The sequence below is a fragment of the Gymnogyps californianus genome, chromosome 14 (genome assembly GCF_018139145.2).
Source record: "Gymnogyps californianus isolate 813 chromosome 14, ASM1813914v2, whole genome shotgun sequence".
Taxonomy (NCBI): domain Eukaryota; kingdom Metazoa; phylum Chordata; class Aves; order Accipitriformes; family Cathartidae; genus Gymnogyps; species Gymnogyps californianus.
The window spans coordinates 11,194,745-11,266,833 of NC_059484.1; the positions used below are offsets into that span (position 1 = coordinate 11,194,745).

The window sequence follows — 72,089 nt, forward strand, 5'->3', positions numbered from 1 at the left end:
ATTTAATGATGTAAAATAATTTTTCTATGATTTTCAATTATTAACCTCCTGTGATTCTCACAGTTATTTTTTGCTGCAATTCACCTCTCAAAATACGTGTCCGGTGCTCAGTGGCCTATATTAGCCTTTCCCAGTGTGTATACTCAACTGCTGAGATATTTACAATAGTTCAATATCCTTAAAGTAATGGCTAGAATTACTAGATCTGAGGTCATATACTAGAGAAAGGTCTTGCAAATAGGAAGACTGCATCAATTCTACTTCGAGGGATAGACAGACTCCCTCCCGGCAGTACATTGGAGTCCTGCAGAGGCAACAGACTGGAGCAATGAGAGCTTTATTACGAAGGAAAGACTTTCCTGATCTAAGAGGATGAATGCTATTCTAGTAGAAGTTCAGAGACCTTTTGTTTAGCTAAGGAAGTCAACACGGGATGTTCTTCTATCTACATGACAGGTTGTTGTACCACAGCCTCCCTTGGTACCAAAAATACTCTGGGTCTTCATCACTTCACCAGGAGTCTTCTCAGGCTTTGGGTAGGTATTATGGGTAAATATCAGAATATCTTTCTCCAGCTTATCTTTGCCTGTTTGCTTCCCTACAAAATAATGCTACTACTAGTTCAAACAGTCTTTCTCATTAAACTTTTGTGTAGATTAACCATTTAGTGTTTCCTCATCTCATTATAATTTAAGATGTAAGACTTTTTAAAAAAAGTCTATATCTTAGAAAATTTCTGTCTCTGTTAACATGGTAATACTATTAAAAGTAGTATTTTTATTACCCTAGCTCCCAGGTTTTACGAGGAGAAAAGTAATAAGTAACAATATAATTGTTTAATTCCATAATCATTCTCAGACTGTATAAAAACTACTGAAGGAAGCTGTTAGATGACAGCTAATATCTGCATGTTCTAAAACATTAGGTGAACTATAAATATAGAGGGACTGAAGGTAAAACATTGAATGTGAATTTGCTCTTTGAACTACTTAGCCCATATGAAGGACTGTGACAAAAGTGCAGTGAGTAAGGGAGTTTTCAGTGTGTTAGCAGTAAACACTGACTCACCTGCCCAGCGTTCTAGATAAATAATCATTGGTGACAAATATAAGCTTATTTCAGACATAACCCAGGACAGCAAAAGTTATATAAAAGCATGAGATATTTTATCCCTTTCCAGTGGCGAAAATACCACAAGCTGAGTTCATCTCAGTCATTCTCTGCCATTTGCAGCCAAGTCCTCAGGAGAACAAGTTTTGAGAGCTTTGCACCACTTTCATATATCTTCCTTGGTATCAGTCCCAACTTTGAGTCTCTGGTGGTTTTCCTGGTTTCAGCATGTCTGTCAGTGCAAGCAGGCTGCAGCTTACAAAGTACAAAATACTTTACTGGGTATCCTTGGATCCCAAGTGGCTTAGCAGAAGTGCTCATCGCTTTGTGAAGTTGAACACTTTGATGGGTCTCTAACACTAACCTGAACAGCACGAATGGAGTCACTTTTACAAGGCCTGAAGATATTTAGCAGTGGAGACAAGGTAGGGCATGCAGGTTGTGGACATCAGTAAGTGTCCATTTAGACAAGAATTAAAATATTGAAAAGATACAGCTTTAATGTTTGTCAACTGTGGACAAAATCCATTATGTTCTCCATTAATTAGATCTTACCCATCTTTTCCTTGTTCTGCCACAGCAGTGCAAAGACAGAACATTCATTATATTCTCCACATATGAGCAAAGTGTTTACGCTGTCCTTTTGTGAGCAGCAAAAAGCTTTTTCCACCAGCTGAATTTATCTACCCTTTATAATTGCTCAGCCTAATTAACACTCCAGTAAATCGCACGCCTGCATTACCTTCACATGCCTATGTGCCCGCTCTTCTGTGCTGATGCTGTTGTTGTTAAACTGTTAAAATGTTTCTGAGTTGCCCGAGTCTTCCTGGAGACTGCAGCATGTGCATGTCATGCTTTTCCATGAAGGATAAGGAAGATGCAGGCTGGCTCAGAACTCTGTGACACAATCTATTTTTAGAGCCCCCTTTTTCTGAGAAACTAGTTTTCCCATGGGAAATAAGTCCTTGGGGGAAAAGTCATTTCCACTTCATTTGTTAATCTAAAATATCTTTGCTTTTGGCTTCCTGCTACAGAGCACAGAACTGCTGCATCTAGTTAATTTTGCAGTCTCACTAAATGACAGTGAGATTTATTTAGAAGGAAACCAAATTTAGTCCCATTAGATCGTGGTAACAGTTACATGAAAAAGAGCTAACACCCTCCCCCTCCTCCTTGTTTTAGTCTTGGAAAAACTCGGTCCCTGAAACCAGCAAATTATATATATATGAAAGTTAATCAAAGCACCTACCCCTAGGATGCACTAAAAGGTATGGCTGCAGGGGAAACCTCACAATGTCTGGTACTCCAAAAAAAAGGCTAACATCTTCTATGAAACTGAAACGTTACATCCAAAGAGTAAGCAAAAGATCAAAGTATAAGGGAAACAAACAGAGTTGCTGTTAACATGAATGTATAAAACCCTGCTGCAATGAGACCTTCAGGCTGCTGCTGGAAGTTGTAAGTCTAAAATTATAGATGTGTTCCTTTGGTTTGCTATTGTTCTCTTCAATATCTTCCCTGTAACAACAGACACTCTGGGATCATTACCCTGTTGCATCATATATTCATATTGATTGTACTGGACTGTGCAGACTAGAGTGACTGAGTACAGTTATTTATGCCTTTGTTTAAAATAACAGAATGGAGCTAGACTGCCTTTGGTTATAAGGATGAGCCATCCCAGTAAGGCTGGAGATATATTTAATGTGATATGTGATGCGATATCCCCAAAAGATCGCTAGTTCCAAGTAGCTCCAGCATAGCTCCTAAACAGCCCAGCTCCCCCTGGTCCATCTCCATGCAGAGGTGAGATGGGAAAACAGTAAGTAGCGTCTTGGCACCATCTCTCTGCTGTATGGGGAGAAAGAATGAGCCAGGTAAACCAGGGAGCCAAATGCCACCAAAGAGAAGACCATAATAATTATGTTCCACAAATGACAATTTCCCTTTACCCATTCTTTCCTGGGAATGATACAATGCTATTGATACAATAGCTATTGTATCATATTCTATTCCTATATAGGAATATTAGGACTATTGCTATACTCAGTGACTGTGTGAAGGCTCAAGTTAGTTCAGGTTCCACATTTTGTCCAAGTGTATTCTGACTGAATAGGCTTTGCTAGGAATATAGTATTACTATTTAAACAGTAGTACAGCCCAAGGGATAGGTTAAAGAAAGGTCAGCCTACAGTTTCTTCAAGCTTGAGACGCAAAAATTCACAATAGGAATACTTTATGTGAATTTTGAAAGGAAAATTCACTTGCTGTTTCACCAAAGATATTTTTAGTGGACATGTTATTAGTATCAATGGTGTTTCCAACAGGAAATTTTCTGAGGTTATTTCCAGGGAAAGAAATAGCTAAAATAGATGACCTGAAAACACCTGAGCATGTTTTGACAAGACTCCATTTTTCTGGGAAGGAGAGTCATGATTTCACCTGGAAAGAGAGCACACTTCAGAACCAAAAATCTGTCAGGAAACAGAACTGCTATCTTATACCTGTTCGGAGCTGTCACGGGCTCACTGTGTGACTGTGGCCAACCAACCTTTCACCAGTGCCCACGAATTTGGCTGCCTCCTTCTGTGGGTCTTTAAGAACTGAGATCGAACTGATGCTGGGCATCTCTTGCTCTAAATCATGGCTTTGCATATGCCACCACTACATCACTTCTTTGGTTGCAACATAGCATAAAATTATCCAAACATAAGATTATCTTCAGCTGTCTATAGCTCAGCTGCTGGTAACAGTACAGTTGCAGAGACATGTGTGAGCTAATGATTTACAGTATTTACCCTCAGGATAGGTTCATGTGAGGCAAGCTTAGCTATGCACAGCGATTACAGCATAGGCATGTCCTTTGTGTCTCTACCTGCAGAAAACAGGGATAATGATGAATAGTCTCCTCCTTTTGAGTGTATGGAGATCTACCAAGGAAAAACTCCATAAGTGTGTGTATTTTTATCATTTATCAATATTATTGGTCTGCTCTTTTTATTCCCACAAAAGTGAGGTTTGATATGAGTGCATTTATTATAGCAACAGCCATTGGTACACCCATTATCAACCTGCTTATTGTACAACTGAAAGCTCTGGAAAAAAATGAGAAATTTGTCCCCATTACTTTAATTACATTTTCAGTGTAATACTACAAGCAGATAACAAGAAGCCTAGAATGACTGTTTTATTTGGATTTGATTTGTGCTTTCTTCAGCTAGCTCTGTATTTCTTTCTTAAGTATGGCTAATTTTTTTAATAGGTATAAACGTAGACTTCTGTATTTACTGGTACGTATCCAAAAGTCAGGCAAAGATTTCATCTTGGTGTCCAATCTATAGTTGTGATATAATGTATATGATTGTCACAGACCAGGAAATCAAAGTGAGGAGGAGTGAGGACTTTGGGAGACCTTTACTGAGTCACATAACTTTTACCAGGAGATTTGTTTTTCAACTACATTCAACTTGAGTGATCAAAATTCTCCAGGGGCTGACGTTAAATGTGAGAGCTGCTGGTTCTGCCCATGTTAACAAAATGATCTGTAATAGTAGAGGTAACAGGAAATGTTGTGCCATGTAAGTAATTATTTAACCATTAGATGGGTCTCATCTTGACTACAAAAAGTACCAACTTCAATGAAATCTCAACTAGATACAGAAATGTTTGAGAAAGCATCATGCTCAATGTGAGCTGTATCTTTATACAGAAGCATCCCCATGAAAGGGTCCCTGACAATCTCTTTCCACTGATTGCTTTTGAACTAGCAGAACCCATGTAAATAGTGCCTACAATAACACACAGCATCATGGTTCTGCCAAGTGGCAAGGGTTGAAGTTTGCTAAAAAGTCAAAAGACTTGAGGCAGGGACTGATGTCTGAATGATAGCACTGGTGTCTCTCATTAAGGAAGTCCAGTTTGGAGCCTAGTAGGGGGATTTTGCTGCTTTTATCATGAAACTTCAGCTGCCTGGAGAGAGCCAGGGACAGGAAGCCAAGCTACATAATAAAAAATGAGTCAGGCAAGAGTCTGTGAAGGGAAATGAAGCAGCTCTGCGATTCATGCCAGCTCCAGCAGCTGCTCCGTTCTGATACCTGTCCATGTAGCCAGGCCATCTGGGTGACAGTGTCAGATGCTCTCCCCTAAGTCATCATAGTACACAGGTGACCTACTGGAAATGAAAAAAACTGGAAAATTCACAGTATGTCAGAACATTTTCTCCATGGAAACATTTAACTGTTTTAACAAAAGGGCAGACAAAAAGAGTGAGGCTTGCATCTGCATTTCTACGGTGGGTTTAATGATATTTGAGGCTTTTCTTCCTGATTAAAGCTCCAGAAACCAAATGGTCATTAGAAAGGTTCAGCAACTGTTAAAAAAAACCAACAAAAACACAAACCCAAACAACACACCACCAAAAAAACCCAAAACAACCAACCAACCCTCTTCAGCTTCCTAAATATGAAAAAAATCCGAAGCATCTTGAAGGCTTAGAAAGAAGAAAAGTAAAAAGATAGCCCAAAGTATTACCTATCCTGGTGAAAAACTCATCTATTCTAAGCTTGTCACATCTGAGAAGTCCAGATATGTGTCTCTTCTCCTTAAAGCATGAGGTTTCACATGTTCAGAACCGATTCCCTCATGCTTCATAAAATTTTTGAAGCAGAAAAAAATGTAATGGTAAAAAAAGCTGTTGTAAATTGAAAATTTGAACAGAAAAATAAATAGATTCAGGTCAAGCTTTCATTTTGATTTTGACACTTCTTCATTTTTAAAACACATTTCCTTATAAATAGCTTACATTTTGAAATGAAAGTTGATTTAAAAATTGAAAATCAGATTTCCTCATTTAAGGAAGTCTTAGAGGATTAAAAAAATTCAAAGTTTTGAGAAATTAAGGGTGAAGAAAATTGTCAAAACTGATCCTTTCTTTTGATGAATATAATTACAAATATGAATAAATCAACATTTTCTACTGAAATACATTTCAGAAAAATACCCAACCAGGTGTGACAGGCATAGAAAAGATCACCATTTATGTTTTACTGAATATATTTGATTGCATAGGGGTAGCATGTCACTGTCAGTTTCTCCAAAATGAACATCTAGATTTATTTGCATTGACAAACAGCTGAACTGAGATATTAGGTCTCAGCAATAAACTTGGTCTTCTACAAGCTCTTTAAATAACAAAAGATTTTTCTCCTTTCAGATTCCATGCATTGAAATAAATACAAAATGAACAGTGTGTGTAACTCCTGCAGTGGGAGATAAGTACTATGACAAAAAACTCCTGTCATAGGTTATACAGCTTTTACCTTCTTTTCTTTCCCTATAATACTGTATTTCCATAATTCTCTCTGACCTCATCATCTTCTTCTACTTTCCTATTTCTTTTGCTGTTGAAACATCTGAGCAGACCTATAATTTATGGCTTTGTACCTCTTATCTTACAAGTTTCTTGCCTCTCCTAACAGATCCTTAGATATAATACTTTACTGTCCACAGATATTTATGTGCACAGTATGTAACTAATACAAGATGTAGAGTATTTCTTAAGTCAGGTTACGTCTGAGAATGAGAAAAAGAGATCCTCTATTCTTATGCAGAATTGGATTTACATTTGTCTGTGGACCAGTGGGTGCATGGTGTTCTCAGGCCCCCATATCCCCTGATTCTGAGTATTTCATACATTTGGTGAATTCAACAGTATTTAGATCCAGTTTCAGATATTAGTCGACACAAAAACCCCTCGTTTAATTTCATGCTAGCAAGTCTTCTTCTTACTGAATTGGAATGCATAAAGCATAATAAAAATGACCCATTAAATCATCTAGAGCAATCTTGTGCATCTATCAGACATATGCAGCTTGATTTCCCTCTGACTTGTCCTCCTCTTGAAAAGAGGAATCTCAGTGATTTCAGCAGATTAATCTTGATTAGCACTCATTAACTTACCACATATTGTATTTAGTTTAATGTATTTAGCCATTTCAGAACACAATGGCTGTCAGCTCTCCCCACAGACAAAAAGGACAGGGAAGATTCACATCACCCCTTGGAGATGGGGGTCTCTCCATGCTCTTTAGGGTGAGAAGAGGAGCTCCCAAACCTCCACTTTCATGGGCTGTATTGGCAGATTTCCATTCATAGACTAAAATAGGAATTTAGACATCCTGCTTACATGTATAAACCTACAAGGAGATGCCTACATTTAGTTGTCTGCATTTTATGCTGAATATTAGCAGAATTGGATGCACACTACAGTCTCTCACTCTGTACACAACTAGGGTGAGATGGATCCTCCTTTCACATGAAATACAAGGAGCTCCACAAAGCTTGTCTCTGCATATCTTCACCAACTCCCTGAAGTTCATTTAATGATAACAAAGGCCCATATAGCTGCTCCCAAATGTGAAGGAATTGACTTGATTCAGCATTGCAGTTTGTTGTTTCCTCAGTACTGTGCCCCAGGCTGCAATGCAATCATTACTGCTGTACTAAATTTCAAGCTAGATATTATATCAACAAAAGATAAAGGCTATCATGCAGAAAAACATCAAACTAAATTTAGTGTGTATTCATTTTACCAACAAACACACTGTAAACCCTTTCTTTCTTTTGTTTCAATATTGTCAAACATGTAAAGTGCAGATAAAAATCAAAATTGGTACCAAAGAGGAGAAAGACGAGGCAAAACTTGACGGAGCACAAAGCCATATCCATTGGTATTTTGCTTTAGACTCCCAACAGCAATAATCTGCTCTGAACAAGATGATAATTTACAGAGAAGGATGACTGTGAAGTACCACAAACCTGATGGAAAGCCACGCTGAATAAGGAGGAGAACTTGCCAGGGATATCTCCCTGCACCATCAGGCTTGGACCAATTCTGTCTGTATCTTTCTATAAAATCCATTTTTATGCCAGGCCCTGTAAGAGGAGACACAAGAAAGTTTTCCAAGTCTGAATCTTGAAAACAGCAGAATGGGTATCCTATTTACAGATATTGCCCCAAAGACATAGTGTGATCCCCATCAGCCCCCATACCCAAGGAATAGTTTTGGTCATGGAAGCAATAACCTGACTGCTGTCACTGGAAGGCTAACCTATTGTCCAGTTTTCAGAAGCATATCATACCCTATAGAGAAGGATTTATTGGTTGAACTAGAAATGTGTCCCATGTCTTTTCTTCCTGGCATGCAGTACAGCTTTGTTTATTTTTTCCAATTTTTTGTGTCTTGACAAGCCTAGGACTGAGAGGCTTTTCTAGTTGTACAGAGCAAGAATTTGTATCTGGGATACTGCATCTGCAAAGATTAATGCCTTTTAATTTAACATGGAGAAATAGCTCATTTCTCCTGGGATTCATGGCTTTGCAGCAAATGGCATAGTAACCCTCATTTGTGAAAATGATGTCTTAAAGCAACTATACCACTTCACAATGTCATTTTAAATGATATAGCTATTTCAAACATTAAGCCCAACTCCAAATGGTGTTAGCAGCAAATTTTAATAGGGGTCAAGTGGTTTCATTTCAAGATTTGCCCTGCATTAATTTATCTTAACTTTCTTGCTTCAGTACAACTTGTAAAACTTCTGAGGCCATGTAGTTCGCAGCAGTGGGTATTACTGGATAATCTGATGCAGTTAAAAGAGTAATAAAAGCTAACAGTTTCCTAGAAAAGAGGGAGCAAAGTGTCAGCTATATTAACATGAAATACTACCAAATATAAAGGATCTATTTAATTTCAGTGTCTCCATTTTGTTACGTTAAAAAAGAAAAAAAATCTCCTTTCAATACTATTATGACAAAACCTCCTGTGTTTCCAGACATTCAGAGAGAATATCCTCGTCCTCAAATATTAATTGTAGTGATAATAAACTGAGAAAACACTCTTCCTGGAATGCCCTGTCTATATTGGGTAGAGGGACAGGCTCTGGTAGAAGGGTCAAATGACATGCTAAAGGATGACCATCAAGTCAATATAGACAGTCAGACAGGAATCCCCAACGTGCGAGCAGGCAACTACAACTTTGTACAAGGCAGAGCACAGGGCCATAAAACAAGTCACAGTTGTAAGGATGAATCAGGGTGTAGAGCTCCCCTGCACGGGTAGCAGAAAAAAAAAAAAAAAAAAATCTTCCTCTCCCTATTTTGCTAAGGGAATGGTTTTCTGGAAAGTGAATTGTGTGCTAGTGTGAGAATGAGAAGGAAATATTTTGAAACAATAAAACACCATTCCTGTATATCAAAGAATGCTTTCTGCTGTGCAGACCATGATTATATTTAACTCAGAGTTGAAATGCTGATGTCTTCTGCTGTGAGAACTTCTCAGGGTTATGAGTCTCAGCTCTGATCTTAGGGGATGAGGGCACTTCAGCACACGGGAGTGTTTGCGCCCAGCTCCATCATTTCCCCTGTTTCGCTCACTTCCTTATGATTTTTCTGTCCTGCATCACCTGGGAAAGGGGAAGGAGCAAATGAAATCTTGGCTCCTTTGTCTAATTCTTTCTGTTAACCCTAACGAAGGATCTGCTATTGCAATCTTTCCTTATGCAGCAGAGTCAAATTGCTTGGAGGTGTTTTCATCCTAGGCTATGAAAATTATTCCAGCCTTCATGGGCACAGTTCCAAATCTCTATTCCTCAATTTTGTGTGAAAATTAATCGAGCTGCCTTCTCGTCCCATTCCCCCATAGACAAGTGACTTCCTGTATGAGAAATATCCACTTATTTCAGGAGTTAGACAGCTTGCTTTATTAGTGCAGAGATGTGCTGTACAGGATCTTTCTTCCTGCTGTGCCTAATTTCTGAATCCAAGGGTATTATTAAGAAGGAGGAGTAAAAAAGATTAGGTGTGCTTTCATCTGCATACCCAAACGGTGCCAGTTCTCATTAGAAAGCAGCAAACATTTTCAAGAGAATTGCTCTTTATGGCTCCCCCCAAATCTTTGATCAAAGGTCTCAGAAATAAATTGATTCTGTGAACATCCATCTATTTGACATGCAAATTGTGCACTCAAAAAAAAAGATTTTAAGCCCCATACTTGTCATCTCAGTATAACACTTCATTCTTTCCTAATCCGTTTGAAAGAGCCTTGAATCTGACACAACGCATTTGAATTTACTTAAATTCTACATTGAATTGGTGCAGTAGCATGGTAAGTTAATAACATTGCAATTAATGAAAAATACTTTATAGTTCCATTTCTTCAGAAATTAATTGGTTTCCAATTCTTAACTATATTTAATTAAAAGACTGTACTTCTGTGCAGCTTGTGTGTGTTCAAGAAAGTTTTCTTGTACGTGGTGAGGAATAAATTTTAAACTGTATTTTTTAAATGTGATTTATATTCCTCATATATCTCACTCATTCAAGCACCAGCATTTACTGCTAACTATGTTCAGGATCCAGCTCACCCACAAATTGTCCTACCTGAAACCCTCAAAAAGCTGAAATATCTGAGTGGAAAGCCAAATACATTCCCATACAGCAGCCACTAGTTGCTAAAAGACAGTCAGACCTTTCCCCTCTGGCGATCTCTATAAGGTCCAGAGAGGCACTTTGTACCTGGGTCTGATCCCCAGGAATGGGTGTTAAACTTGACCGGAAGCATTTTGCATCAGCTTAAGGGTCTCTACTGGATAAAAACAGAAGTCCTTTCCACAGAGGTCCCGTAGCCTCACCTGGGGCAGTCCGGGCCATGCAAGAAATGCTGAATTAGCTCAACCTGCTGCTGCCCAGCTCTAACAGTGCAGAGAAGAAACTTAGGGCCTCACACCCCTTGCAATGCTTTCAGCTGCCCACCAAGTTGGGCACAGCCAGTGGGATCGCCGCTAGCTCCTTCTCCCAAGAAAGGCAAAGAATGGAAAAAGAATTCCCTTTCCTCCCAGTTTAAACATATAGGTCCTAGAAAGCAGCAAAACAAATAACACCCTTCTCTCTGCTCACATTTTATTTTTCAAGTAAAATGCCAGGTTTTTTTCAAGCATTTTAGAACATTTTTCTAGGAGGAATTTTCCAGTTAAAAAAAAAAAGCAGCAATAAATTGTGTCCTTGAAACTGACCCCAATAATGAGAAAGAGCCAGCTCCAGCAAAGCTCCCACCCGCTTTTCTTTTAAATACAGATCTTAACATAGTCGAACAAGTACCAGACCATTTTAAGATGTAAGTTAACTATAGTAAAACTGCAATAAAAGATGCATGATCCAAACACTGCTATAATCAATTCAAAACTGTAGAGCTACCTCTGAGTCTAAGCATAGCTGGTAAGCTCATAAAGACATCCATCTGAAGTTAAAAACATTTACATTTGAAAGCCACATTTTAAAAGTTTTTTAATCAGTTTGTGGAGACTGGTTTTTGACCTTTATCTTGAAATTTTGGAGAATCATGGTACTTATATCACAGATTATGACAGAAGATAGTCTGGGGTTGTTAATAATGGGTCATGAATACATAATGTTCATATTGATGATCTCATTCAGATGCATTCACTCTGTTCATTTTTGTTTCTTCAAGCTTCTGCTTCATGAAGTCATTCTCAAGAGAAATTAAATGGGAAAAGTTTGTAGTCTAAGATCTGATTATCCTGAAAGAAGACTAGCAAAGCTGGCACTTGGAAGTGTTAAGAACATTATTGTTATTACCATGGGATTAGTGTCTTTCAGCTAAAGAAATCCTCATAGTGAAAAAAAAAAGTGAAGGCTATCAAAAAAACCTTACAAAACCCAGAAAACAGAGCTAAATGACTGACAGCTAATTGACTTTTTGTTGTAAAGTGTTGCTGCAAATATCCCTAGACAGAAGAGCACTTAACCCAATCAAAATGTTGTGGCTAGCTATTATTTTGTCAAGAAGATACAAAATTTGGAGGAAATAACATACGGGCCTTTATAATTTGCTGAAATTCCATTACTGAAACTTGACAGCCTAAAAAAGTCAAATACTAAAGAATACTGTACATTGTGTACTAATACAGTACAAACGACTTTGCCGTAGAAGACTTTCCAAGGTTGCAGAATTATTTCTTGTTAACTATCTCTAATGCTCTGCAAATGACCTCTAACGTGACATAGAAAAACAACCTATTTATCCACGTGTATGAAACTGCAAAAAGGAGGCACATCTCCACTGAAAAAACCCCAAACATTGGGGTCCACAAGGCACAGAAGTTCAAGGAACATCACTATGAGCTTGTACAGCGAGACCAGTGAGTCAGTCGGGAACTGTAACGTTAAGCTTCTCAATGCAAAGGGCTGATAATCGTCAAGACCGCATTCATGCAGTGACTCCCTTTGTGTGCACCACCTTCATGCACAGACCCCTGCAGAAACACTGCCTCACTGACTATGGCCAAAAGATCTAAACCCATGGTCAGTGGCTCTTAGGGCCTCATTTTCTTCCTCTTAAAAATAATGTCCCTGATTTTCATCAAGCGTGGAGGCTGGAGTTTCTGCAAATCCTTTGCAGGGTGTCTCTTCATCGTGACCCAACCGCTGAGTCAGCACCAGTTCACTGGTTGCATTTGAAAACCCCACCCTAGTTCTGTAATGGGATCCCATACCTGCTATGTTATAAAAAGTTGCATGGGAGGTGTACATGTTTCAGGATAAATATGAATAACATCATGTACAGAAGCATGCTTCAGAAACAGCATAGAAGAAACAACATGGGGTCTAACACACCTTTAAGGCTGCTGAAGTACACAGACCTCTTTCTCACATTGTCACTGCCTTTCATGCCCTGTTTATGAGTGAAAGCTGTTGGGTGAAAGTATAATCACAGTTATATTTGTAATGCTGTGTATCCATCTAAACAATAATCTGATGATTATGACATATTATGTGAAAAGAATCTCATCTGCGTGTGCAAAAACAGAGCAGTGATTTTGGAGATTACTCCTGAAGTTTCAGCGTAATGTAAGCCCCACGTCTGTCTGACATTTGTGCTAAAATTGGAGAATGGAGAGGGCTGTCTAGCATTGTAGAATCAGAAAGCAAAGCTGCGTAGATGTGAAATGTCCTGTCTGCATCCAAATTCTACATCTGCGGGCAAAACTGCTTCAACTTTGAATTCTAAATATGCACAGTGAACTACTCATTCACAAATAGAAAATGCAGAGCTGCTTGCTAAAATTATCCAGTAATTTCAAGTAGTAAATATAAATAGGGAAGTAAATAGGGAAGAAACTTATTTTTTTTCCATGAAACAAAGCAAATAACTTTCTTCAATGACTTATCTGCTATTAATTATTCAGTGAACTGGACTGTTGTAGGGATATGTTAGTATGAGGTTTTCAGAGAAAACAGCTCAGAAAACAGCACAGTTCATCATATTGCAGAGCACTTATACTTGCTTGAGTCAAACAGGGGGAGATACTGCACTCTATTCAAGTAACATTTTAGAGGAGATGATAAAGGAATACTTCTTTTGGGTGATTTTGAATGCTTGGTTATGATTCTGATTGAGACCTACTTTAATTGCAGTAACAGAATTCCCCCCAACCTTTGTCTTTTTTGGTAGAGTGGTACCGAATTGTGCATAATGGCTCTAGACACATGATCAGGGCCATACAGTTCACATGACTAACCACAAACAGCTCAGCATTGTGCACTTTGTCTCCCGAGAGCTATTAACCAGCACTCTAGATGGACAGCCTTTTATGAGAATCCACCTACAAACAGATGTCTCCAAGGGTACTTTAAAATAACCTTTTGTAATTCTGTTCTTATTTCTCTGAACAGTAAAAAATTGCTTGACTGATTCTGTTTCTTCCATGCAAATTACAGGGCATTTAGGACACACTAAGAAAATTGTTACTTAAAATGCTGTGTAAAGAAGACTCTGATGTTCTGGATTTTTCTGAACATTTAGATAAGTGTTATATTTAGAACAAAAAATACTCAGGCAAAAGTCACTGACCTCTCAAAGTAAAACATATTGTTAAAAATACTGCAACATCCTTGCTAGCAAAGCAAGTGACCCAAGGTGAATTTTTTCCAAAGCCTGTATACTTAGAGATCTTTGCTTATCAAGGCAGAAAGATAACCAGCGGTGGCTTTGAGCTACTGCTGACTGATTTAATCACAATGATCTGTACTATAACTGGAGTGGAATACTACAAACCAGAGCACAAATGCAGAACAAAAATTGTCGTCAGTCCCCTCTGTGTTATTTCATTCTTCTAGAGGAGGAAGCAAGCCCATATTTAATCAGGTTCCTTAGCTTACTATGTGGTTACAATGAATAGTCATTATTAAGGATGCGTCCTGTCAAGGTCTAGTCCATTAACCTCTTGTAGATGCTTACATAGTGTGGGAAAAGATTCTCTAATATTGGGAAAGGCTGCGAAAGTGAGTCCGCAGCACCATGGTATTGACATTTGCTGTTTTTGCAGCAAACTGGAGGGCTTCTAAGATTTGTATGATCCTTGAGGGTTTCTTACTTCTGTAAAGCTCGCTCTCTGGGCTAAAGTAATGAAACATAAGATCTATCCACACCAGTAGAGCACAATTTTCGTAAGACACAGGTGCTCTGTGCATAGACTGGGACCTCACTGTGCCAGGTGCTGTACAGACAGGGAACAAAAAGAAATCCCTGTCCCAATCTGTCCAGTACAGCAGCTGAAAGAAATAATGCTCATGGTTCTTACCCTGATCTAGATAGGAACTGTCATGAAGTAAGGTTTGAGAAGTAAGGAGAACATTAAAATAATGTAGTGGTATGGGATAAAGACTTCACTTCCCATTACAGATCTGCCTGTGTGGAAACCTTGAAGCCTGTGCCCCCTAGAAAGGGAATTTACTTATGTATATCTATATTCAGTCAAATTTGTGTGATTTATACCAATTCTTTTAAGTCAATATTCCTTTCTATTTTTGGCTTGTTTTCCCCCATTTGCCTGACTTCTCCTTACCATGTTTTTTATTTCCTGACTGTTCTTAAGAATGCCAAAAAAAATGTCCTGAAAATGTTTTAGTATGCTACAAAATGCTATTTCTGGTGAATCAGCCACCATGACTTCTCTGGTCATGCTTTCTGACAGTCTTTGTGTCTTCAGACCCCTCCTGGACTTCCAACGGCTTTAGAAACTGCCTGTTGAACTCTAGAAAGCTAAGAACAGCTTACTTTTCCCAAAACAGACTTCCTGATGCTCCCAGCATGGTGCTTCTACAGAACAACACCTAGAAATCAAAGCGGGTTCTAATTCTTACTGTGATGTTACCAGAGGAGATGAACAGATGCTTTTAGGTTAGACTGACCTCTCTCCATTGGTTCATACTTGCCCAGATGGGTATCCATAGTTTAATTAATCTTTTATTGGTTCTTTGATAAGGGTTGTCTAAGCTATAAGCTTTGTGGCTCAGCCACAAAATGAGGAATATTTATGTATTCCACATTGTCCCAGTAAACATCACAGTCAATTCTACCAAAAAATTTAAATACAATCCTTGCCTCACAAGAAGGCACCTCTCCATGTACCTCCATTTTTCATGCATAAACTGAGTGATCTTCATGGAGGAACTGTAAGAATTTATTGCTCATCATCAGAAGCTTTAAAACTTCATGAGAATGTTTTTGTTCACATAAATTCATTATTGCCTGCTACCGCTACTTTATAGTTGGCTTATTTACATTGTAGTTACCAAAATGTTGGGTTTGGGGGATTTTTTGTGTACGAACACTTGGTATACAAGAAAGAAAATACATGTTTTATTTATGGATCTGCTAGTATACAGATAATTAGGAAGTACTGTGCTCACTAAAATTAAATTATAGAACTTGACTAAACTATATACCATCATTTGAAACAAATTAATTCATTCTCTGCCTGTCTTTGATTTTAATGTATTCAATTGCAATTTCTGTGTATAAACCTCTCATGTTTTATACATTCTGCAAATTCTTCTTTTTTTTTTTTTTAACATAGGCACCCATTGTGTAAGGGATTTCTATGCTTCCTTGTTCTTCTGGAAAAATTATATTGTCTGCTAGAGAAATAAAGTGACAGTTTTGAATTTAAAGCTAGTAGAGTTTCTCAAATAATCTCTGTGCTGTGTTCTGAATATATATATACACACATACCTACTGGCAACTTTTATCATACCTAGCCAAAATGACAGGCTTGGTGCATAACACAGTCGATGGGACAGGCAAGGATGGTGGAGAGACTTTCTTGACAGTTGTCATCAAGGCAGCTATCATTAGGACTTGGCTTTTGCTGTGTTAATAACACATACATAAGAATCACACCACAGCCAAGACCAAAGAAGAGCCCAATATTTAGGAAAATTAAGAATAGTAATTGGAAGACAAGCTGAATCTTGATAATAATTGATTTTTCTCCATCAGATGGTGCCTCCTAGAGCAGGTTACATAAAGTTAGAGCTCAGACTTTTCTCCGGCAGCTCATTATAGCCTTTACTCAAGGAAACAACCAATCTACCTGAGCTAGAGGGTTGTGGTTATACCCCCAATTTTGCCACTCACGTGAGTCATGAACTACATAGAGTATGGTTCAGTTTGGGACCTATGGTATAGTGGTTCTACAAAGTGTTTTAAAACTGGAGGTGAAAAAAAAAAAATCAATAAATAAGTCAAGAATGTGCAGATATTACTATGAAGAAATAACAAGAGAGATGTTATAACTGATAAGATCTAGATGCAATCAGAAGAATTATTGCATCTACTTACAAGTGAGGCAAAAAATGGGAGATTTTTTCTTCTACTAGGTATAGTGGGCATAAATGTGTTGTATAGTTTCGTAAACATCTTTTCTCCATCTTATGATCTGGATTTGACTTTGATTAAAATGTGTTTCTCTCATTCATCAGTTTGCTTTCCTTCCTCTGTTTATGGAACAGAGAATTCAGCTTGATTCCCACAGTAAACTGAACAGAGGGAATTTAGATTGATTTATTTGGGTCTCCCAATTGCAGAAATAAAATTGGCATTCCTCAGGGATAAATATTTAAGTATAACACATATAAAATGATCCAGTCCAATAAAAATCTGATATAACAACTATGATTAATGATTCCATACAGTTTGTGTTATGACTACATATTTTAGTGAAAGATAAATTTATTTTGATGTCCTGTACCTATTTCACCTAAGGCTTTGGAGAGGCTGATACCCTTGTTCATACCTTATTAAGGTATGATTTTCACTAGCACTGCATCTTTCAATGGTTAGTATAGTTATTACAGGGCTGGCTGTATTCTGGAATAGGTAATATGTATTAAATATATTCACAGCTAGGTCAAATGTGCATTACACCATGGAGTGCTGGAAACATAATGTCCCTTCAATTTGCTTTTTTCTGTGTTTGTGACAATGTGAATGCAAGAGAACATCTGGAGTATAAGGCACCGTTAATGACACCATCTATGGGAGAACACTTTGGGTTTTCATAGAATCATAGAATAGTTTGGGTTGGAATGGACCTTTAAACGTCATCTAGTCCAACTCCCCCTGCAATAAGCAGGGACATCTTTGACTAGATGTGTTTTCTTTTAAACACAAGGAATCCTGTCTGGCCTCCAGGGACGATTTACCAGTGCAACCCATCTGCCTGGTCAGCACTTCAGAGCGACTGGCCCTAGTTTTTGCAGCTGGAGGCTAACTCCCTTTCAAATGAAGCCCTTGGGTTTTATTCCAGGAGTTTTAAAAGGGAGGATATATCAGGAATAACAACAGGTAATCACCTACTGAATATTTATCATCTCAGTACCTACTGCCCTTTTTCCTGTGGACTCATCTCCAAAAGATGCTTTCTTGGCTCTTAACCACAGGCAAAACCTACCATATGGAGAGGGCAGTAGCATTATGTAATAAAGACAAAGGTCTTTAGAAAGACCTGATATTATGCTCCAAAACCATAACTGCTATAAATAACATCATGTAGATTCTATGTTTCCTCTGTTTCAGCAGTGTCCACACAATATTTACACACAGTATTTCCACACAGTTTACCAGCCAGAAGGGAGTTTTGCTTAACTTCTTGCAGAACGAACTCATTTAGGGACACACAAAAAAAAGAAAAAAAAAAAAAAAAAATCAAGCTGTATTTTTCTGCTTTAACTATCAGCAGCAGTACCAGTACAGTAGTCAGCTTTATCGGGTAGTTTGACTGACCAGGTTCATGAGTAAAGCAAAAGAGATAAAGAAGACCAAAGGTTAAGCAAGCTGAGTAAGCTCCTACCATGGGGCCACTTTGCCAAGGAGAATCACAAGTGAGCATATAAAACAATGAACCAGGCTCTCACTTGGTGCATTTGGTATTGGTGCCCGGGTTTCAGAGCTACATGGGCTTGCAGCCACTGAAGACCTGGCTCAGAATTTTTATTTTCTTGTGTGTAATCCATGCATGCACCGTGCTAAAAAGGATCCTTTTGTGACAGCTGGAATCAGATTGACATAGTTAGATGGCTGTAAAGGTGGACACTAGGAGTCCACTTGGCCCTCCAGATATTCTAAACTCCTGCTCTGAGCTGCCCAACTTCCCATCACAGGTTTGAGGTTAAAGCTATTCACTCACTTTAGCACAATCTTGTGAGGGTGATGGATGGAATTTGCTAAAGAAATTAAACCGTATACTGGTTTCTGCTTTTCTACTTCTAGAGTCATCACTTTATTTTAAGAACCTCCCAACATACCTTCAGCCACAGAAACAGCTTTACCTACCCAGCCACAGGGTTTGGCTTAGTGCTCTGGGTGTCTTGGTAATATTTCAGCTGCCAGCACAGAGCTGAACCAAAAGAGGCCATTAAAACACCTGGAAAGGAATTGGGGAAAACCACAGTGAAAATGAGAGTTGTGTCTCCCCTTGCCTCACCTTGTTATTTCACTGCCAGCTTTTACCATCTCTTCTAGAAAACTGTAACAGCTGAAGGCAACACATTACTGCTCAGTCTCACTCCTGTTTTTATATTAAAAAGCCAGTGTTTCAGTTACAGCAAAAGAGTAAACCTGATGGCAGATTTCAATGGGAATTGCTCTTGGCTCCGTTACAGCAAGATTTTATGTGCATAACTTTAAATACATGCATCATTCAGTTGATTTCAGTAGGACTCCTAAAGCGTAAGTACCTTGTTGAATCAGAGCCTTTATGCATCAGTGGCTACAGACTCAAGTACTGATATTCAAGTATCATCTGTGGTGAGTTGCTGGCTTTCAGATGTCAGGACCTCCCCCACTGGTAAATGTATCACACCCTTTACTGAGTTCTCAGTCCTACCATGCTGCTAGTGAACTCCCTCTAGAAATTTCTCCAGGCTTCAGCAAAAAAACTTATTCTGCAGAAAAACATACATCTTGTATTCACGGGGAATGAAATCTAGGATAGTCACTTAATGGGCAGCCCAAAGTCCCCACTCTGATTTTGTATAGTGAGAGAAGTGCTCTGGATTTGAGGGTCAGACTTTGAAAGCGTAAAGATTGGTCTGAGCTTTGCACCCAAGTTTGCAGCTGAGTCTAGTAAAGCATCTCCTGAAACATCCTCCCGTTGCACACTCCAGTTTTAGCTTCAATCCTATATGTGCAAAAAGTAAAGCTTATGGTTGCCTTTTTGCACTGTTAATTCTCATCTGTATGAACAAAGGTGGCAGCAACAGAGGATTAAAAGGTTGATTTATAAACCAGTCTATTAGTTCTATGTTACATAGCAAAGTCAGGACATGCAAATCAAAGCTGTTTGTTAGGAATCTACAGGAAAGATTTAAAATACAGTGGTACTATTTAAAATCCATTTTTGGATATGTTAATACTTTATTAGGAATGTAAATTTATATTAGGCTGTGCAAACCTTTTTTTCAGGTTATGCAAATTCATTTTAAGATATGTTAATATGGTTCCTCACATAGATCAGTAGAACATCTTAACCAAGTCTAATGTTAAAAATAATAATTTTAAAACTTCACGGTTACGTGTAAGGGTAGATTTTACAACTCAAAGATAAAGATTATATAATTGAAACTCTGACCTAGGTCCAGATTTGTAAAACAAGCATATTTAGCCGTGAAAGAATACATTTGACACTAAGCTGTTCTGTATCAGTCATAAAAGCGGTTATTCTCAATATTTTGCTTCTACTGTGTTGTCTCTTTGCTGGATACTTTTGAAACTGTTACTTAAAAACAACATTTATATACCAAAGTTTAATAAAGTTCTTAATTCCCCCTTTTCTCCGTCTTCCTTCTTGGTAAAACCTGGCTGTAAAACACAGATTTTGATCTCATGCTATACAGACTGCCTGGTAACAACAGCTTAAAACTCTGGGGGAAGAATATACTCAGATGAAGGTTCATCCCACTACTCTAGCAGTGTTTCTAGAGGTGGCAGGCATTCACAGCTGTGAAACTAAAACATTAAAGGTTTTGCTGCACTGAACCTTTACCTTTGTACATCTAAGAACTATCCCAGTTAGCAGAGTTAGTAGCTCCTCTGGACCCATTGAATCTCAGGCCAACTTTAATTTTATTCTCTTTTCAGCACTGGCAATGCTAAAATGCTGACCAAACATACCCCTTCTCCTCCCCTCCAAAGTGAATGTCTTAAAAGTTAGGGACTTCGGGATTCTTTCTATTTTTCATTTTGTTCTGAGTGTGGTGAGGTCTCAGGTCATATTTTTCACTTTTTCCTATTTACTAGAACATCTACTTTCTTACCCCTCAAAGAGCAGAGAGGTGGCTACTCATTGAAACTTGCACTGAAGTTTTAAGAATTGTACTAGTTAAGCAAGACTAAAGATACGTTAATGACTTATCAAGTCATTTTAGAAAAGACACAGTCACGCTTTCTGACAGAAATAACTCTCACAGTACCAAAAATCCAAATACCCTGAATTTTGGGAAAGTTCATATTTGAACTTAAAGTTTTTTCCCTGGAGCCAGTCCTCTACCTTTCCAATCTAAGTTATAAAAATATCATCTTAGATGAGATACAAACATAAGAAAAATGTGATGCAGTTCAGTCTGACATTCAAATGATTCATCAGATTACACTGATGGAAGTAAAAATCAGGGACTAAAGGGTCACATTCATTTGATATTCCAACCATGCAACAATATACAGGGCTTTTCCCCAAACTCTTTGCACCTCTTGGGACAGCAAAATTGTATGGGAAATTGTACAAGACTACATACATGGAAAACATTCATAACTTTCAGTTTATGATGGAAGTATCTAAAAAAAGGTGTTTCCTCAGACCTTAATGTGTTGCTGACTAAAACTAGAAGCAAGAAGTGCCCCAATATGCACAGTAATTAAATCCTACTTTTCAGCCTCTGGAAAGTTTTGTCTTCTTTTTGATTCTGACTTTGATCTAACATGATGGTTTTCCTTTCGTTTGGGATTTCTTCTCCCAGCTCTACGCTGTTATTCTGAAAATGCTAGCCTTTGTAATAATTATAGATATTTTTTCAGCTATTCAGTCACAGGAAGAGTTACTGGAATATCCAAGAAGGAGAAAACAAAAGCCTCCAGGACTCCTCAGTTGTCACCATCCTCTAAGGAGCCACAAGTCACAACCTACAGCAAAAGAAGTGCTTATCAAAAAAGGTGGGGGATCATTAATTCTGGATAGTTGCTAAAGAGGTAATGATTTATTCATGTGAAGCTCTCCTGAGAATTCTGTGTGCCCAAATGGCAAAGGTAATTGTCAAGCTTGTTATCTGGGGGATAAAGGCTGCTGTCAACTCTTTGTATGAGAGCTTCGGTTACAGTAAGCTGGCACCGCTCTGATCTCAAGGGAGCCGTTTTATTTAATGAGCAGAGAAGCCGCTTTCCTCATTTCCAGCTGAGGCTGAAAAAAGCCTGTACACGTTTCAACTGATAGTTTTGCCATTTGCCACAAAAAAAGCCATCACTCCTAGCTGTTACCACACACAGTCGTTTGAGCGATCACTCTCTCCCCTGTAATTTAGCATAGGAACCAGCCGCGATGCTGCCGTCCCCATTCCCAGGGCTTCGGCCAGGGACCGGCTACTGCACCGGCTCTCCCTTTACTGTCACTCTCCTAATGCAAAGCAGCACTGCAACTGCTTACATTGGCAGCCTTCACAGCAAATTAGCTGCCCTCTGTCAGGATAAGCTACTTTAATTTTGTTGCCAGAGGGGGAAAAAAGGTACTAATATGACAGAACAGCCTCATTGGATTTGACTTGATTTAAGAATTTGATCTCTTCCTCATCACTTTCCCATCCAATTAGCCTCTTCCTAACAATCGGGGTTTGAGCAGTGATTTTGCATCTGATAGTAAACAAGCTTGTTCATGCTCATCAGCAAAGTGACTGCCATAGAGGGTTAGGATGACAGTATTTATTAAACCAGTCACATGTGACTGTGGTATGGTGATGGCTGCAAGGGAGGGAATTGGTGTTTGATGTTTCAGGGTTTGCCCCAGGATCAGAGCAAAGCACTGATTGCTCCCCAAAGCTGATTTGTTCCAGTGTTAGTTATGGTTGTTTGAAAAGAAAGATCAGTCCTTATCTCCCATAATTATCTCCTCCCAGAGAGGAAGGTGTCTCCCTTGATGCCAAAAGTACACTCTAAGGTGTTGGGGAAAGAAACAGAATAGTGTCACCAAGTGCTATTCCTTAATACTGAAAGAATGACACTTAAGCTTAAAAAAAAAACAGTTGAAAGGAAGGATGAAAATTTGCTCTAAGAATGTGTATGCACATGGGGATATACACAGGTGAAAATGCACACGAACAATGTTCATTTTTGTTCAATTTCACTAGAAATCCTTACCATTTTGCTAATCCAACTTCGTGAGCAAAGCCTGTGACAGAATGGTAGTGAATGTTTGGCTTTGGACAGCAGGGTCTTTTGACTTGAGTTTAAAAATAATTTGTAATTGATTTCAAAGCAATACATTTGGATTAGGTTTTCTAGTTAGTTAATTTTTCACGTTTGCCTTCATTGCATCTTTAGCTCAAGCTAGCTCATTCTCCTGCAGACAACCCATTAGCACTGAAGTCAAAATGAACATGACAATCTCATAAAAAGCAGATATAATATAAAACTAATTAATGTGTCTCCATAATAAACTGATAACACCACTAGAGAAAATACTGAGAGAAAAGGGAGCCCTGACAATGCGTGTGGCAAGGAAAATACTTGTTGCACCTGGACCATTTCAAGATGGGGAACCAGCCCCGTCCTCCTCAATGCTCATTTTCTGTAGTAGAGTGCTCACAGAGAAATATTAAAAGCGAAAAAAGTTTCTGAAGAGTAAAAAGCGCTGTTTTAACTTGGTTTAAAATAAAGGGGCTGTGGGCTGCTTCTGCCCTGGAAGAAAATATCTTTCATGATTTAGACTTAAACAAAGTTTCTTGAACTCTAAATTTGAAACAGCACATTTAAAGGCAGGTGGGTGGATGGGTGTGGAGGTGGGAAAGTGAAAAGACAAAGGGAAGAGAGCAGGGGAGAGCTCTTGGGAATCTGTTCACGGAGAGCTCTCAGAAATTTTTGAAGTTGAGGAGATATTATGTTAATATAAGTTCTAATTGCTAGGCAATAAACAACACCCACCTGCTGACTAAAAGTCAGGACCAAACTTATCTCTAAATCTGCTTTGAAACAATGTCAGTCAGCGCTATTATCACAAACAGATTGAACCCTTTCTTTCAGTGTTAAAATAAAAATAATCCAGGATTTTTAATTACCTGAAGTTAGAGACCTCAGGTACTAAAAAAACCAAATAAAACACCAACCAAGCTGGTAGTAGGAGGCAAGAGCTGCAGTTAGTTGTGACTGTTTGTGAGCCAATTATTAAACCCTAGAACTGCATCCACGCACTGGTAACGGACGTGCAGCAGTGCGGAGACCAGGTGAGACCAGGAGTGTGCACAGCAGTGAGCAATAACATGGTTAAATCTCCCCCAAGCAGTGTTTCCCACCCAGAAAGCAGGAGGGGAGGAAGCGAGGTGCTCCTGGCAGCCCAGGCACCCTCTGCGTGGGCAGGAGTTTGCATTTCCATCCACAGGCAGGAAAGCCCCCGTAGATGCCTGTTGCGTGTGCCAACAGGAGGTTTTGACCATGCAGTAACTGCCTACACATTTTGTGAAGCTCAGGCATTGGATGAAGTCTTGAGGATCTGACAACTGCTAATATCACTAATGCCGATATGCAAAACAAAATCACGCATTAATGGCAACATTTGAAAGGAATGGTTATTCCTATTATTAGTAATGTATCAGGCTGAAAAAGTTTCTAGGGATTTAAAGTGTCTTGTCTGCAAGCAGGATGGTCTCTACACACAAGAATATACTGCTATCCAAAACACTCACAGTAACTTTGGAAAACTAAAAGCAGAAAAACAACCCCAAAAACCAACGAACCAACTACTGTGGGGAAACAGCTCTTGATGTATTTAACCTTTGCCTTCCCTTGACGAGTGGCCTACAATGGGTAGGTTTCTACCCACGTACTCCATATATATTATGGACCCTAAACCAGGAAATAGTAAATCACAACTAAGACAGGAAGCAATTCTGAACAGAAACAAGGTAAAGCAACCTTGGTTTCAAATAAAAGAGATTACTTCAGATTCACCTTTTCATTACATTAAACCAAAAGAATTAAGAGAAAAACCTTCTGAGTTAACAAAATGCATCAGCATTTTGAAATTTAGTGTTTGGTCAACTAATGTCCAACCCTTACCCTTATCTTTGCTTGCAGGGTTGTCAGCCCTCTGTAAGATGCAGCAAAACAGGCCTCCTTTGCTTCAGATATCAGATCTTGGACAGCAAGATAAAAGGAGTCCTGAACCCTCTGCTTGCTTAGAGTAAGGCAAATGGATAGATGTATCAACATATAATTAAAACTCCATCTAATTCTAATATTCAGTAAAATGCTATGGAGTTTTGACTTGATCCGTTATTGAGTTGGAAGGGCAATGCTTAATCCTAGTATTAGTTTTGGCCACTGAGTTTCTCTCTATTCAGAAAACAGACTTTATGCCTTTATTTAAAGAATCCTCTTTCTATGCAAATGCAACTCCTCTGAGAGAGGAGAAAGCACAGGGAACACAAGTTGATTTAAAACAGGCTATTCAATATTTTCCTAAAAAACAGCAATCACAGTTGTTTAAATAAGATTCTCAAAGTTAAAGTCCATGGGACTTATGTACCCAAGTACACCAGACCTCTGAGAATTTGAATCAAAATACATCACTGAGCTTTTCTCTGCCTTCACTGAATGTGAATGAGAACATGAATTAATACAAATGTCACAGCCACACGGCCAGTCACTGTCAGGAATAACAAGTTTAGTTTACGAGATCCATCAGTGTTGTTGTGCAGCTGAGTCACACCTGTCTGGAGGATAAATGGAATTATGATTTAGCAGACAGAATTAGGAGCTACATGCTTTTCATGGAGTAAAAGGATGACCCAGCAGTGATGAAGCCATCTTTGGACTTGGGAAAATTGAATTCATCTCTCTGATCTACCCCAGCCCTCTTGCACAATCTTGTGAAAGACACCGAGGGTTCTTCCTTCCTCTTAGGAGTGTTATGAGAACAAATACATTATAAACTCAGAGGCACTCTGGTACCACTGCAGAGGGAACCAGAAAAGTACATAAGTTCTTGCTGCCATTATGGAAAGGAGCTTGGAAAGCTATTTCATGTTTAATTCTCGATGTGGACAACATTTCACAGCAAGAATACATTTATGCAAGTTTTCTTAGCCAATTTTGGGAGTGGATTAAGTGAAACCTGTGTACAGGATGACAGTATCCTTGTAGGAAGCTAATGTGAAATAGTTACTTTGCTTTAAATTCATGTTCTACCTTGTTCTGCAATAGCTTTCCTGTGTAGATAAACCATAAAAGAGAAAGAAATGGGCAATATCTATTAAGTAATTTTTCTAATAACCAGTTTAGCCATTATCCATCATCGAATTGGGGGTTACCTTTTGTCCTATTAGGATAAACAAAAAAGAATCACGTGGTAAAAAAATCACCACAAAAGGCAATCAATTGACAGATGGAGGGAAAACATATTTTAAAACAATATATTTGAGAAGGATCGTGGAAATGTACACTTCTGTCTCATTTTGGACAGTGAAGCATAATCTATTGGGGCTCCCACAGGACATTTAAGTATCATCTAGCAGAAGGGCTAAAATGGAGTTTGTGGAGAAAAGCAGGTAGTCAAAGAAAGCAGATGCTAAACTGAAATCTGGAATATTCTCAGCAACCAACCTAATAGAGAAATATAACTCATAGAAAATCATACAGCTGAAGCAGGAACAATTGAAAAGCAACGACAATTATGTGCTCCCAGAGCAGCAGAAGGTAAAAGTACAAAAGTAGTTGTGAAGCTATAAGCTAGTAATAGTAAAGGTTGTTAGATACAGCATGGTTATTTCCTTTCATTTCAGTCCCAGCTGAAGTTATTTTTCTATTTATAAAAGATACTTGGCTTGTTATAATAGACATTTCTTGTGTTTATACATCTCTCACTAGAAGCTGAAGAGTGCATTTCTATGAGAAATATATATAACCTCGGATTCTTCAAGAAAACTATCTTTATATTATACCCATTAGGGATTAATTTATGCACTTAAAACCACTAAGTGCCTAAAGATGCAGACAGAGGTTTCCTGATTGCTCCCACTGATTTCAATAGACTAGGCATTTATCAGCAGTATTGGCTACCTCATTGCTTGTATAAATTTGGCCCAGCTACTTGGGATTGTTTTTTAAGACACAAAAGACTCTTCTTATGCTGAAAATAATTCTCACCCAAAGAATTTGCTGCTTTTCTCAGCATATAGGGGGAAGATCCCTCACTTCCTGTTCCATTCTGATTCTAAAAGAGGCAGCAGCAGCATGACAAAAGGAATACTGCTGGAGTGTCTATCAAACAACCCTGGAGCTGCTAATTCCAGCTGCATGGTCGGGCTTGAAAGCTGGCAGGGAGCATCTTTGACTTTCCAAAGTGGAATACATGTTTTCACACACACAGCGATGCAGTTACCCCTGCAAGCACAGCCCCAAGAGCTATGAACTTCCACTCTTTATCAAGTTGGACATGCCAAAAATATTAAAGACTTTCAATCTGACAGCTTTATTTGGGTGCATATAGGCTTGTCCCTTACTATTGATAAGTACCTGCCCTGCTGCTTGGCTAGTAGAGTATGCCATAATGTTTATTGCAGGGGGATGACCAAGAGCTAATTATACACCAGAACACTTCACCTCTGTAGTCTGTTCCTGCTTCAGTCTAATAACTTTTTTTATTTATGCCATATGAAATGAACAGGTCATGAATAGTTCCCAGAGTTTGCATAGCAGTCCCAGTTTACCTTCTGGAGACAATGAAGATTGGCTAGTATTGGAAAAATACAGTGAATTGGTGCCTTCACTTGCTTGCAGTGAAGGTACTGTGGAGCTACTGTGCGGAGCTCATTGAGGAAATCAGTGCAGAAGCCCCAAAGCATTTAAAGTTTATACATCTGAGCTTAAGCTAGCAGTATTCCCTGCTTCTCAAAGTGAGTGCATGAACCCTGGGACGAGGAACAAAGCCTCTTAGATTTGCTTGGGATGCTTCCTGTTAACAGACTAATGGGTCCATGGTTGCAAGATCAGGGAGCTGCTTTGTGATATTTCTAAGAGTACTTTACAAATTAGGCATCTGAGTCTTGTTAGAAATATTCCCTTACATCACCCTTCCCCACCTCACACTTGTGCTTGGAAGCAGCCAGCTACAACCTGGCCCCTAAATACACTGTTACCCCCTAGGTGGTCTTAAGGGCTGGATCTGAAGGACAGCTTGAAAAGCCACTTTTCAGCCTGTAAACTTCTTGTAATTAAACAGGAAATTTCTTGTTCTTGTGCTGTTACTCTGGCACCTTTCACAAACACTAACTGCAAATTCGAAGAGTAAAGTGAATGGAAGAACAGAAGAGTGTGTCAATGTTACATCCATCTGCATTGGGGCAGTCAGCAGAGGGATGGTAGCTCCTCTTGCTCTCTCTATGTTGCACTGCTAGGACACCTCAACTATTCCCATTAAGCTGTGCAGAGATAAACGGATGGAAGTGTCACATCACATCCAACTCAGGAGCTAGCACTTCTCCAAACATGAATCTTTTTCCTTTTTAAATTGTTTATTACTGTTTTCTCATTTTCTCTCAATTGCATGGGTTAATTTATTAGCCTTCCCACAGATACATCAGCAGACTGAAGGAAAGTTTGCTGACATTTGAATCAGCTGCCTTCCTACCTAATTGTCATGTCCTCTGGCAGGTGATAACTTCAAAGTCAAAGCACAACTGAGAGCAGTGTGATGATCCATGACACAGAGGAGTGCAAACAGTGTACAGTCTTAGTTTCTTGGGTGAATAAAGCAAGCGTCCCACGTACAAATCAGTTTGCAAGACTGAATTTTTGCAAGGGGGTTGCATCAAGTCCTGTCTTGGAGATCTAATCCTCCCTGCTTCAGGGTTTTCTTTAAATCCTTTCTTTAAAGTCATGCTTCTGTTTTACATTAATTGAAAACATGAGGACTGGTGTCCTTAAGTGTACTTGATATTTATTAAATTCATTAAATGATGAACGGGAAGGTACCAAAATGTCTAGCCAATGTATCTATTCTGTTTGGAGCATCTGCTGTTTCAATATTATAAAATAATAACAGTAGAGTCATTGAGGCATGTTTCAGCAATTGCTCTTTGGAACTCACAATTGCAAGCTGCTATGGAGGCACACAGCTTACTTAAGCTTAAAATAGGATGACACATTTCTACGACTAAGAATAGTATCATTAATCATAATAGCAAGGATTAAAATACAAGGACTCCTAGTCCTCACAGTCCAGGTCATTGGCTACTCCCTGAATGGGTAAAGGATTTTTTTTTTTTTTTTTACCATTATTGCACACTCAAAATTCTGGCTACTGCACCGAGCTGTAGTTTCTGGCTTCCATTACACATAACTAGGCGCAGTGTTTACACCATAATAGTTTAAAGTATATCTTTATGCCAGTTCTCATTGCCAGCTCATTTTTACTTTCTTTTCAGCTACTCTGTGAAAAAGATTAAAATATTTTGTAATGAGAAAGCAGGATTTCAGAATACGAAACTCCTGTACAGCCTAGATTCAAAACAACCTCCCACCACAGCACACCAGCAAGAAGCCCTCAGAGACTCAGTTTGGGAAAACGGAGGGGGGAATAAAGCATAGAAGGGAGCTGGAACCACACAAGCTTGTAGGAAGAAGTAAGTTCAGAAATATTTAATACCCAGTAAATAATTGGAAACTTAAGCTTTTCTGGTCCCAGTTAAACCAGAAGAAGTCTGGAGTGACTCTACTAGTTTAGCAATGGCACCCTTTCAACCAGTGGAAAGGAACACAGAAGAAACAAGAGCAGCTTTTCCAGAGCTACGTGAGCTCATATACAGGAACTGCTTTCACACTCACATTTCCAAATCCTCATAGTTGTGACCAGGAATCCCTAAAACTGAATATTTCTCTTCCACTAACCTTTTCTGGAAGCATTAAGCACTTGCATTTCTAAGCTGATGCTTATTGTTTGTTATTATCATTAATTATGGCTTGGCATGGAGTTTATGTTAATTTTGTTGATTGCAGATTTTTGCATTTACAGATTATCTAACTGTACTTGCATCATGGTGATTACCGGTTGGAAAAGGGCCCTGACTGCTCTCCCGCTGGCTGAAGCTGCCCTGCAGGCAGGTACTCTCTGTGATTTGTCCCTTAGGATGCTGCTGGGGTACACAGCTGCTCCCTTCCTGCCCATGCCCCCCATATCCACCCAAAGGCCACTTTTAGTCCATATTATCTTAACTATGACACTTTACTCTCAAGGTTCAAAAAAATAAATAGTGATAATAAATGAAAAAGCAGTAGATAAATAACCGAAATTAAAATACTGAAAAAAAAATCTCAGCATGCTTTGTTTATTTTAACTTACCTCCCTTTTCTCCATTAAACACCAACACCACAAAAAAATCCTCAGTTTTTCAATATGCCTGTTTAAATGAGCTATTTCGTGTTTTAGTTTCTTCCCTATATTTCTTGCTATCTCCACATTATTTCCAGACAAATTCAGGGAAGCTTTTAAATCAAGGCTTTAACTGCTCACACGTGCCCCTTGTTAATACTACCTCCATCAAGCCTATGCTTCTTTAAAAGGTCTTAAGACTGTAGTAAAACTGTTTAGTGTAAATTAGAGAGTCATTTTCTTGTTAAAATCCTGGGCTGAAGAGAGAAATTATTTTAGGAATTGAGAAAAGAAACAGGCAGCAAGAAAGTGATAGAATATAATGTCATGCCTATTCTTTCAATCTCACTTTGCTTTGTCTTCTGTTTACATTCTTATGGATGGGTAGACTAGTTGCTATGCATAGAGCTAATGAGTTAAGAAGGACTAATAGAGAAAATGAAAATACCCACTCTGAAATAACTGAGGGTTTAGTATTAGAATAGAGAATTTAGGTGAACCAGAATCTCTTCACAGCAGGTCAGTTCATACACTGCTGTAAATGCTCCTGCTTAGGTAGGAAGAACAGTTTTCCTCATCTCTAATGGTAGTTCATACCTGAGAGACCAGAATCAAAGGCTTTACATGATCACAACAAAAAGAGTAAATACCTTCCTTTTCTCTTGGCTCCAATAATACAAAATGAGTTAAGATTTCAATCAAACCAAAACACTTCAACATAGCTTCTGAGGTTTGACATTTGTTCACTGTTCAAGAAATAAAGCATGTATGGGATATAGACATATCTCTCTCTCTCTCCATGGTCATATTACCTGTAGGCAAACTGAAACATTTAGAAAGAGCTTAGAGGAATGATTCATATTCATAACATATAGTAACAGGAACTGACCTGATAGATGATAATTTCTCCTGTATGCCCATCTCATTCAGCTTGCTGTTACTGCACATTAGGCAATCAAGTTTCTGAAGCCAGGAAATCTGTTCTTAAGTAAGAGTTAACACACAAATCACTTCTAGACAGTTCAAAACACTGAATTTATCAGATGAGAGGTCTCCTCCAAGTCCTCCTCCTTACAGACAGAGCTTTACTTTCACTTAGTACCCAGGTGTTTTAAATATTAGATAAGCGAAGACAGACAGAGAAGTAGCCCAGCTGTATTTAAAGACCTCTCCTGTAAAGGTGTTGTTAGACCAACTCGGCAAAGCACTGGGTGTATACAGCTTTGATGTTTTGACTGGCTCTTGGGGCTGAAATTGATGCCTATTAACTTCAAAAAGTCCTCTGCTGAAGAGTAAAAAAAGAATAAAAATGTTCCTGACAGATTGCCTATTCCAAAAATGCCTTTAGTGGTTGGAAATGTAGGCTGCATGCATGAGGCAAGGTGTTGGGGGTTCTTTCAATGCTCTCAGATACAGTGTCCTGCTTTTCATGGTCAAAACTTGACAGCAACTGTATCAAGGTCATAACCATCTGTGTTCTGTCAACCAAACACACAGATAACCAAACCTGGCCAAAGGAGGATGTAATTTCAAGAGGGGTCATTTTTACTCTGATTCTAGCAATCCTTTTAAAGAAAATCTGTTGCGCAGTAGGAATCTGCAGGCTTGATTATGTGTATGTTTGCTTGTCCCAGTGTATATGCATAAATATTTAGAAATGCTTTCTGACTGCTGTGCACTACTGTAAGTTTTAGCTGTGCACGTGACATAGTCCCAAAACAGCTCAATGAGTTCCTGAAATAGACTCTCAAGTGGAATCAAACAATATTGACCTGCCAGCATCACAGAGTTTTCAGCCCAGTGTTCGCTAAAACAATATTGGCATAATCAATTCTAAGCTTTGTAAAGGATGACTGCAAATGTAAAAGACAGACTGCAGGAGAGGGGAGAGCCAGTCTTCATATCAACAGATGGCTAGAGTTAATGAAACTGAAGTGAGCCTGATTATCATTAAGACTTAAGAAAATCATTCATGTGGAATCACTTTAAGACTCTATCCCAAAAATGAGCCTCTCCATGGACAGGGAGGGTGTATTGTAGCCAGTGGCCATGATTGCATGGGATGTAACCTTGCAGCCATTTAAACAAAAAGCTGTGGGACTTGGCTTGTATTGGTTGAGCTCCATTGGGTTGTTTGTTGTTGGGGTTTTTTTGTCCAGTCTGCAGTGCGGCAGGAAGGAGTTTTTCACCTGGAGAGTTGCTCTAAAGAGAGTGTGGACCTGTTGCCTACAGGTTGGTCATCATGAAGGATGCGGTTTAGCCTTGTTCCTGGGCCGACCTGTACAATGTCCAGGAGCCACATTGCCTCCCTGTGCCTCAGTCTCTCTCCATTTTAGAGTGATAATCACTCATTCCTCTTCATAACACACTTTGAGATTAAGTGAATAAAAAGTGATAAGTAGAAGCTAATTATTGTTTATGACTCTATAGAGCAGCCTGTCATAAAAAGAAAAGTTTTGTTTTTCTGTTTTCTCTTTAGAGTTTCATTGACTGCAAACTTAGTATCCCATGCTTACACCCTTTTCAAATTGAAAGCAAATTAATTTCTTGAAATCTGTCAGAACCAAGTTAAAGGAACAGGGCAGAGTTTGTTAGATGCTCTAAATTTGAAAATCAAGCCTCTGTATTGTTGTTTTCCAGGGAAACCCTAGAAAAACTGATTTCAGACAAATCTTAGGATTGTTTCCAAAATCTTAAAACCCTCCAGGGAAATAAATTTCACCCTGGAATGTGTCAATGTTTCACTACCTGAATCTTGTGAAATTCATGGTCTCGACACCTCATTTAGAAAAGGAAGTCTGTGAAATGCAAATGCAAAGCCACTTCTTCATCTGGTTCAGTTACTGATACTCAAAGTTCAAGTTACAATTTTTATTAGACTGACGCTCCAGTCTATCTTTGCTTATGCCTCTGAAAGCATCCTGTTCACGAGACATTCCTCTGATTTTATTCACTTGTCCTTTCCCTCCATGACACAATTCCTTTTAACCTCTATAAAGGAGGACTGGACCATGGACAAAAAGAAGGCAAATCCAGAAGTGAACTGTACTCTAACCTCTGAGGACTGGGAGATGAATTCCCAGATTCAGATCTAATTCTGATGCCAAGCAAATAATCCATTCAGTTATTTTCCCCATGCCTGAGCAGCCCAGGAAGTCTCCAGTTCTCAGACCAGTTCCCTCTCGAGTTTGCCTCTGTTACTTTTCTGGGTTAGATGGATCCTAAATAGGATTTCATAGCTTTGAGATATACATGTTATTTCAGAAGTGAAGATAAACAGGCAATAATAACACACTCTGTAAGACACCTTGTGATGGCTGAGTAAAAATGACATTTTCTATTATCTTACGTGACATTGCTAAGTAACCCAGAAATTCTCCAGTGCAAGCATGTGATAGTTCAGCATAATTCCTGCTGTCAATGAATTCAAATGCATTAAATTCCAGCTACAACAAGCAAGTATTACGAGTAAATGGAAAATAGATTGTTTACACCTCTTGCTCAGTCCCTGGCTGTCAGCATCTGCAATGCCTTCTACCCCAAGGAGCTCTGCAGCCTGACTGCAAACAAGGAAGGAGACAACTTTGTGTATCAGCTTCAGAGAACTTGATGGGGACAGTTTCCTCACAGCTTCCTTCTTAGGAAAAAGATTAAAACTACAAGTCATTACAACAAAGCTGGCCATGCACGCTCCAAAGAGCTCACAGCTTGAATTAAAGTTCATTATGTTGATACATCAACTGCAGCTTTACCTGTTGATTGTGGGCAGGTGCAAGTGGCAGTTATTACATCCTGGTAAGGGGCAAGGGGACAGAGGAGAGCATGAGTCTGTTTTTCGGGGCTGGGCTATGAAAAAAATACCACAGCAGTCAAGGTGCACTGAGAGACTAGGCTTCAGTAAGAAGCATGCCCTTCTTGTTGCCTTTAAAAAGAGCTGGGACTTCAGGGTCCATCCCTGAGCAAACAGGCAGAGGAGAGAAAGAAATCATCCACCAAGGCAAGGATACAGCCAGGTGCAGCTCTGGGAGAGAGAAGTAGTTGAGTTTATGGCTTGATGGAGGTGTTTTTTAATGACTGTTTTTGCCAAACTGGAATGACCCTGCCTCTGCATATCATCTGCTCTCATTGTAGGAAGTTATTTATTGCATTTTCATCTCAGGATTATTTCAGTCTTTTCTTTTAGGTGAGGCTTTTTTTATCAGGCTATCATCTAGACAGACACAGAACACATATTGCAAGCTTAGGCATGTATCTTCTTTGTAACAATGAAAAAATGTATTATGCAATAGTGCGCCTGACGTATCTGTCTAAGAATATCACAGCACGGTGCTCCATCTTTATGGTAGATGGAAAGACACAAGAGTTGTAGTTTTTATGGAGTGATACAGGAGCAAATTGTAGCACTTCCTCCTCCATCCATTTAGGCTGTATTCATCATTCCTACTTCTCGTTCCAGGCTTTTCCCTGGTGCATCATTGCTGGGGAAATGTCATTAGTGAGGATATTGTCCAACGTAAGTTATTAAAAAAAAAAAAGAGACAACTGCAGCCTATACAAATCAGCCTCAGGGAAGTCTTTGGGGGAAAACTGATATTGCTGAGTAGTTTATAAAGCTAATGTTGTCATTCAGAGTAAGATTTAAAACCAAGGATAAAATATGAAAAAAGACTGAGGGAGAGCTGATGGAGGCAGCTGGGGAAATCTTAAATGGGGAGAAGGCAAATAAATTTTATTTACCTGACTATCAGTGTAGCTAAGCATGAATAACATTGCCTTCCCCTTTCACCTTCCCTCCAAGGTTAAGCAAACATAAAATAATTTAAAAGTACACACATTATTATGCTTGCTGAGAAATAAACTCCACACTTGGGTCATTATGAAAATCTTTCTGTAATGTTAAACAAAGTAAATCTCTTAAAACTCCTGTGTGAGGGGAATGTGACGTGAAAACCAAAGTGATGCCTGTCTGTGTCACTACTCTCTCTGAAACTGCCTGTTTCCAGTATTTTTGAAGAGAGCTGTGGATGACTGGTAAAAGACATTTGTAGGGATGTTTGGAGGAATATTGAAAGTTGTTGTCATGCTACTGGAAAGAGTCCAGATAGGATTGTCTAGATAGGATTTTATAAAAATAAAATCACAAACTCATTTTTAAAATGTACTTGTAATTGGCACCTTTGAAGCCACAGGCTATTACAGCCAGAGGCTGCCTCTGGGCACATATCATACAAATTGACATAGCACGTCTTACATATCTTTCCTTACAGATCTGTTCTTGTTGAACTCATCCATAAGGTCTCCAAATACCCTCCTTTCTTACCCCCCTCCAGGCTGACCGGAGATGTGCTGCTGAGGGGAAAGGAAAGCTGAAGCATGGGACAAACCTCAAGATTTGACAATATGTTATCAGAAAACCACTCCCCATATGCATTCACTTGCTAATCTAAATTGGTGTCCACGTGTATGAATGTCTATGCACACATACACAAAGCATATATATTGTTTGTTTCCCATTTCCAAAATCTTGATTATCTTGTTAGGCGTCAGGAGACTATTCAGAATATGTAAAGAAAAACAGGGTGCGAGTCTTCGCAGGAGCAGGGCCAAAGGCTGTAAGCTCTCTGGTGAATGAAGCACCACTGAATGGGTGTTTGTAAAGCACAAAATGAAAAGGCACTCACATCCTGACTGAAGAATGGGACATCTTTTACTAGAAATATAAATGATACAAATAGAATAATAATTTTAGCCCAAATCACCAGCTGTCCAGAGATAAATTTCACTCATTCACTCAGAAAAGGAACCTACGCCAAGCTCACAAGTAGCTTAAGCAGTGTGTATGTAGAAGATACACATACCTGCATACATGCTATATTCCTTATAGACAGATAGTAGTGATTCACTAGTAAATGAGACCCTTGGCCTCCATAAAACCTGGAGATATTTTATCACTGCCAACATCAACTGTGAAAAACTTAGTTTCTGTGTGTTCCACAAAAAAACCCCAAAAGTTTTACTTAAAGGTGGAACAACTTGTTCCACTAATGATCTTCATTTTGTTTGTTGAAAGCTTTTAATATCTGTACCAAATCCATAACTAAAACCGGGCAGTCACCAGACAAATTGCGAGGATTAAAACAGCAAACTGCTGGGAGGCTCCATCTCTCTTCAAAGAGACCAAGTTAATGAGCAAGCAACACAGCAAACCTACCTCTAACAATAGCAAGATCCTGCTTGTGTGACTCACTAATCCAATTTCTTTCAATTTAAACTGAAAGTTAAATGTTCTTTTATGTTAAAAGTGAATACCCACCCCAGCCCCCTCCCTTAGGCAGAGGAACTGTAATGATTTGGAAGTGGATTACTGCAGGGATGTATGTGTTTTCAGCTTGTCATTGCAGCATCAGCTTCCAGAGCTCCACCTGAGTACGAGGAATATGAGACTGCATGCTACCAGGCAGGGCCTTTTGCTCTTTTATACACTTAATCTTGTTTGCAGGATGTGCGATCAACAAAGCAGGAGGTATGAGAGCCTGTGCTTTTAGGTCTTACCTCTCCAGGCAAGTTAATAAACTGCATATAACACTGCTGCTGTGCACCTCGTGCAGGCTGCCTGCAAAGCAGCCCCTGATAGACCATTGCCAGGATGACTGTTCAGGTTTTCCAGCACAACACCTAAACTGCTTTTTCCTCCACTTCCCTCCTGTCTCTCATCACCCTGGGCTAAAGTAGGCAATTTTCTATTTTTTAGCATTGCACATGGTTATATTAGGAAGCATTTTTGCCAAGCTTTAAGCTGTTAAGAAGGCAAGATCAGCTTTACATAGCTGACAAAGACGACAAATACGGGAAGAGTTCTGAGTAATCTTGAGTGGTTTTAATAACTAGATATTTTAATGTGAATTTGTAATGGACATATTGCTACAGGAGAGGCTCTTTCTTTTGGTGTTCCAGCTGTTTAATTCCCAATTAAATTCCTTCAAGACAACACATTTTCAGAGCTCTGAAGCACCGAGTAGTTTGTAAGGAGTCAGAAACCTCAGTGCTGTTTTTTCAGTGCTGATAGTAGCACAGATTAAAAATCACTAAATTAGACTCTCAAAAAAATGAATTTCCCAGTTGTTACCTCTCAGATACTTCACTTCATGTATCAGATAATCAGCATAAGAACATAAAAGTAAGTCTATGTTTTCAAATGTGCTTTCCACAGGTGACATTTTCCCCTACACCCCCCCTGCAGTGAAGCATCCATGATTTTTGTGAAAGGTTCAGCCTTGAAATTGTTTGAGGCAACAAGAATCTGACTCTCATTTTCTACAGTGTTGTTTTTAATATCAATAAAAATTAAAGACAAAATTTACTATATTATACAAGATACTATAACCTATCTTCTAATGAAGCTCAAGGACTGTGTTTAAATCATGTCCAAATACAGGGCCACCTTCATAAAAAGCAATGATCAAGGCAATGTGTTTGAAACCTGTTCATCTTTCCATCGTTGCACAGTGACCATGTCCCATTCCAGTGTAAAATGTTGGGGAAACTCTCATCCTGATGGGGACAGGGGGCACATCCTAATGGTTGAGAAGAAATTAGAGGGAACCGGTGCTCCAAGATCAAACTGAATGAGGTAAAGGTCATTTGTGGGAGAAAGAGAAATCCTGGGTACCACTTGCACCCCTGGGAATATCCCAAACACCCCCAGCCCTCCCAGCTCCCCTCCCACATCTCAGCCATCCCCAAAACCCTCCCCTGACTCTGCCTGGTGTCCATCCCCAATGGCCTGAAGTTCTGTCCAGTCAAAAATGTGCATCAGCATAAGAGAGTTTTGATAAAATAGTCACACTGGTCGTTCAAGATTTTAGGTGGCGACAAGAGGACAGCAAGTGTATGAAGATAAGTGGGCCTTGGGTGTACTTTTAAGAACAAAACGTCTATTTTCATTATCCCTGGGATGCAGAAGATGAGTGTGATCTTAGCATGTTTTGTATTCATACAGCTCTCTGCAGGACCAGTAATGAACGCATTTATTGTACTCTGGCATCAAAAATTGTTTTGGTTCTGTTGGTGTTATTTTACATTTAGTCTCAGCTGATAAATGAATTGAGATTGGCAGGAATCCTGATTTGCATGTTTAGAATAAGGTACAAGGCTGTCTGAAGTGCGATGACTGAGAGAACATGCATGTAATGAGAAGTTATGCAAAAAGCAATATTTTACATTTTCGTATCGGCTTTACCCAGATGTCTTAAAGCACCTTATAACTTCAAATTCATAAGACCCAATTTATGTACACCCTTACTGAATTACAAAGAAATGATATCTCAGCCAGATCCTGTAATCCAATTCCCTATACTAAATAAAATTATGTTTTCTGTATACAAAATAAATATACATGGAGTCTTATCTGTATTTAGCTATAGTATTTATAATAAAGCATTCCTACAGGCTGCATATGTTAATTCTACAATGCCTGTAACATGACATTTGCATTGGAAATGTGCTTTCCAGCATGTATAATGTGTAGGTTTCAGGCTACATATGATTTTTCAATATACTGCAAGTCAGTGAGACAGCTACTCCGTTAACCACAAAAGTCAGCAGTAGTAGTATTTGGCTTCACCTTTATTATTGTCATTCTATTTCTTTTCATGAAACAAAGATTGCTAGCATACATAAATATTATCAGGCAAGAAGTACAGCACAGCAGCTATTGAGGCAGGCTCCCCACTCCATTACACCTGCTATGTTTTGAAAGAGAGAACTTGTGAAAAATTTCTAAATTCTGTTGACCTAGTTCTTGAATCTTTTACATGGGTATGACTGCATGTAAGTCAGTGGTGCTACTCCTGATTTATAAGAGTACCTGGGAACTGGTTGGCCTTGAGATATGTAGGCAGGCAAAAACAAAGCAGAAAATTACATTTAGTCAACCCAACTTTTCCCATATTTGTTGGAATACAATAAGAAGATTTTTATATCATTCAGTTGATCTAAGTGCAGTGAAACATTCAGATGTAGACAACAACCTTAAAAAAATATTCTATTGATTTGCATTTTCTATGCTAACAAAATTTTATGTTTTGAGTTTCAGAAATATTCATGACTGATGTCAAGACTTGCTGGATTTAACATACTTTGAAAGAACTGGGCTAAGACATAAGGACAAAGTAAGGATATTTCTATAGCTAGTGAGGGGTCATATAAGACTGATTTATAGACTCTGCATAAACTCTGCCAACTCCTTCGGGCACCATTTAAACATGTTTGCTTTAAGCAACTTGCCTGAATTCCTCTGAGCAAACAAAGATTCATATCAGATCTTAACAATTGCGAGTTAGATGCAAATCAGAGAAACTGAGGAAGGTATCAGTGAGCCATAACATACGCATCATCTTAAGATAACTACAGGAGAGACTACATCATAACAATCAGAGAAAAATCAGAGAAAAATAGGTCTGAAAGGATGCAAAGAGTTCATATTGCTGTACCAGATAAGCAAGTACCATGTTTACAGTTTATATATTTATATTTTATAAATATAAGTATAAATATAAATGTATCAACCTTGATTTGGTTTATTTTGTAAATACACAATGTATGTATTTTTAAAGATAAAATATAAATATACAAGTAAGTATCAATATTTATATGCTGAAATCTAGTAATCTCCATATATTTTCTAAAAACCTTTCTCCCAGGCAATCTTCACCATCCTTCTGTTCAGAAAGCTTATGTAATGTCTAACCTTCATCTTCCTTCCTGTAATAGAAGCCCATTACTTCTTATACTGTCTGCAGAAGTTAAGGAGTATGATTTATTCCACTTCTCCTTGTCTCATATATAGAAGGTCTTACAATAGGCAATGGGAATACCAAAGGCTGGGGGCAGGACAGCCTGAAACGGGGTCCTGGGGTCTCATTGTGCTGACACAACTGACCCCAAATCTACTACAACATGTTTTGGTCTTTCCTCCTAGGTCATGTCCTTCATTCATTCCGTTTCATCTTTCCTGGACTCTCTCCAGCAGACGTGTATTTTTGTGAAACATCGTGCCCCGAACTGAACGCAGCACACTGTCTTTGCAGGATTACTTCAGTTCAGAGGTCTCAGGGTGGTGCTGAGCCTTTTCCACAGCCAAACAATGTGTCCATCTTGTGATTAATATCCAAGATCCCTTTCTGAAGAATGGCCCTACTCATTACCCCCGCTTTTTTGCTACTCATCACTGTGTGTAGGGCCTTGCACTGCTCCCTACTGAGTCACATCCTGCTTTTTCCCGAGTATGTCCAATTTAACACAATCTCTTTCAGTCCTAGGACACTCCTTGCTCTCCTACCTGCCATCCTCCCCAGCTCTTGCTTAAGTCTGAATCCTAATCAGAATAAAGCCAGGCTCATACACTTTTTTAAGAACTGCTTTGGTTATTGTACTTCTGGAAAGTAACTTCCCAGCAGTGTTACACCGCGGCTGTCATTCATGTGCTGTCAGTGGGAGAAGGGAGTGTTTTGTTAATGTCTACTAAAAGTGGTGGTGATAACAAAATTTGACTACACTGGTGCAATATATGGACAAAGACAATAAATCAGGAATGGCATGAGCTGCATTAGATCAGCTTGCAGAATATTTGAATTTCTTTGGCTATAGCTCTCAATGATGGTAATTTTTTTAGAGTTTTTTGTACTGTTCAGATGCAAAAGCAATATGATTTTCATCCAGGACACTTGGGAACAAGTATTTAACAGCATAATCCACTTAATACATGTTGGTCAAAAGGGCATAATTATCGACAACTGGACCATGGGTAAAATCCCCATTAGCAAGTTCCACACATCAATGGATGACCACTCTGGTTGAATGAAAGCTGATAATGGTATTGTGTGTGCTCAGAGGCCGACGTATTCAAACAAAGCTCTCTGGCTATAAAGTTAGGGTAGATTTCTGCGTGTTGAAACAAGTGATAATTGCATTGACATAGTGGATACCCTATTTTTAGATGAATCAGTGAGGTCTTCCAGCCCTAGAGTTATCGCCCTAGATAATGGCCAAGAGAGAATGAACAAGAGCTGTCTTGTGTAAAATGCAGTGCACATACATTACCATGCTATGATGGTTTCTACCATTCTGCCATTGCATTTATTGGTATGACTTTGAAATCTTTAACCTTGCCATAGTTCACGAAAATACTTCTGTGAAAATAAATATTGAAAATACATGTAAGTACACCACACAAAGGTACCATTCTCTGTACAGTAGCAGCACTGATAGTCTCCAGCACTCATCTTTTTCCTTTTCCTATAATAGCTCATACAGTGTCACAGCAGAGTCATTGAATTTCATGTGTAGAAGGGTGATACTTGCGTGAAATTTAGATGATTAGTATGACCACTTTATTTCTATTAGATTACCAACAGTACTGGGTTTGGCTTAGCCCAACTGCCATGAATGCTATGCACTGAGGTAGCACAGGGCTTGTGATAATACCTTCTGTATATACTAGAGCTTAGGTACATCACATAAATCACAGCTAACAAAAATGAGCTGCATTGTGTTTTTCTGCATTTTTACACTGACTGACTTGGTTGAGTGTTTTTGCACGATCTGGTTACTGAGACACTTGTTTTGTTGTGATTTTGTTTTGTTATGACTATTTTAAGGGAAGAAATATCAGAAAATAAAATTTTAAAAATACTGAAAATATTAAAATATTAAAAATAATAGAGGGAAAATTGAAATTGCATGGGATTAGTATATTAATATCCAGCCACAGTCTTAGCAGTCTGTTAGATGTCAGTTAGCATCACTAAACAGTGACATCTAACCAGAAAAAGGAACTCCAAGTTTGCCTGATCTGAAATGCTTTGTTCACTGGTGCCCCAGACTAAAGCATCAGAGAGTGCTGCAGGGAAAACATGTGAGTACTTGTGCAGCTGAGTGGGTAAAACCCCTGTAAAACTGAAAAATTTCTCGGTAATCTTTTTGAAAATTTTTATCATTATTTTCCAGACCTTTATTATGATCCAGGAAATATCTGACATTCACAATGCTGACTATTTCAATTTATTTGAATTTATTTGAAAATTTATGAAGGTAGTCAGGTCACAGTTTATATTTTTACATACTGTCTTTAGATTAAAATAATTATCAATTGAAATGGATTTGTCCCACTTGAGAATTGCATAAGCTATAGGGTTCATGTGAAAACTACAGGAAATAAACATAGAAAAAAAGTAAACAGAAGTCCTTAGAAACTGCAGTTACAGCTTCCTTTTTTAAAGATATCAATATGGTGCTTGCTTTGACCCTTTTAGACTCCAGCCAGCATGAAACTACCTTTCATGTGTCACTGTTAAAACAGGAAAACAGTATTTCTGAAATAAAGGTCATTGAAACAGTACAAAAAGAATAAAACTGAAGAAAAATTGCCTATTCAGGCTGTGCATTTTTTCTGAGCCCAGGGCATAGCTCAGAATATTTATGGTTTCCATACATATTGCAACAGATTTCAACAGGCCTTTGGCTGGATCTTTAGGGTGAGCTGCTTCACACGTATCAGGATGAGGGGCAGATTTTGAGACAGCCAGAGAAGTAAAGGTGTTTTTCCTAAAATCCTTTGCTGCCTTCATTTTTCTCCAGTTCCAACCTCACCCTTGGAGGATGCCTTTCAAGCAGTGTTGCTGGGCCACTTCACACTGAGGGGCAGGCATATGCTGATTAAAAGCCAGTGGAAATCTCCTTAGTGGAAGTCAGGCTTGCACTGTCTTTCTCCAACATTGCATCTGATCTTAAATCCTGCACTAGCTTTTAACTTAGGTTCATTTTCAACAGAGCAAAGATTTTTCAGCAAACATGAAGTACGTGGCACTTGTGTAAAATTCTGCACTGTGTCTATGTGCATATTGGAGATGATTTGATGAATATCAAATCCTTCTCTCCTGCCAATTTATTGTGCTGCTCAGTTAAATGAATTTATCACTGATAATTCTGTACAGATAAGGAAGCCCCCTGCAAAGAAAAGAGAATAAGAATTATTCAGGTCTCCACATCTTATGGCAGTATAGTTCTGGACCCTTGGTGTATTTAAAAAAGGAAACCACAAATGGTGTATAATTAGATATAGATTTTTTAAGATTTCAAATTCTGTAATTCTTTCTCAGGGACTTTACTTGAATTAATCCTGCTACCCCTCTGTCTAGAGATTAGGAGCAAGGTTCCATTTAAAAGTACCAAGTGCATACCTTGGATCCTAAGCAGAAAAGAAGAAAATAAACCGTTATACTTGAATAGCTGCTAGACAGAAATACACAGAGGAGAAAATCTGTTTTTCCTTTTCCATCCACCTCACTCCTTTACAAATATGCAAGCTCTGACATAGTTATATTTTTTAAAAAAACTAAGAAAAATGCATTCAACATTTATTAAAACTGATGAAAATTCATGTCAGTGATTCTTCTTGATGTTCCCTACGGATCCTATATCATTGCATCATAATGAATACAAATTATTCAAAAGCCCATCCATATCTTGAGGAGTATGAATAAAGGAAGGGGATGAATAAATCTCCAGGAAAAAAATAATTAAGGTGCAATTTCCATTAGACACATTAATTACTACAGAGCTTTTTAAACAAAATAAACTCAAAGCAATATACTGATGTCAGAGTAGAAGTATTTATTGAGATAAATATTACACAAAACCAGGTAAATCTGCTAACTATGATCGTTTACTCTTTTTGGTTTTGTAATCATTTGAGATTAAATCTCTGATTTACGGTGCTGCTGAGAGTGAGAGTTTCTTCGTACTTTTAATGGAAGTTGTACAACCCACTTCAGATTGTCTTAATTTCTCAGCATTTTGTTTTACACATGTCTACGAAGACAGAGAGTACATTGGTTTGAATTTGAGGATTCGCAAAGCTAACTTTCAGCAACTGTGTTCAGAGTGAGTTAGCTTCTATCATTTAATTTCATCTCCATCTGCCTTCTGAACAGTTTGGCATGTGTTTCTGAATACCCATCTGTGTCTGTGGGCTGGGTCAAATGATTGTACTCACAGACGTCATTTGGGATTCTTCTGGTTTGGGGCATTCATGAAAACCAGCAATTCATTGGCACATTGCTCTTTAGTCATTCTGACCTCCTCCCACATTGTGCTTGTCAGCTACGATATTTCTCTTGAACCTTTGTCCCAGGCTGGTTTGTGCAGTTGTTCGTGCTACTGAGAGTATAAAGCCAAATCTCAGAATCATGGAACATAGTCTCAGTAGGGTCTAGGTGGCCAAAAAAATATATATTTACAACTCCAAATCTGATGCAAAACACAAATCTGGTTTCAAGTTGAGAGTCCAAGAGCTCCAAGAATTTGTCCAGAGACCTATGCATACTGCCATGAAAAGTATGTTACTAAAAACACAGATCATGGATGCCTGTCAGTGCAGACTTCCAAAGTCCCAAGGAATACTAGTGCATTTTAAGGATGCTGCAGAGTAGGACAAGTTTGAAGAGAAGCTTTGGCGTTAGGAGAAAATCCAGCTGTGGTGTCTGCTGGAATATGTAGTTACACCTGTGCAAATAGCAGTGATCGCCTGAAATGTTACCCCGCAGATTCTAGCCAGGGTTTTGGCTGGGACCTCACACTCTGACAGGGAAGGCTTCTCAAAATCGTGGTGACATTGGGATTTTTCTGGGACCTTCCAGGAAGTCTCTGAGCACAGATTTATTGCCGCAGTGTTATAGACACTTTCTCCACGTTTCTCAGTATCCGTCCCTCTTGACCAACTAAAGGGCAAAAGGCTAAAATTGTGCAGTTTTCTCTTCCTCGTGGTTTGTGTCTATTTTTTTTTCAGTGAAGCTAACTATTGTTGCCTTAACTCAGAAAAGTTCAGGTCCAGCAGTAATTCCTAGAAGTTGCTAGGAAAGTGTCGGCCAAAAGCCCATTTTTGGCATTTCTATGTGTACCGAGGCTGAGGACAAAAACCTTGTTGTGTTTTCATTGACCCTAATTTATAGGCTGTGATGCTCCATATTCCTGTATTCCTGAACAAGTATTCCTAACTTGCTATACTGTCATTTCTTCTTTTAAAGAAACCTGATCACAAAGGGTGCTTTATAAATGTAAACCCAACAGTGCTGCTCAGCAGACCCCAGGGCTTAGGGAGTGCTGGTTCCATGCTGAAAGGTAAAGCAAGGACCAGCTAAAAAATCAACTTGCTGATTTAACTCTAGTGCACAGGAAAGTGGGCACTGCAGAGAAGACTTCTTTTATTCAAGGTCTTTAGCATAAATTAACTTGAAAACAAAAAGCTGCTGCAAAGATTTCTGCTGCAAAAGCTTTCAGCCTTGCATTCTTTTTGTTGATACGCTGGTAACTGCTGAGCAGAAGATTTTTCATCCTCAGAACGGGTGTGGTCATCCTAATCTTTGACAAAAACAGAAATTTCACCTTACTTTGATGAAATGAAGAGAAATAAAGATGGTGATAAATATTTTCCTTCCGTCATAATAATCAAGCCTTAATAGCTTCCTCTTGCTTTGAAAGAAAACACTGTACCCTCTTCATCAAACCCTTATGCAGAGGAATGTCTAAGTCCTTTTATTGCAGCATCTGCTTAGTGTCTTCGCTGTCTCTCTCCCCATGACAAGTGGCACAAGCTAATGCATGACTGCAGCACAGTTTAACCCCGGCGCTGTCAGTCCCTGCTAACTCTTCTGTTTTGACCCAATGGTTCAAAAAGAAAGTACAGCAGGTTGTTCTGCCATTTGCAGCTCAGACCACACGGCATCCACAGAGCAGTGACCCATACACAGCAATTCTCACGCCTGGTTTTCTCCTGCACTCAAGAACCTAAATTTAGCATTCTTAGCGATGCATTTGGCTCAAAGCAGACCTCAGCTGCAAAGGTCTTTGCATTGGCTATTCTCGCAGCATCCTTTACCTAATGAATTTGCAAAGCAGTGAAGCATGGCTGCTCCTAGCTGCTCTGGAGGCCCACCCAGGCTTGCTCAGCAAGGCTGCCTTCACAGTGGCAGCAAATGACTTCCTACTTGTATCCACACAGATGAAAATATATTCTGTTAACAATCCACTGCAGAGCTTTTTTTGGTAGCCACACACAGTGCTGGCTTTAGGATAATTTGCACTGCAGGCTCCAAAGAATTTGGACTGCAGTTTTCCCTCTCTCCATCTCCCTCTTTTTTCCCCTCATTTTCCCTGACACTTTTTTCCGGAACACTGACTTTCCAGCTCCAGGCAAAACAGCCGCTGCTATTTTTCTCTTGATTTTCAAGGATCACCTCAAGTGAAACTTTGTGGCATTTTAAGAACAAGAGCATTTATCTGTGCTATTTATGTAAACTTCCTTCATTAACCCCTGGATTTCTGTTTGGATTAAAAACTAGATTGCCAAGAGTGTGATGGTACCCTCATCTTGCTCCCACCTCCTCCCCCTGCTTTGTAGCAAAATAGCAAAAAGATGTTGCTTAGTCATGTTTGAATTACACCGTGGGAGCTTACTACAGAAAGGGTTATCACACTGTCTTTCAGGATGGATAGAGCACGCTTTGAATATAGAATATTGAGTTAGAATAACTACAAATGTCAATTTATAAATGCCTGGAGTGCAACTAAAAATATGTAAACAGTCTGTAATTACTTTACCAACTTTATGGATCTATTTTCCTAAACACTTCTAAGAATGTGAGTCCCTCATTATAGTGTGAAATCTTATTCTTGTAGGCCACAGCATCTTGGACCTCCAAAGATGTGGAATCTGGCCCAGCAAATTTTAGTGTCCTGCTTCTTTTACTTATTTAATCTTTGCTGATGTTGTAAAAGTAGTCCATGGATTCCCATGGGACTGCAAGCTGCCAGTTAAAAACCCTGTAATAAGCTAACCACGTTTCACATTTAAGTCTTCTCGCAACAATTACTGTACTATTCCCAGGCCAATATAAATTATTACAATCTCAGCATTGGACCTGCCTGTCAAGATGGTGTTTCAATACAACCTAAATGCTCCAACATACAAAGGATCACTTCTTCTTCTATAACCAGCCAGGTTGTTAAGGGGAAAAAACCACTTGTAGATCAACATAATCATTTTTTGTTAATCATGCAAAATAATTATTTCCTCTAGCTAGCCTTTGCTAGGAACATGGGCTTAAAACTCCTTTGGTTGCATTTCTGCCTGTCCAAACTTACGATATTGCCAGGAGGAGAGTACAACATAAGCTTGTCACAGGTGACTGCTGCTCAGTTTATGGCTTCCTACATACTATAAATATACAGTGCTGTTGTTGTCTGTGAGTGCACTTCCCATGTGTAGATTAAACAGGGACATTTTTAATACTGCTGTAGGTCAGGCTGTGTGAACAGTACCTACAGCTGCCCACAACCAGGTGCCTGAAATGGCAATTCCCTGTTTGATTTAGAGTTTCTCAGGCAGGTCTTACTCCCGAACTCTCTGAGCTGAGTTCGTGCAAGCCATGCACTCCGAGGCATTCTGCCTTGAGAGTTACTCGCCAGTCAAAATCAAGCACCAGGCTAAAGCAAGATTAAAACACTTCTTTTTTTGGTTTGTTCTAGCCAAGCAGATTAGATTCAGCCAATACATTTCTGTAAACACTACAGATGCGATGGGGCCTGTGAAAATACTCTGTCTTCCACTTGCACAATGAGAATAAATTAGGACAAATTACAACAGCAATAAACAACAGAAATGCACCAGACTTCCCAGTAATGTCTTCTGGAAAACATTTTTTTATCTGGGGACTCAATAAAATAATATTCTCAGTATACACGGTCATCAGAACAGGCCAAATTCATTTCATGCAGCAAAATTCAGTGGGCAATTTTGGTTCAGTCACTTCAGAACATCCTGCACAGTGCTGCAATATAAGGATGTCATTTAAACTGATGCAGAAAATTAATTAGACCCACCCTAACAATTTTGCATCCTTAAATTTGATAGGAGTTCTTTGCAAAACATCTGTGCTCCCCTCCCAGCTAATTGCAAGCACAGAGGAAAAAAACACAAGCATGATATTTGATGCCTCCTCCCAGAGACCTATTTACACTCACTAATGTGAACACAGCTTGCTGCTAAACTTGCCAACACTTTGGGCTTCTTACACCATCCGATTCCTGCTTGCTGGCCGGTAGAGAAACGTTGTGATTGAAACTGCCAGTCAAGTACGTATTAAAGCCCCAGATGCCTCATCAAGTAAATTGCATTGTTGTGACACAAACTGACAAACTGGTTAAGGCTCATGCTCTTTCCTGAGCTCTAGAAAAAGATATCCAAAAAGACCTGACTGCGTGAGGGATGGCTGGAATATCTGTCTTAATTTTGGAAACCTCTCAATGGTTTTGAAGTATGCAATTATCCTTTTTACAGAGAGTTCAGCTCTGTGCAGGCCTGCATGGGACCGCTGCTCTTTCTGGTTTCAGATTTTCCTTGAACTATTGAGCTAACCACAAAGGACCAAGTCCAATGGACAATCTAGCCTTGAGACATGCTAAGGGCTCATGGCATGCTATCTGCTGTAGGTGCAAATAAAGATACTCCTAGCATGCAGAACAGTTATTTTACCTCAAATGCTCTGCCTCAGAGAGTAAAGGTCACCAAAGCAGGGGGCTTTTTCCTGTTTTGTGTGGGTTTTAGCTAGTTTATATTTGTGTACTAGACTTTAAAGTCTTCTATGTGTAGAGACATAAAAATAAATATTCTTCACTTTTTGATAAAAAGGAAGAAGGGCAGATAAGTGCAGTGACCTTTGCAAGCTCTGGAGTTTCTTCTCACAGAGAACATAAAACCTCTCTGGCATGCTCATGGGGCTATTTATTTTAGTGATGTGAGAGGACATCCTTTTTCAATGTATTGCCAAATATGCATGGCAGTGACGTTATCTGACATATCTGAGCAGGAAATAATGCTAATGAAGGAGGAAAAGCTGAGTCAAAGTGACTGCAATAGGGAACAACACAAGTCTCCAAGGGAGAGATCTGCAGACCTCTTATGGGTGCTGAATGCTTTTGCAGAGCTGATGACTGGTCTCACTTGCTATTTAAGCTGCTCCCACTGAACTCTTCACAACTGCTATGCTGTTGTCTGCGTAGATTCACTGACGTTTGTAAGCAAGGTTTATTCATCATTACAAAAAGGTACATCACCTCAAGTTCTTTGCCATTATTCATTGGAAGTTTTTTCTGACCCTTCTGCAAAAACCTACTCAATTAAATACCTGAATATTTATCTGGGAGGAGTTCTCCATAAAAACACAGTTTTACATGAAAAAAAAAAACAAAACCAAAAGATTAGCCAAGAGGTATGTGAGGGAAAACAAAGGAATGATTTCTTCAGCACCATGACCTACAAGAGTCTGTGTCTTGATTCTGTCAGCTTTCCCAGCATGTTGAACCCACAGAGAAGACAAGAGATTTGAGTTCCTCAATTAGTTTCCTTTGCTTTATAGGCAAACTGATAGATAGCGCCCTTCTCCTTTGATAGCTCCATTAAAAACCAAAGCTGTCAGTCAAAGGTGATCACATATCATGATTTCAGTTACTATTTCACACTGTTATGGGAGCTATGAAATGAAATATTAGTACAGACAGCCTTATTTACAGGCTGTAGTAACAATAAAGATTATCTGTAATAATATTTTGTAATAATACAACCTTATTATAAAGTACCTCATAAATAAAGCAAAAATTAAATGAAAGTCAGATTAATTTATATGCATTTATCCCTGGAGCTAAATGCCTGTGAAATGCTGGTAGCAAACCACACATCTGAGGGGCTTTAATTTCTGCAGCGGTAACAGCATTCCGGAAGAGAGACTTTTGATGAAGAGCTACCATTAACAGTGTGCACGGTGACCAGGCACAGGACCTGGGACAGGTGACACCCCGGAGAGCTTTGGTTTGGGAAGAACAGCAGAAATAGGACAGGAGCCGGGGACCAGGAATGTGCTGGGCTCAGTCTGGCAGAGTCTGGGATAGGGTGAACAGTGCTGGCAGCCAAGCCACCATCGGCTTGTGGGTACCAGCTGCTCTCCTGCGCTGCCAGGTGTGCCAGGGCAAGGGAGATTGAGCAAGGGCGTGAAGCAGCATGCACTTCAAAACCATGGGCAAAGGCTGTGAGAGAAGCTCTGGGGTGGAAGCAGCATGACCAGCCTTGCCCCATCCCTCCTCCCTCTCCAACACAGCCCCAATCCCAACTCAGTCCCCTCCAACAAGAACGGCTCCCTGCAGAAAGTCGTGTCCCTACATCGATCTGTAGGGGCATGGAACTGGTGTAAATAATGTGATCTCAAGGCTGCACATCTCTGTGCAGCAGGCAAGCAAGGGCAGACCCCTGCTCACACAAACAGCCCTGTTCAGCCCCAGGGGATAGCTGGGATTACTGCTGCTTGTGTCCTCCAACCTGTGAAGAATGGGACTGTAAGTACTAGGAGCAAGCTCTATCGGTAACACTGTATTTGTCAGCACCCCAGCATTTGTTTTCATTTTGCTGTTATCATCCCCTAACTATACGCCATCTATCAACATTTCTCTAACATAAGCTGCCGCAGGGGAAAAACAGAGATGAACAGCAGTAAGAAATTACTCTCAAAATTAAACAAAATGGAAAAAAATTAAGTATATTTGAAAATAAAATTTTAACTTTCCTTTGCAATAATTAGAATTTGTTCTTGCAGTGTGGTGTTCCTCTGCAATTACTTTTCAGACCTTCCATCATAGTGTGGGTGAGAAGCAGGAGTATGAAAATGAGATGAGCTTAATTAAAACTGCTTAATTTATCTCATTTCTTTTAAAGAGCAAAACAGCTACTCTGGTTGAAAAATTTAAATATATAGCAGGCAATTTTCCTATTCTATTAAACAGAAATATAGTTCTAGAAATCTTAATTATAAATATAGTTCTAGAAATCTTCATTTTTTACTTCATTATTCTTTATTTTTAACCTTTCACTTTCTGCGTAACAATTTCTCTGGTCAGCCATAACAAAAAGAAAAAGCAGCCTTACAATCCAATCTGTGAAACAAAGAAATCATTATTAGTAAAGCAACTTTACTGAGCAGTGAGATTTTGGGGTAGCACACATAGCTGGGAAACAACAGAAAGTTTCAGAAATGACATATCCTAAAACCAGTTTAATTTTCCCTTCTTAAGTACCCCATCCGGTGGGGCTTAACTGGGAAAGAGAATTGTATTTTACAGTCCTATTAAAGTAGAGCTGTTTTACTTGGGAGTGTCAATGTAGATCTGGAATTATTCCACTGAAGTCATGAGCGTTACTTGAATGTCACAGCTGACGCGAGATGAGAATGAAGGTGATGATTAATGCCATGACTAAATTAAAATATTTATTATTATAATTAGGTATTATTAGCAAATCTGAAGAAAAATAAATTATACCAAAAATATTCAGTTTAATTTGTGTTCATTGGAGCTCTTCTTTTTTTTTTGCCTGTATGGGAATTCATCTGGAACCAGAACCAACTATTACCAACAATCACAGGTTTTTCTGCAGCTCATCTGGCAAATGTCACCTAAATAAAAAGAAGCAAATAAATTAAAATCTTAATGTCACTTGGTCTAGCATAATAATCACAATGTGAAAATTACATTTGTGACAGAACCAGATGTTTGTCAGTGTTCACAGACTTAATTCTGCGAATCGTTTCTCAGGCAGGCAGTCCCAGAAAAAACAGTAGATTGTTTCCATGAACATTACTCATGTGAGCAACAGCTTGTGAGTGTTTAGTGCCGCATGTGATATACACCACTGCACAAAAGTGACTTTGCTGCCACTGTGATTACTATTTCTATGTGTACGGTATTGTATTGCTGTTTCTTTTTTTCTTTTTTAATTAGACTTGATTAGAGAAACTGCATCACAGCAGGAGACAGGCAGGATCAAATTTGCTTAACCCTTGCATACTTCTATTACATGATTGCAAGCCACTGAAAATATTTGAAAGTCATGCTATTCCTCTACCAACTATTTCTTTTTGCAGATGGTAGAAAATTTAGGAAGGTGCAGTGCTGCCAGTTGGAGAGTTATTATGAAACAAGCTTTGAGGCAAAATTTAATTCCATCACTGACTTAATTAGAAATGCTGTAAATGGTATGTATGTGTCTGTTGGATAGTTGTGTATTTTAAACTGCCTGCAGCTGTCGACAGCAGTGCAGGCTGCTGCTCTAAAGCAACCACCCAAGGTGTTCTCCATCCTTTACTCACAGTGTCTGAAGTCCTGTCCTGCCAATGATGTGCAGCCAACCCAGAACTGGATGCACGATGCATTCCTTGAGTTAACTGCAGGTTCCCCAGGATGCCTGCAAGAGAGAAACCCAGATGATGGGAAAGAGGAGCCCCAGCACAGTTGTATGAGCTGGATTGTGTGTAATCAGCAGGTCCAGTGCCAAATATCCCTGTTTAGGGATATTTAGGCTCTTCTACCTGAAGAGCCTATTGAACTTCATCCTTCTCTCACAGCCTTTTATACAAGTGGACAGTGAAATGATCCTAGGTTACTAAGTGGTACTTTGGGAGATAAGCTCAAGGACTTTTGCATTAAGTCAGCGACTACCAGCACAATTATGTCATGTAGCTAAAGGGAGAAACAAGATATTTTTCCTCCTTTCCTCACCCTCAGTGACTTTCCTCAGATCATGTAGAAGTAGGTTTGATACTGCTGAAGGGAATAAGGCTGACTTGCACCACAGCAGGGTTTTGTCGTAATATTTTTACAACTATATCAGATTTCATTCAATGAAAACATGATCCTGCACGTGCCATCTCAAGGGGTACCCTGGGGCTGATAGGTATAAGCCATGGCAGAAGTACCATATATGTGTATATTATGCTTTAAGTATTAAGGGAGTGTGCTTCTAGACATACATATCTGTGTTTCATATGTAATATCACACATGCAGAAAAGAGACAGAGCTATTTCATCCATTCTTCTCACGGAAAGGTTAGCTGATTTCTACAATTGTCCAAATTCTCCCCCAAGTAGTTCTGATTTACTTATCTATTATCACTAATAAAGAGGATAGGATGTGGGACTTGAACATGCAAATACTGCAAAGTCTTTGTATATAGTACACATTAACATCGTGTAGCTGTACAGCATAAGGAAAAAGCTATGTTTGTCAGTTTTGAAACTGTGATGATGCTTTCTTCTTATACTGAAGAAGTTTTCTTGGTTTGGTTTTAGGGATTCAAAGGTAAAGCAGCTGAATCTCTGGATGACTTGGGATGTCAGTGTAGGAGTGATCAACACAGTTTCATGTGCTCTGATTTTACTCTTTAACATTGCCTTTATAAGCAGAATTTTATGTAATAGGGTGCATTGGACAATACTGAATATTGGTGTCTGCTCAAACCAGCTGCCTACTCAGCCTGCTTGTATTTGGAGGCACTTCTGCTCATACTCATACTAATTTCAAATACTCCTGACCATAAGTCTGATGGAACAAGAAAGGCAAACTTCAATTTGAAACTCAGCTCAAGATCAGCATTTCTGACTGCATTTCCCTTGTGGAATGAACAAAAAGCCTATGCTGAAACCCTACCACTGAGCAGGGAGGTTATTGAAGGTCTTGTGGCTCCAGCTAATCTCTTATAAAAAGTGCATGAGGTTTTCAGAAGAGCTTTAAGTGCTGCAACACATACAGGACAGTAAACAATCGTGGCAATAAACAGTGGTAATATAAAATAGTTTATTAAAACAGAAGAAAACATTCCCTTCTTTTTAGCCTTTTAGAAATTGTTTCCATTTTAAGTAGTCTTCTTGCTACTATTATAAAGGCAGAAGGATGGTGGTTTTAGGTTTTCCATCAGCTCATCCATTCAGAAACTCCTTTATTCATAGTTTAAGTGAGACATTTGTGTAGAAGTCAGTTCATGTAAAATTGCTTTCTTCTCACACCTTTCGCAACTTCTCCATAGGAAAAATCGTTCTTTTCTTTGTGCACATTCTTGATTTTCTTGCTCAGAAAGACTGCTTTTATTTATGAGAACATTTGAGTCTGTAACAACAAAGCACGGCAAACAGCAGACTTTAACTCTATATCCAAAGTTTTCAGAGAGGTAATGTGACAAGTGTCATGAGAGCTAGAAGTGATTACAGTGAACAGCATCACCATGCACCAGAAACCAAAGTTAGACTGGGTATAAGGAGTCCACTGCATGTGGATCTATACAGTGTCTGAACTATGAGCCAGAGGTGCACTACTGCAGCAAGGGTCATAGTACAAACAGGACAAAACAATGGTCCTTTCTCTTAATAGATAATAGGCACAGTTAAGGTTGTACAAGGAGATGGTGAAGCCAATACTCATCTATGGGATACATAGTAATCTTGGCACCTAATTTAGTAAATTTTTTTAGAACATTCCAGCAACTGGAGGTCTTTAAAACAGTGATGTAGTTGTATGGAAGTTGGTGAACTCTTCCGAAGCACGAAGAGCCACATGGGAGGAAGCAGGGAAGTACTTGACTGAACATCTGATGTGATCTAGTGAGATGGACACTGCAGCCTGATGGACGGCAGGAGCTGATTTGTGGTTGAAATGACAAATGAAAGACAAAGAGGGGATAAAGATGTGAAAATGAAGGCAACTTACTCATGACTGATACCAGTTAAGGGTGGTGGGATGTAAGAGAAGCAAAGCAGCAATCATCAAAACCATTGAAAGGAGTTCAAGACGGTTTCATCATTTTGTCTGTTAAGTGCAGCTAGTCAGAGCCCTGTCTGTCAGAGCTTAGGTCCCTGAGCAAGTGGTTGCATTTGGAAAATACTGAATGTTGAAGCTGAGTCATCCAGGTCCATGAGGTGCAGCTGCAACACACTTGAGCCTCCCAGACTGTGGATGCATGTGATTTTCTAGTTATCTAGTCAGGGTGCTCAGCAGCAGCATTGAAAGGGAGGTAGGTGGTTAACTCTGCTTTTGAACAAGAATGGAGACTTCCCTTCCCCAGTCACACCATGATCCCCACACCCCGAGCACTGTACCACCCACTTCACCGCTGTGACAGATCCAGGGACCCTGGTGTCATTCATTCACCACGAGTGAGGCAGGTACCTGCAGCAATAGTTCCCACTCTGTGTGGCAAGTAAATCCTTCTTACAACAGGAGTGATAAGGCTAAAGCATAAATTAAAGCCTGCCAAAATGAAAACACACTTCCAAAAAATATTCATTTGTGTGAGGATCATGGTTGGCAATTTACAGTGATGTTTAATTATGAAATTACTATAGCAACTTTGTTAGTACTATAGAGTCACCCTGGTGATTCTTAAATATACCTCTGTATAAGGGGAAATGCTTATTCTCACACCAGAAGGAAGAATGTTTTTGTGGATAAGATGCTTGATTACTGCTTTGGAAAGCTGACTTCCAGCTTTGATGCAGTCACTATGTGGGACTTTGGGTTAGAAACCCATTTGAGCACTCTTCGCAGGATATTCAGAAGATGTAAATCTAATGAACTTTTAGCTTGCTGTGGTCAGGAAGAAGCTAGATAGCTAGATACTGTCTGATTATGGAGCTCCTGTAACAGGCTCTGGTGTAACACCCTTTGGGTTGAGTGGATTATTGGTTCAGGTGCCCCTACCCAGAAACTACCCTATTCTGGGGCAGTTTATGCAATTTTAATGCTTGAGACCAAAAAAAAAAGAAAAGAAAAAAAGCAAATTAATGCTGGAAGCAAGGTTACATGAAGGACTCCTTCTGCCCCATGACGCCTTCACCTTTCCCCATGATCTTCCCCTTCTCTCTCTGCCTACCTTTTTCTGCCCTAGCAGCATGCCCACTCCTGTCATGATACGTGGCTAACACTTGAATTTCCTCAAGCTGAGGAGTGCACCAACCTTCTGGGGAGCTCCATCTCCAATGTAAGTACTCCATTGTAGTACTTACAACAATGGCTCTGGAATGCACACGTTCTTAAAAGAAAGCAGGGTGACAAAACACTGGGGTAGTTTTTCTGAGAGATTATGAGACTTTTAAGGACAAATTACACCATCATCTTTTTGAGATGGTGTATATAAGCTTTATCCTGCCATAATCTTTATTTTCCAAAGAGACGACCAAGAGGACCTGTGATTACATCCCTTTCAGCTTTCTTTTCCACTCTTTGATTACTTTTGTGAAGATCCTGATCCTGTTAGTGTGTATGAGATGTGTTCATTGCATTAGGCTGGGGGCCCCCACCTTGTCCAGCTTCATGATCTTGGACCACTTTAGTAAGGGCTAAATTTTTACTACTCAGTTCTAGAGATATGCAGAAGGGGAAATACATGCATTTAGCTCAAAATACACTTGTAGGTCAAAAACTGGGCAACAAGTGACTTCACATACCTTGGGGTTTATTATTCTCAAACAGATATTCTGATCAAACATGTTTAGCTTTGAGAGGCTCTGAGTTTAACTTTCCATGATGACCTTATTTCTGATATTTCAGTGTGATAGCTAATCAAAGACAATAAGACGTGGTGTTGTACTATTTTTCTAGCTGCTGTTCAAGTGATAATTCAGATCCTGTTAAATTCCATCTTCACTGATTTAATATTTGGCCAAACATTGAATAATTAGATTACCTGTAGGCTTCCACTTTGGTTCATAGCATTTACTTTGGACTCTTTTATTATATTTCTCTGCATCCAAACAAGAACCATATGATTTCATTAACAAGTGACTTTTCTTTCATCTTAACAGGAAAACTAGCATGAGAAAAACAAATCTCCCTGGGAGACAGAACAGCATGTCTGCTCCTTAACACTGCATCAGCTCCAGCTAATAAGATAGCACCTAAAAACACCTTCCCTGGACTGTAGACATATGAAGGCAAGGGCAAGTTTGATTCCTGGTGAATGTATGGACCCTGCGCAAGTGTTGAATCTGGGCAAGATGCTTAATTTTGCTTAATTTATCCATTTGTGAAATAGGGGCGATTCTCTTGCCTTTTTCCTGAACTGCCTGTTGTTGTAAATTGTTGAGGAGTGGAGCTGTCTTACCACTAATGTAGATAACACTTTGCTCACCGGTCTCTCGGGCATGTTCAGATTTACCGAGAAGGTTTCCCTGCTGCCCCCCTCCCAGGTGCAGCAGCTGGTGCAACACACCCCTTATCTCAGTTTTGCAAAACCCATTCCCTGTCTCCTCCATTTAGACCTGCATCCACTCAAGTGCAAGCACTATATATAATGATATTATTCTAATTGTAAAATAACCATAGACTGATAACCCTCATAACCTTGGCCAAACCCTTCTTACAAAATGAACCCTTTCTTACAAAATGAACCACTTCCAGCTGACAAGTGAAATACCTGGGTTTGGTTGTGGAGTTTGCCTTTGTTTTTCTTTTCCCCTTCTTCTCATGGAAATGTCTAACAAGCAGTTGACAAAGCATGGCTTTATTCTGGCTCATGAACCTCTGTATGGCTGTATTCCCTGGGGCTGTCCCATTCACAACAGTGATGTGGTGCATGAGGCGGCATGCAAAGGCAGACCTGTTACCCCATACTTCCAGAGCTCAGGCCTAAAATAGACTTGTCTGTCTGCATCTATCTGTGTGGTCACTGGCTGCACACTCCTCGCCTGCATAATCAGAGGACGCTTCTTCCCTACTGCTATCTTGGCTGCACATGGGTGTTGTGATATATTTTTCTACATTCACTTTGGGCTTTTCATTTCAGTCTTCTTTGATTACTCTCCCCTCAATCTTTCAGACCAAATAAGATGCTAATTAATGATGAACTGTCAGTGACAAATCACTGCCTTTTGTTTCCAACAGTGCCTCTGTTTGTTAGGTTCACTTTCCAAAAGCAACTAAATCAATGGAAAATAAAAACTTATATTAAGCAATACAAAGTGTTTGGGGTTTGTTTTTTTTTTTTGTGGGAGATTTTGAAAAGGAAATAATTTGTTGCTTGTTAAAGGAAGCTTCATTCTCTCTCATGTAACTAGATATCTGGGAAGCCACTTCTCCCAGCCTGGCTACTTTCTGCCATGCTAAAAATTTGAAACCTCAGGAGTTCAGCTTGAGTGGATATAAACACCGTGTTGCAAGGTGTCCTGGTTTCGGCTAGGACAGAGTTAATTTTCTTCTCAGTAGCTGGTATAGTGCTGTGTTTTGGATTTAGTAGGAAAAGAATGTTGATAACACACTGATGGTTTTAGTTGTTGCTAAGTAGTGTTTATACTAAATCAAGGATTTTTCAGCTTCTCATGCCCAGCCAGCAAGAAGGCTGGAGGGGCACAAGAAGTTGGGAGGGGACACAGCCAGGACAGCTGACCCAAACTGGCCAAAGAGTTATTCCATACCATATGACATCATGCCCAGTATATAAACTGGGGGAGCTGGCTGGGAGGGGGGATCGCGGCTCGGGAACTAACTGGGCATCGGTCAACAAGTGGTGAGCAATTGCATTGTGCACCACTTGCTTTATATAGTTTAATTCTTTTAGTATTACTATTGTCATATTATTATTATCATTATCATTGTTTTTCATTCCTTTCTGTCCTATTAAACTGTCTTTATCTCAACTCACGAGGTTTTTTTCCCTGATTCTCTCCCCCATCCCAGGGGTGGGGGGCAGTGAGCGAGCAGCTGCGTGGTGCTTAGCTGCCGGCTGGGGTTAAACCACAACACAAGGATGAGCTTCCTTGATCCAAGTAAAAGACTTAACACCAGTGCAAGCAAAGTGGTATCTATACTGAAATGAAAAAATATATCAGAATTGTAACAAAAGCCCAAGTGTTACCACAAAAGACTATTGCAATGAAGGCCATCATCATAGGTAGCTTTTCAGTTCCTGACGCATTTTCCTGTGATGGGCCCCTGAGGACATCTATTATCCATAATACTCTTATAGCTTTCTGAGAGATACAGCATGTGTCAGGAGAAAAATAAGGTCCAGAAGAAAAACTAATTCCCTAAGTTATGTGAAAAGCTAGAAGCTAGGGAGAAAAAAATTCACTGCCATTAAAGTTTTATTGTACACCAAGGTGAACAAAATAATCCTTTAAGATGTTATTTATAATATTCAACTTGCTTCACTCTATTCCCCACCATTAATAAATACAGTAGCATTGTAGTATTGAAATGGGAGTCCCAAATTAAGATCATCTTCTTCCTAATCCTGAGAACAGCACAATATTAAGCCTTCAGGGAAAATGAATTCTGAAAGAGAAACTATTCATTAAAAACTTTAGAGATGAAAAAAGGGGGGAAAATAGAAAACGAAAGGAGCAATAAACTGTGTGTCCATATGTATTGCCGGGAAATAAGATGCCGCAGCTATAAAATATTCTGGAGTGAGATTGCTGACAATTCATCTTTTGGCACCTAACCAGTAGCCATGAAAGATTGTCAGCAATGCTGGGCTTGCACTAAAATCAGTGAGAGACAGATTTTCCCTGGTCACAGCCTGCACAGCAGCGTGGGGAGTGACTCTTGGCTCCTGGGTCAGCTAGTGCGTACCAGTGGGTCTCCTTGATGCTGCTCAGACTTCGCACCTCTGGAGTAATGTGTCTGTCATATCCACACTGCACATCACTGGGAGCACATTATGGCTCAGTGTTCACATGTGCTTTGTGTCTGTCCATGACCAGTACCTTGACCTGGTCTGCAGCACCTGCTCTGTGCAACGCATGTGGCCAGGCCAGTAGGCACCACAAGAGGAGCTGACAACACTTCACATTCACAACTTCATTTTAGTACCTGTTAAAATTATAATATTCTGCTGCTTCTGATGCTTTGACTGATTGCATCTGATAGACTTCTCCTTACACTGTTGGAGATCCATCACTCATCCCAGCTTCCTTTCACATGTTCAGTCCAGGCAAACTTCCACCCTGCATTACATGCTCCCAGGGAGGGTTGTGTGTGAAACTTTGCCTTTGATTTAGGTGAATAGTGCAGGACCTGGAATGTCCATAGCAAGGGCTGTCCCACTGTTATACTCCCAAAAATTCCTGCAGTGATCCTGGTGGGATCCTACAGTGTGAGTAACTGGGCTGAATACCAGTAGGTCCAGAAATTTCAGATGCAGAGATCCTGAGGGTGAGCAGTGTGAGTGCAAGGCAGTGAGTCACCTCCCGTGGAGTCATTGTCTTAAGTACCCATGCTGAAATATTTGAGCTTCTTCTGTCTTCTGCTACAAAATAAACATTTTTCAGCTCACATTGACATGTGGGAGTGCTTGTGGATACGCTGAAGCCCCTTCTCAGGTTTAGTTCCTAATTTTGCACTGTTCAAGTGCCACAGTGTCACTGACCCAGAAACACATTCACTCTGGTCACACATGCTTCTTACAGCACTACCACCACCAAAAACTGCCAGCTAAATCTGTCTTTAGCTCATTGAGGATAAAAGTTGGGTATTACCAAAGATATTAGTGACAGGACATACACATCCCAGTATTACTCCTGGAGAGGAGAGGAGAGGAGAGGAGAGGAGAGGAGAGGAGAGGAGAGGAGAGGAGAGGAGAGGAGAGGAGAGGAGAGGAGAGGAGAGGAGAGGAGAGGAGAGGAGAGGAGAGGAGAGGAGAGGAGAGGAGAGGAGAGGAGAGGAGAGGAGAGGAGAGGAGAGGAGAGGAGAGGAGGCAGTTGTGAGTTCCACTATGAATATAAAATGTTGGTGTTGATGGCTTAAAAACAGAGATCTGGGAAAATGAAAAGGGATTTATTCATACAGTAAGTGCAGTATTTTTGTGTTCTTTATACTAATGTATCAAAATTGAGTCTACCCATCAAAGGCGGCCATTCAATAAGATATCCAAGAGTAAATATTCACAAGAAAATGCTGTGTTGATTTCAGCTGAAAGCTTGCAAAATGAAGTATACTCTTACATGCATAAAATAATCTGCAAGAAGAAGGTGCCCTACAGGAGGTGTTAAAGGAATTAATATTTGTGCATTTCGCAGGTTATTATTCTTCTATGGACACTGGTACAGTGATTTATGCCCTTCTTTTGTCACAGAGGGATGAAATCTCTGACAGCACTGCAGACTTAATTAAATTACCGTCTACTTTTCATAACAACACTTACTGTAGTACACATCCTAGTCAAAATTACTTAAACATTGACCAATACATGGAGAAACAGTGTGCATGACTGCATTGTATAGCATATAGAAGTGTCTGAGCTAAGTGCACTGGTTTTGATATAGAGAAAGGTAGGCTATTATGAAAATCAACATGGCAAAATAATCTTTCAAATCCTTTGGATCCCAAAGTACTTTAGATACCTTTACCTAGAACAGAAATATATCATGTCAATATATCCTACAGATAATACTAATGAATTAAACTTAATTTGTAAATGTTTGGAAGAAACACTTACCTGTACTGATGTGTTTACTTGTATATGAATTTTTAAATTTGTGTTAACAATCAGAACTAGTCACTCAGTGACGGGCAACAAAAAATTCATCAACCTGCCACAGCTCTACAGCTTATATATTGACTGAGCAGTGTTATTCTTCATACTAAATATCTCAAGAATGCACCATAAATTGAAATGTGTTTGCATAGGGTTAGAGTAGTTGCAGTTAACAAACATATTTATTGGCTTGTTGTTACTTTTTGGTAAATTCACCCTAGGAGGAAAAAAGGCCAAATTTATTAGAGAATTATTCCCTATAAGAGTTTCAGCCAGATCTTCAATGATGTTCAGCACCAAAGTTATTTTTTGTGTGCAAAATTAGAGAGTTAAGATACTTTGAAATCTCTCATTCACCTCTTAGTCACCTCTCCTGAGATGTGTATTGAATAACAATGGAATAAAAGTCATTGTGCTTAGTATTTTTTTAGCCACTGACTTGAGATTGCAAGATCTGTATAATAACAGCAGAAATATTCACAGCTGACTAACTGACAAAGGGCTATTTATGGATCAACCTCTGAAGGTTTTCATATTTTAAAACTTTAGAAGGTAAAAGTTCCAAAGTTCCTTGCGTGTCTCTGTCTTTGAGGGTCTCTAACACAGAAGTGGACCCTGCTTTTGCACAATGTTTTTCATTTTCCTGTTCCTACAAGAGCCTTGCTAAAGGAAGAGCTAGGGAGGTAAATGAAGCTTGCTTTATGATGAGGCCTGACAAACAAATCTCTGGGTGAGCTCTCTGGACTGCACAAGGCTGGGGCTGTGCAGATGTGTCCACAGATGGGGAAGAAAATAGATTAGGATACAGCTCTCCAGAAAGAGAATCCATCATGGTATGTTTTACATGTTATGGGAAAGCTTAAGACAAGCTACGTCCTTTGTGATTTGCACAGCCCCTGAGCCAGAGCAGTGATGTTTTAGCATCTTTTCAGTGTTCTTCTAAAAATAATAATTTGAATGAGCTGGTGTCAGTTGGTCCAGTCCCACGGAAGGTGCTACTGGGTAAAGAAATTGCCTATGTCTCATGGTGCCCTGCGAGGGTCCCTGCGCCAGACAATGGCCCCTGTCAGTGGTGCCTGAGGGAACTTTGTTCTTCAGAAACAAAACTCCCTCCCCTTTTTTCTTCTCAAAGAGCTGCAGTTGATCTGAATCCAAAGCTTCTCCTCTTTGCTGCTGCAAGGTGTGAGCAGCTGAAAACTGTATGCAGGTACTATATATAGAACAAGGCATCTTCCAAGGGACTGGCTGTCAAAGAGCTGCAAGCATCTGCCTCTTCCCTTGCCCTCTGTTTCCATCTGTGTCTGTAGAAGGAAGAGGGCATTGGGCATGTTTACTGCTCCAGACTGCTCAGTATGACATAGCCTTTCCACATGAATGGTAACAGGACATTTCACAGATTACAGAAATTTAAAAACTCAAGCCCAGGAGATGTTCAGGATGGGGGCAAGGTACTACTTGCACTGATGCAGCCCAGGCAATGTAAAGCTATCAAGCTTCATAGCTTTCACACAAATCCTTCAATATGCTACCAACAAATGGTTGTCTATCTGTTAACTACCTCGTTCGCAGCAGGAACGCATTCTCCTGCCATTACTGAATTCTCCCTCTTGGCTGCAGAGAATCATCGCGCCATTGGGGGTAGTACTGCAGGAAAACCCCAGGATGTAAATATCATGTAGTTTGTGTTCCACTCCTTGAAATGACACTGTTAATGCACAGTTCACCATAAAACTGTGTGAAATCACAGCACCACTGTTAGTTATTTGTTGAACCCACTGCAAGGTAAATGCTCTTTTTTTCTCTTGTGTGTTTTACACAAGGTGGATTTTCTCTCCCTTTTGTTCCAAGTACCATTCAGGCCCTCAGTGTTTGATGTTTGAACTCAGATGTGCTCAAACTGAGTAAATAAATTGTTCATCTTCCTATTTCCTTTAACCACAAAGAGAAAGGACTGTGGTGCCACTAAGCAGAGAGGAAGTTTGGACTTCTGGTTCAGGCACTAAATCCAGACTGGGAGAAGCCAGGATAAATTCCTGTATGATCTGACACAAGTCATGAGATCATTCTGTGCTCAAACAAGCCATTTTAAATGCGTTTTTATTTTCAGGCACCTTCCCCAGCAGTCATGAAGAAGAATGAGAAAGAGAATGACTGTATCAACAATTAGCTGTGACTGAGCTCTGTATAGAAATTAAAAAAAAAGTTATGCTTTCCTTTGCTAATCTAGAATTCAACATCTGGCCATAACTTTGCAGCTCCAGATCTTGCAATCATTTTTAGGTGATCAAATGCACGGGTATAATTCCCAGGTCCTCCTTGCCACATACTCTTTTTCACTTAAAAAAAAAAAAAAAAGGAATACAGGTTTTAAGAGTAGAAGTCACTATTATGACCATCTATTCTGAGTTTTTGCACAGCACAGGTAAAACATCTTTCCTGGTAATTTCAGCTTTGCACAATGACTTCTTATTCATATAAGGCATAGTTTTATGAGAAGAGTCTCACATGAAGAAGAACTCTCTGCATCCCTGGCTACATTATTCTAATGCTTTATTACTTTAAAACATTGTTTAAAACATCCAACTATTGATTCTTCTCCTGCTAGATTAAAGTGTTATTTACTGTGAGAATTATCTTTTCCAAACAGGCTGTACATTCATCTACTCCCTTTTTTGTCTCCATCTGCATAACTGAGTAGATTATGCCCTTAGTCTCTTACTACATGGTGCGTTTCCCAGAGCTCCACATATTCCCTCTAAGCCCTCTTCTGTACTTTTTCATGTTTTCAGCCACAAACCCAGACAATGAAGCACTCCAAACAGCTCTATAAACCGGTACTGTCTTATCCCCTGTGCTACCACACTCACCCCCATTCAGGCAAACAAGCATTAGAGAAACTCAGCAGGTTACAAGAGCTGAAGGCCAGGAATGCAGAAGAACATTTCTATGAGGCTTTGCCCAGATAAAACATCACAGCTTGTTCAGAGGCTAGTTCATGTCAAATATCCTGCAGTTCAACATTGTCCGCCTGGAAGAGGCTATATACTGTTAAATTTTGTTACTGTAATTGAGTAACTTCTAATGAAGGCATCTCTTCCCCTTTCCCACAATATAAAGGGAGGTTGACTCTTTCCATTCAGCCTGCATCATGAGCTAATATTACCCCCACCCTGTTATATTTGAGCACAGCTTCCTATTTGTATTGTTTTCCCACTAGCCAGAAGCAAACAGGGGACAGTGTCGCATCTGCCTGGATATGAAGGTGTCACAAATTCATAGGTACACAGGCACAGAGGGGTGTAATGTGGGCTTCCTTCCGGATCAGCACTCCTCAGCACCGCAGAGAGGAACCAGCGCAAGAGGCCTTCTGACGTGATCTTGGTAGAGAGGTTAAGGGTGCTATGAGTGGCAGACACCAAGCTCTCACCCTTCCAGGGAATCTATTCAGAAGCATATTCTGGTGTTTTAGATGCAATGTGAAATAACCATTGCAGCTGCAATCTTCCTGGAGTTCATTTCCCTCGGAAAGAACAGAATTCTTCAAGCTACGGAAGTCTTACAGGCTATTTGATCTCTCAAGGGCATCTCTCCTCCAGTCAGAACAGAGTTGTTTCATATATGAGTGTTTTTCTTTGAATTAAATGAGCTTTTCTGTTATTAAAGATGCCAGATTTTTTTCATGAACAAATAATGTGGTTTTTATCTTCCTTCCCTTTAAAGATAATTTCTGCAAATCTACTTTCAAGGTGCTGATTTCTACAGAGCATTTTGCCAGTGTTTTTAGTGCTATGCAAATCAAAAAATAGCTTCTGAAAAAAGGCATTCTTACTGAATGCAAGCTTACAGTAAAACCAGATGAGAAGTACAATTTTTTTTTGTTTGTTTAAAATGTTGTTAGTGAAATATATAGAAAAATGTCTTTTACCAGTGCACTCTTCTGTCCAACCAACAGTTAAAAGCATCCCTGACTATGCTTGGCTAAAAACCTTACCAATCACTATTCTTGGATAGGACTTGCCATTTTGATTTCTTCACACATTTCCATTAAAGACTGCTACCCTTTTGCAAGTCTGCGGCCTTTCATGAGAAGGCTAAGAGAAGTCTCTCAATGCAACAAGTCATTGGCCTTAATCCACAGCAAGCATTCCTTTTGAGGATAATGATTTTACTCTGTATCTTAGCCAGATAATTACTCCACCTTATAAGACCATTTTTCATCAGCCTTTTGGCCATTGATAACACTTTTCATTTTCAACTTTGATACTCTTGACTCTTTCAGTCCAAAACCTTCAGTGACTCAATTATAACTTCAGAAATATGATTTTCCAGTTCAAGGAGCCAGGCAGAAATCTTTTCTGAAAAGACTCTGATCTGTCACTGTTTTAATCCTGAGTGATGCGGTTTTGAATTCTTATAGAGGAAAAAACTTGGGAAAATAATTAGATACTCAAGAATTGGAAATAAGATAGCCTTGGGAAAACACTGCCAACTGCCATCAGTGATAGAGGAGTTGCTTATTGTGCAGGGTAGCTTTCACAAGATAAGCGACCCTGGGGGACTGCTTCAACACTTGCTGTAAAAACACCTGAAGATAAGGATTATTCAGAGACTGCAGATATGGACATCATCTAAAGTTCAATTTAATTTAAAAATCTTACAACTCAGCAAATGTCCCTCATGCAGACAAATAAGTGTCATAATCTATACTAATCCTACCTCTCTTTGCCATCCTTTGGCTTTTCCTTTTCTTGAGATGTATCCTGTCATCACATTCTCTCAGTATAATAGCTGGTGGACGTATCTATATGATTTTAATAGGGTTTAAAAGAGAATGAACTCTGCTCTGGGCAAAATACAACTCTCTTATTGTAGCCCTGAAACCTCAGCTTCCATCATAAACATATATTTAGAAAAATAATTCTAATATTATTAATAATTATGATATGATATGATATGATATGATATTGTATTCCATCATACTAGAAGAAGAGTTCTTTCCATCCTTTCTCCTTTTCTACCCTCTTTAATGAAGTCTCTTAGCTTGTGCATCCAAAATTCTCAGGGTGGTCTCATCTGTTTTCTTCTGTTCGTTTAATCTTCAGAGACTTAAGTCTTCGGATATCACTTACTTGGAAGACGCTGGAAACCCCAAACATCAACAGATCTGAAAATTTAAAAGATTAACTTTACTTAACAGTGTTTAAGTTAACAAGGACATTTTCATTTTTCATTGCTGCCCTTAATACAACAATTTGCCTTTAAGTTGCCCAGCCAGGGTGATGGAAGACAGGAATATTTAAAAATGCAGTAAGAGAGTTTTCAGACTGGCTGTAGATTCAGCTGAAGCTGAAGAATTGCTTTCATACTTAGGTAGGTGATCAGATTGCAGTATAATGCTATCGGCACATTTATCCAAGCTGGTTTTGTTAGCTTTTGACAAAATTATGGTGGATGTTTGAACACGATAATTAATCTAACAATACTGACATTATTTTGGGCAAAGTTATATTAAGAAGTGTTGTTTTCACAAGGTCTCAGATGCACAGAAAACAAAACCAGCTTTTGGATACGCCTCTCTTCACCCTTAATTCTCAAGGTCCTGACGTCCTGAGGCTCTGAATGTGTTACAACACTAGCCTACATCATCATAAACTAAAAATGTTCCAACCAGCTCCTTTAAGAATTAAAAGAATGAAAGAAATAGAAAATTGCTATGACTCAGAATCCTTGCAACTTCCTATTCAGAATCAGCTACACACAAAAGCAATGGCAAATGATAATTTCAGATAATTTCTGGTCCATTTGAAGAGGTAAGACTGGAGTTTTCCAAAAGATGACAGTCTTCCTGAGTTTCCCAAGCCAATGAACCTAAACATTCCAAGGTAAATTAGGAAAAATTGCAAAAACAGGTTCCATTAGACTGAAATTCCAGTAGAATCGCATCACACCATACCAAGGATATTCCAAGGTAAATTAGGAAATATTGCAAAAACAGGTTCCATTAGACTGAAATTCCAGTAGAATCACATCAAGTCATACCAAGGGAGGTTCTCCAACACTTCCTTTTTTGTTAGTAGCATTTTTCATTTTTTCAATCTCATCATAGGATGAAATCTACTCTTGCAGGATTAAAATTCCCTGGAACAGTATGCATATTTTGGCCAGTGTCTGACTACTCTTAGTGCATTTGTGACCTGGGTAACGTGCATTCATGACCTGCGTCGCTCATAAAAGCTTGAAAGGTGTTTTATTGCTATCTTTATGTTGTAAAGCTGCCTATAACCCTGGGGCTTCTTACAATGTGTTGTTAAAGATACTTTGCAATCACTAGACTGCTTACAACAGGTTCATTGGTTGTAAACACTGGTCTGGTTGTTATTGGTCAGATTTTTTTCATCTGATTGCTCATTATAAGTCCTAGAGATTCAGATAGGTGTTACCTGGACTTTCCTTAAGTGGATACCAGGTAGTTTAGTGTATATTATACTCAATAATATAGATTAATATTAAATAATATTTGGCAAAATTAACTTATGTACTTTTCCAACTCTGTTCTGAGATGCAATAACTGTGGCAGCCTGTAGGCATCCTATTTACTATTATTATTATTATTATTATTATTATTATTATTATTATTATTGGTGTTATTTAGTGGTGGTGGTTGTGGTGTTTTCATTTGATGGATTGTCTTTTATCATGTATTGCTTCTTTTAACATTGCTCACTTTCTGTGTATAACATTGCTCACTTTCTGCGTAATGCTCAATATTCACACCACTAAAAAGTACAATTATATATTCTAGCCTCTCTGTGCCCAGAGCCCTAGTAAATATTGATTGAGATTAATTTGATAAAAAGAATAAAAAATAGCCCCTTGTCCAATGTGAAAATGACCAAAATATAGACTAAAGGGTGGAAAACAATAAAAGATTTAATTAAACCTTTACAAGACTTTGGAAGCAATTTTCAACTCTTTCAAATGTTTTTTTTATAGCGAAGGTGTTAGCTGCTGTTCCAACTAGAAGACAATATTTCATTTTTTCTTTTATATGTATGTAAAGCAAGAACTGGGATTGCTACATCGTGTAGCTATTTCTTTAACAGCCTTTCAGACAGCTGAGCAAGACAGCTTCAAGTATATCTGTCTAATATAAACTGTGGCTCTCTAGCAGTCACTTCAGATTTTCTTTTCCAGACAAAGTAGCAGCAACCACAAGTAAGCTTAGCTAAAAGGACCAGGTGCAGAGGAGAGGCAGATTTCTGCTTGGAATAAGTTTCTAATAAAAGAGAGATTTTGTCTGGTTCTTACACTTAATGAATGTCTCCTGCCCTTTTGTGCTGTAGCTTCTCACATCCTCATCCTCACCTCAGCCCTACATCTTAAAAATGTCACTGGTCTTTTCACTTCCAAAATCTAGCCCTGACACAGTGCTTCTCATTCAGCAGCAATTTTGAAGATCACAGTATCATTCAGAAACCAAACAGGAAGGAAAAATACTCCAAGAGAAGGGGAACCCCATTTTTCCCCTTTTGTTGCTGAAATACATAAGAACTGAAAGGCATGTGCTATTCTGCTCTAGCACAAAAGCATCTTTGTCTGTGCTTCCCTGATACAGTTTTGTCACTTGACAAAAACAATGCTGTAAATTACTCCATGCTGATTTAATAAAGTGACCTGGCTTATAGCCCAGCAAAGCAGATGGCCTTATAGATTATAGGCTAATGCCTTGAGGGAGGCCCAATAAAGAAAGATCTTCAGAAAAGAACTCAAAAGAAGAAAAAGGGCTGCACCCAGTGTCTGTAATATCTTTCTTAGCTGGCAGGATTGATAAGAGTTATGACAGAAAACGATTACATGTCTCAAACAGCAAAATATTAAATGCTATTGTAAAATGCCTTGCACACCAGGAGAATTTATTCGCCCAGGTGTAAAGCCTGAAGTCCTTGAGCCGTTTTGGAGAGCAAGCGGTGTCCCCATGGAGGAGGCAGTGTGCTCACCGCAGCGTGCTGGTCACAGCCGGGCAGCAGAGGCACACTTCTGACCTTGCTGTGGGAGACACTGATTTAAGCTGCACAAGGAAAACCATCATGAGCATTTTACCTTGTAGGATCTTTGGGCTTGCAGGTTCTTTTCCCATCTGCACCAGGACTGAGGTGTTTCCACCGTTTCATGGCTTAGTTCACTTGAGTTAGTAGCCTGGAGTTATGACCATATTGATATTGCAAGTAGGAATCTCATTATCTGCTGCTTTCATGCACTCCTTCTTAATCTAATAGCAGTATCTACCTTTTGCACTAATTTAAGAGAGTGGAGGAAGAGTGCCAGGTTGCTCGCTGACACCACAAGCAAGTTGTATTTTACCATCCTAACAAACAACAAGGGGCTGGAGGGTCTGTAGCTACTCAAAGTGGGTCAGAACTTTGGTCCTACATCTCATACAGAAATCAGAAAACACAAGCACTGAGCTGCTGTGACCTCTTAAGTGATTACAATCATAATCCATTGTGTACTTGCTTGTAACAGATCCATTTCTGTAAGCAGTTGCGTTTAATTGGGCCACAGCTGGTGTTGGCTAAGTACATGGAAAGCAGGGGGGTGAGGGGAATGGGTTTATTGACTCAACAGCTCTCTTTAAAGTAAGGTTTCACTGTTTGATGATATCTGCCTTATTTCTTTTAGCTTCTGAACATTTACACAGGGCTGCTGGCCTTCAGAACAGGAATTACAGCGTGGGACTCATTATATACCTCTCCATGGCAGTCTGGGAAAAGTCACCTCTTCCCACCACATGGATTGGTGCTTCCAGATCAACTGTGTGGCACTTTGGCACAAATCCTTGTACAAAGCCCTCCCCAGCTTTGGACCACAGGTCTATAGCTGCCTACTGGTCTTTCCCTAGCGACTAACCCTCTTTCAGGCTGTGCCTGTGCAGCTCGTTAAAAACCAGACCACCTGCTTTTTTGGTGGTGGCTGAAGAAGAATGTCTAGATTTTGTGATTAGCACCAGAACCATCCTCCTGTCTTCAGCATTTTCTGCCTCCAGATCTGGACAGGGAAGACTCCACACAGACACACAATGTCCTCTGTAACCTCCATCCATGAACCTGAGGAGAGAAAACACAGAGGGGCAGAGCCTGAAGTTTTCAGAGCAGTTTATTCAAGGACTGTGGCAAACCGGTGATGATTTCAAAGATCTTTCAATTTTTTTTTATTTTATGCTCTCTGCCTGGTGCAGTTTGGTGTGGGAGGTTAACTGAGAGAGATACTGTCCCATCCAAGAGCTCAAAACCAGCGCCCCAGCAAAGGTAAGGACACTGAACAAGAGAGAAGTCAGGCTGCAATTTTTAACTGCCTCTCCTTCTTTTCTTCTTCCCCTTGTAATGTGATTATATTCTCCTATCAGCAGAAGCTAATCTTTATCCTTGGCTCTTTCCTTCCCTACAGCTCATACACCTGTTGCTTTCAAGGTTCACAACCACCAATGCCCTACAGCAGCTGGGACATACACATGATTGCACAGAAAACATCTATAAGGACATATTCCCAGCCCTCCATTCATCTCCTTTGGCAAGGAAATTCTCAGTTGAACTCAAAGAAATGATGCAGTAATGCAGCAAACAAGCTGCTTTATGTCTGCTTTTTCTCAGGGTGTGCATGAGGACACAAGGAGTGGGGAGAAATGCTGAAAAGCCAGCATAGAGCATGGCCCCATCCCACAATACACTGTGATGAATTCCAGTCTTCATGATACCACTCTGTGAATTTGGTGTCATTTCATATCTGTGATATATTTTGGCCATGCTTAGCCTGCAGATCAATCAGTCTGAGCATCTTCATCACTCTGTTGCACATTGAGCCTAGATTAGGACTTACAGATCACAGTGAAAATCTCAGTTACACCTACGTATATGGCTCCCCTCTGCAGCAATTCACTTGATGGTGATTCCTTGCCTTTTGTGGCTGATCTTCTGAGAAAGACTCTGCAGGTGGTAATTTCAGACCTTCTGTAGTGGCAAATCTTTTACCACGCTGATTTTCAGCTGTGGATCTGGTGGGCAGTGCCTGCAGTGATGGTGGCAGTGAAGGTAGCATACCTCTGTAGCTCAGAAATGACCCTACAGTGGATGTTAGCAAGCCAAAAGCGTGGGAAATAACTGCCTGCTAAGGTAGGTAATTGCCACAGCTTTATCTGATGATTCATTTGTTAGACACCAAAAATTAATCTGCTGAGACAATAAAACACCACAGCAAAGCTTTTACATTGGTGATTGCTTACTTACACGTGGATGCCATCAGGACTGCCCATGTAGATGCCTGACAGCCTTTGGTGTGCCTCTTAACAGTAGCTCATAGAATATCAGGTTAAAATCCAGATATTTCTTCTTGCTCCCTAGTAAAGCTGGATGGTGAATATAAAACCAGCCAATGCAAAAAGTCACTCTGAACTGCTCTTTCCCTTTTCCTCTGCTCACAGCCCTCCTATGAGCTTTCTGTGAAACTCCTAATGAAATAAAATTAATTACTCTCCTTTAAAGACATTCCCTTTCAAAACCAGTAGTGAGTGATCCTCGCTTCACTTCAGCGTGTCTTCCC

The 72,089-nt window shown here is 39.4% G+C and overlaps 1 long non-coding RNA gene across 2 annotated transcripts; it reads right to left on the reverse strand.

Annotated features, from left to right (window-relative positions):
• Positions 1 to 4,272: 4,272 nt before the first annotated feature.
• LOC127022067 (uncharacterized) lies at positions 4,273 to 31,139 on the reverse strand. 2 transcript variants are annotated; one of them, XR_007767293.1, is made up of 4 exons: positions 30,986 to 31,139; positions 18,776 to 18,894; positions 7,927 to 8,043; positions 4,273 to 5,281 (listed from the first exon to the last, which is right to left on the reverse strand). It is a non-coding gene; the product is annotated as an uncharacterized LOC127022067 (long non-coding RNA). The 2 variants fall into 2 exon arrangements; XR_007767292.1 differs by having other exon boundaries at positions 4,273 to 5,297.
• Positions 31,140 to 72,089: the final 40,950 nt, after the last annotated feature.